Source organism: Lissotriton vulgaris, chromosome 7 (assembly GCF_964263255.1).
Source record: "Lissotriton vulgaris chromosome 7, aLisVul1.2, whole genome shotgun sequence".
Lineage (NCBI taxonomy): Eukaryota > Metazoa > Chordata > Amphibia > Caudata > Salamandridae > Lissotriton > Lissotriton vulgaris.
Window position 1 is genome coordinate 1,066,184,433 of NC_141695.1, and position 72,089 is coordinate 1,066,256,521.

Below are 72,089 nucleotides of genomic sequence, written 5' to 3' on the forward strand. Positions count from 1 at the left end.
TTTATTTAAATTTATTTAATTTGAAATAATTGTTAAATAATTTTTAACTATTAAATAATTAATTATTTTTTAATTACTTAGTATTAATAGGTGATCAATTGAAATATTTATTGGTAATTAGTAATTTTAATATATTAATTATTATATTATATAAAAGTTTATATTATTTTTAATTAATTATTAATAGATATTCATTTAATTTTTTTTAAATAATATATGAAGTATTTATTTTCCTTAATGTTGTATTCTCTGGAGTGGGAATAGTCATTTTAACCCTTACGCTATCCAAAGCTTTCCCTACTGTTGCACTCTTTGGTGTGGGAATAGTAATTTTAACCCTTACGCTATCCAATGCTTTCCCTACTGTTGCACCCACTGGAGTGGGAATAGTCATTTTTACCCCTACGCTATCCAACGCTTTCCCTACTGTTGCACCCACTGGAGTGGGAATAGTAATTTTAACCCCTGCGCTATCCAACGCTTTCCCTACTGTTGCACCCACTGGAGTGGGAATATTAATTTTTACCCCTACGCTATCCAACGCTTTCCCTACTGTTGCACTTTTTGGAGTGGGAATAGTAATTTTTATCCTTACGCTATCCAACGCTTTCCCTACTGTTGCACCCACTGGAGTGGGAATAGTAATTTTTACCCCTACGCTATCCAACGCTTTCCCTACTGTTGCACTTTTTGGAGTGGGAATAGTAATTTTTATCCTTACGCTATCCAACGCTTTCCCTACTGTTGCACCCACTGGAGTGGGAATAGTAATTTTTACCCCTACGCTATCCAACGCTTTCCCTACTGTTGCACTTTTTGGAGTGGGAATAGTAATTTTTATCCTTACGCTATCCAACGCTTTCCCTACTGTTGCAGCCACTGGAGTGGGAATAGTAATTTTTACCCCTACGCTATCCAACGCTTTCCCTACTGTTGCACCCACTGGAGTGGGAATAGTAAATTTTACCTCTACGCTATCCAACGTTTATCCTACTGTTGCACCCACTGGAGTGGGAATAGTAATTTTAACGCATACGCTGTCCAACGCTTTCCCTACTGTTGCACTCACTGGAGTGGGAATAGTAATTTTAACCCCTACTCTATCCAACGCTTTCCCTACTGTTGCACCCACTGGAGAGGGAATAGTAAATTTAACATCTACGCTATCCAACGTTTTCCCTATTGTTGCACCCACTGGAGTGGGAATAGTAATTTAAACCCCTATGCTATCCAACCCTTTCCCTACTGTTGCACTCACTGGAGTGGGAATAGTAATTTTAACCCCTGCGCTATCCAACGCTTTTCCTAGTGTTGCACTCTTTGGAGTGGGAATAGTAATTTTTACCGTTACGCTATCCAACGCTTTACCTACTGTTGCACTCTTTGGAGTAGGAATAGTAATTTTTACCCTTACGCTATCCAACGCTTTCTCCTACTGTTGCACCCACTGGAGTGGGAATATTAATTTTTACCCCTACCCTATCCAACGCTTTCCCTACTGCTGCACCCACTGGAGTGGGAATAGTAATTTTAACCCCTACGCTATCCAACGCTTTCCATACGCTTGCACTCTTTGGAGTGGGAATAGTATTTTTAACACTTCTGCTATCGTACAGTAATAATATTGGATATTATTTCATTATATTATGTTACTATATATATATGTTTTAACAAATATGATCTTAATTTTTTTTTATCAATCTCATTATTTAATTAATATAAGTTAATTAAAGTATTTTTAAGTATATTTTAGTAATTAAATTTGAATATTAATTTAATTTAACACTGTTTTTAATAAAGTCGATATTTTTATAAACTATATTTTTGTACACGATATTTTGTACTCAATATTTTTGTACTTACCTGTTTGTAGATACAAACTCGATATTCTGTCTGTCGATATTTTTTCAACGATATTTTTGCAAGTCGATATTCTGTCCCTCGATATTATTTCAGTGATCCAAAAGTTTCTAGTGTACCATATATAGTAAGGAATGTTGGTTGTTGCCTTGGAGTGATACATTATTAGTCAAATGATTACTGCAGGTGGGTCTCGGCCTTGCATGGTCAGTGGTGAATGTGTCCAGATGCCTGGCATGAGGAACGTGTGATCACTCCGTGCGTTAGGTCCTGTTGGCTGTACCTATGTCATGTAGCATCTGACTGTATGGTTTTTTCAGAAGCACACGTACCCCCCCTGGCCCAAGTGTGCTTCATTGGGGGCAATCTACCCTGACGATTGTAATGTCACTGCATCTGTTTGTGGGATTGAACAAGAGCTTCCATTTTGGATGTTTCCCTGCATGGTATGCACCCTCCTACCTGTGACCCATCAAACAGTAATCTTGGGCCTAGGTCAGAAGACCTGCCTCACTACATAATTGTGTGTCAAGGTAGATATGGAGTTCAGGACTGGTGATTCTATTAGCAATCCATATTAACAGTGCAAATTCTTTGTGGACCATTCCCTACCACACACCATCAAAAATAATGTTAATGAATTTGCCCTATTTTTAGTGCACTATGAAATGTTTCAGTAAGGTATTCCCTGAAGGAATATAATACCTATTGTACAGAAAATAACTTGTGACCAAAAATGCCCCCCCCCAATAATATTCATGTTGTTTAAAAAAAATACCAAATCACAACAGCACAGTTAGCTTGATTATGTAAATGGACGGGGAAGTGTTTCAGTCTGGAATCTGTAAGTCTGGGAGTTATAGGACATTTTCGGCTTGATTCAAAGTTTGATGTAAATAACCTGTTTCTCAATTCCGTCATTGAGACAAAAATAGTTGTGAATAGACAGAAAGGAGAAAAACACTCTATATGATGCAGGGAGCTCTACATACTATCCTGTACATCAGAAAGAGCAATTGGAGAGTTTTAATGCATTTATTCATATATTTTTTCTAGAGCTCATACCTGGTTCCTAAAGGCATTTGAAAGCTGTACACGCTGTAGTATGGGGACACCTCAAATGATTTTCTGACTGATATGCGCACTCATAAATGTGAAAAAACTATTGAGAGTTCAAAGTTTTGATCAAGAAGATGCAAATGTGATATATTAGTGAATTTCTAGGATTAATATACATGTATACATGGATTAAGACTGATGAGTTGGCCCTAAATATGAAGAAAAGCTTCCAGGTTGTAGTTGTATGTTTTAAAGCATTTGCTACCACATCTTTTAAAGCTCACTGGAATGTAAATTACAGGTGTGATATCGAGATAAGATAAGGATGATCCTTGGTGTCACGCTAATATTTTTAAACCAAAAGCAGGGTCACTGTTCCATCGATGTGAGTGTTTGCTCCTCGTCAGGCCGGCGCTGCAATGCCCTACGGGTCCCCCGAAGGGTCACTTTAGCAGAGATCTTTTTAAGAGAACAGAGGTATAGATGAATGTGGGTGTTTGGAGTGGGTCCTATGTGCACAGTTAAGGTGTATGTGAACAATAAAAATGGCTAAGGCATACCAAAGGGAAGAAATATTTTATTGTGTTGGTCCCATTGTGCATTGACCCTATGGGCGATAATGTGCCCCTGGTAACTAAAATGGTGAGGTTGACATGTATAATGCCTAGACGGTCATAACGATCCTTGGCACTTCCTCAGGACTAGAATTATATAGTGTAATGTGCAAGTGTTTGGGGGGAGCGGGCTGGTGCTGTGATTAACTGCAGCTTTTCTACAACTAGTCAATTGATCTGCTCCTCGATGTGACCAGGGAAAAGAGGAGAAATAAAAAAGGCGACAGGCATAGTATTTTGCCTCTCAGCATCTACCGACCTGTCGCCAGCCCTTTTTTTGGTGGGGCTGGTGAGGCCCCGGCCTTAATATACTGCTCAGTGCAGCGGTGCGGGCGGTTCCCCTTTCCGAGTGCTTCATCATGTTTCTTCGCATTGCGCATGTGTGGGAGTAAAGCGTACGTGTCTGCTCATGCGTTAAATGCTGGACATGTTCCTCTGAGTTCCACTTATTGCGCATGCGTACTACGCGCGCTAATGCAAGTATAGCGTGCTGTATATTTGGGACTTGTTAATGTTGTTAAATGCTTTAAACACTAAAGCGGGGGAACCAGCACACTCACCATCATAGAAGGGTAAGAAAGTGTATCAGCGTGGTTGGCCGGGAATAAATGTACCTCGTTAAGATGTTCTAAAGGCTTGTGTTTATTTTGATTAATTGTGTATTTAATCGACTCCCTATAGCCCCAGGGGTAAGATCAGAGCAATCTAGTGGAGTGTGTTTCGGCAGTACATCAAGCATATACGCTGAAAAAGGGGGGGACAGTGTCTCACAAATTCTGATATGTAGTGATGCATTTCCCAGTTCTATGTTACTCTTACTGTGTTCATGGATACCACTGATGTTAGAGCGCCTCAATGGTTAGATGGTAATCTCATGTTTCAGTAGATTTTGGGTTTGGATTCAATGTCAAAGTTCTACCCACAGTATGTCATTGTTGAGACCTCGTATGTGGGTGCGTAGCAGATGTACCCAACGTTCCTCACGTCTCAGGAGGTATTGCTCCATGTCTGGTTCGCTTGCAGGATGGTCCACTCCATTTCATTGCATGAATGTCCTTTTTCAATTAAATGGTTCGTCATCTTAGTTGCTGTGCGGACCCAGCGGATAGTGCTCCTGTGTTCACTGATCCTGATCTTAATTGCTCTCGTGGTCATGCCAATGTATCTCAGTTGGCAGGGGCATGTGATTATGTACACACAATTCATGGTGTTACAGTTTGTGTGTGTACGTTGTTCCCGTGAAAAATACGCAATCACTAGGGTTTTAGTATGTTTAGTCATTGGGCAAGCACTGCATGAACAACATGGGTAGTGTCCAGACACAGGGTGTAGATTCCATAGTGTATTATTCTGCAGTTTCTTCCTGGGCTGGAGCAGAGTATGGACCAGTTGGTCAAGTAAGTTGGCTGTCCGCTTGAATGTGAATCATCGTTGCTCGTTGTTCAGTGAGTCAGAGTTGAGAATCTTCCAGTTCTGTTTGATAATTTGCTTGATCTTTTTTAAATAGTGGCATGAAGGTAGTTAGACAGGTTATGGCATCACTCCTAGGGTGTTGCCTTGTTTCCAGGAGGCCCTGGAGGTTGTTATTTCAGGCACGTTTTCTTGCCTTCCGGACGACCTCTGCTGGGTAGTCCCTTTCTACCATGTTCTGGTTTCAGGCTAATATCACGCATTAAGGTTTGGAAACCTGGTCCTTAAAACACGGCATGGTCCAGGATGTGGGGGCGGTCCTGAGTACCAGGAACACCCCTGAGTCTGCCTACACTTGGGTGTAACTGGAGGTGAGAACAGTGTGCACGCTCAGACTGCCCCCACTCTTCGGGACCCACCCCAGTTTCAGTCTCATGTCCGCTTCGCATAACATGCATGTGAAGCTCTATCTGCAGGCACATGTCACACCCTATGAACATATTTGGTGTGTGTCTTGCTTTTTTGTCGCCTTTTCATTTTCACCTCTTTTCCTAGGTCACATCGAGGAGCAGATCAACGGACTAGTTGTAGCTAAGCTGTAGTTAATCACAGCACAAGCCCACTCTTCTCACACTGGGGACTAGTATCCCTCCAAACACTTGCACATTACACTACACTAGTTATTACTGGTCCTGAGAAAGAGCCAAGGATTGTTATGACCGTCTAGGTGCGAAACATGTCGACCTGACCGTTTTAGTTACCAGTGGCACATTATCGCCCATAGGCGTAGCACACAACCTTTTGTTTTTCAGCATGTCAAGGGGACCAACACAATAAAATATTTCTTCCCTTTGGTATCCCTTAGCCTTTTTTATTGTTCACACATACCATCACTGTGCACATAGGACAGACGCCTGCCTTCCTCTATATGGCTGTACTCTTAAAAATATCTCCGCTAAAGTGACCCTTCGGGGAAGCCCTGGGGCATTGCAGCGCCGGCCCAATGAGGAGCAAATGCCCAATTATGAAGTATGACATCCTTTGGGGTGTGTGAGGGCAACAAGAGACAACACTTGTTTTTACTCTTGCAAAGTGGGACCTAGAGCTATGTCAATCCTTTCCCTCTTGTTCATTCTCCTCTCTACCTCACATATCGATGGGGTCTTTTTAGCACGCACATCGATGGAACAGTGACCCTCCTTTTGGTTCAACGATTTGATACTGGAGCACAGGCACTAGGCCTAAATCTGCTCCTGGTCCCCATTCTTCTTTTTTTGATATAGCCACACTAATATTTGCAAATCCCGAAACTCTGCTATCTTCATCCAGCGGGGTCTTTGTTTCAATCCAAGGCTGAAATCACAAGTTTGTTAACATTAAGTTAACGCTGAAGCAAGTTTGCCTCACAGTAATGAAAGAGAAGAATACATAAAAATCATTAAGGTTTATTAACACATTAATACGGTTACAATCTCCACATTAAATCAATCAGTTAAAGTCGGTAATCACCTGAATAGAACATACAAGAATATAGTCCAAGCAGTTCAATTAGTAAGGCAAACAGTTCGTCATTAAAGCCAACAATTGCAAAGTGAAGCAAAAACTAATTTCCATAAAGGACATTTCCTAATTCTATGATAAGGCGTGGATCAGGTGGGGGAAATTAAAAAGTAGCTTCAGTAAAGTGAAATAGAAATGAAAGAGGAACCAGACAAAAGTGCATATCAGATTAAGGAAGACAATACTTGGTCCCGAGAGTGCCTCAGCAAACAGAAAAATAAGGAGCATTGGTCTCGGGAGATGAGAAAAGACATCCTCCTGCAAGGGCAGACAGGGGCAAGTGATTAACTAACTAACAAGCTTCATACATTTAAGCAATAACAATCCATCTGAAAAAATACTCCTTAGGTTTCTCACCATGCAATGATCAATCAAAGCCCAAAGTTTTCTCTGTTCCTGTTGTCAGCCTCCTGCTAATGAAATAATACTTTAGTTCCTTCTACCATTGGCCTATACAATATCTTGTAAAAAGGAGTGTTCACCTCAGTTTACTCATACACTGCAGGTCTTGGAGTTTCGGTGCAACTCTGCTTATCACTGCACTATGGTCTTCTAAATGTAAGCTAGAAAAGACTAATATTTACATGAGCCTACGGTGACTCTATTAACTGAAACAGAATAAGTGTTATGCAGTGTAAGGAGAAATACAACAATTGTTTCAAAATGGAGTGGAGTCTCTAGGGCCACTAACGCTAACTTTAAATGCTCATGAACTAAATGCTAATCAAAATGTGTGATTTGTTCTACAAAATCTAAAGATGAGCAGTGTGAATTTTAATAAATGAATGTTATGAACTTAATAAGTGACAAAACAGAAGTACATCTTGAATAAATTATCTGTCTCCCAAGCACCTGCTGCTAACCATTTCCCTTAAATCCTTTGACATCTATATGTGATTCCTCAAATACTTGATAATATCCTGACTCTTATCCGGGACATAAGTGCAGCATTTTTGAACACACAGCATCTGGCAGATACCTCCATTTATTGCAAAGGAGATGTTTAACACAAGCTTGTTCTGAAGAACCATTGCCCTAATAGCAACTAGTTGGGTAATATTGGCCCCCAAAGTACTGGTTGCAAGTTTATCCACTATGGTAAACAGCATTCTAATCTTCACATCATTCAAAGCTCTGCCTTCAGAGGTAAATAGCCCCCAGTATTTGTGAAGCACTGTGCTTGATTCTCCAAGGAAATGTAAGTCCTTGGTTTCCAATTTTCTCTACATGATACACCTTAGCAAACACTAACCCTAAATTGCAGCTTCCCCAAAAGTTATAGGAAGCTTGAAGTAAGTATATTTTCCACAGATGTAATAAACACCAGGAATGACAGGGTCATCTCCAGCAAAATTGTATTCAGAGAAATCTAAAAATATAATTCTATAAGGCCATCCACTCTATCCCATCATCACATGCCTGGATATCATCTTTTTCTGCCCTGTAAGACATAACATTCCATGTTTCTCCCAAAAACAACTTGCTTTGTTACCCTTTTATGCTATAACACTCTTCCTCCACATTTGCTGTGGTTCTTCTCCTTACTTTATCCTTTTACTTTACTTTGTTCCCTTCTATCTTCCAAAACATCTATGCAACAATTTTTAGCCTCACTGAACTTACAAGTGAGATTTTGTTATGAACTTGGGATGTGTCAATTTAGATACGTTCTTGAAAAAAATGCCATATAGTGTCAATAGACTGAGCCTTAGTATGTGGATTTAAATGTTTGAGCAACAGTACTTCTGAGAAAACCGCAACATAATCTGAGAAATATCATGCAAATTGACCTTGATGATATAATAAACTCATAATTAAACTGCAGGTAATGCCATGTTTCTGGAATCTGATGATAAGTCATGCCTTCCACCACAGATGCAGGCAGGTGGGTGCATACATAACAGTTCTTGGAATGCATTGCACAAGTATACTCACATAACATACATTAGTAGTGAAAATTCTCTCAGAATTATCCATTTGTAAGAATTTCTTATTTACATTAGGTTGCTCAACTGCTGGGACAAAGATAGGTTTATCTGTAGGACAAACTTGCTCTGGTCCAGAGTTGAAACATATGAGTAAGCCTATTATCAAGGTAATAGAAATTATGGATATAGCAGGGGCGTAACAAACGCCCCCGCAGACCCCGCACTGCGGGGGGGCCTCACTCTCTATAGTTAATGAAGGGGCCCCCAGGGGTCCTCGGCCCCCTCAGCTCTTCTGAGACTTGTGAGAGAGGTCTGCGCTGAAGCAAGCCTCTCTCCCTCTGCATCTGAAGCAGGTGCAGCCTGCTCGGAGCCCTTCACCCCCTCCCTCTGACTGAAGAGAAACAAAGTATCAATATACATTGTTTCACTTCAGTCAGAGCCAGAGGCAGTCCCGGAAAGAGGATGGGAGCCCCAGAGACAGCAGTCCACTGCTCCTCTGAGGCAGCACAGAGCCCGGCCCCCACTCTCTCCATAAACATAGCCCACCCCACAAGAAAAGAGAAGAGACAGGGACAAGGATGGGGTGGGGGGCCCACCCCACAGGAGAAGAGAAGAGACAGGGACAAGGGGGCCCCACCCCACAAGAGACAGGGACAAGGAAGGGGTTGGGGGGCCCACCCCACAAGAGTAGAGAAGAGACAGGGACAGGCCCCCATCCGAGAAGAGACAGGGACAAGGATGGGGTGGGGGGCCCACCCCACAAGAGAAGAGAAGAGAAGAGACAGGGACAGGCCCCCATGCGAGAAGAGACAGACAAGGATGGGGTGGGGGGCCCACCCCACAAGAGAAGAGAAGAGACAGGGACAAGGATGGGGTGGGGGCCCCACCCCACAAGAGAAGAGAAGAGACAGGGACAGGCCCCCATCCGAGAAGAGACAGGGACAAGGATGGGGTGGGGGGCCCACCCCACAATAGAAGAGAAGAGAGGGTGGGGGGCCCACCCCACAATAGAAGAGAAGAGAGGGTGGGGGGCCCACACCACAAGAGAAGAGAAGAGACGGGGACAAGGATGGGGTGGGGACCTCAGAGAGCAAAAGCAAGAGACAGCACAGAGCAGTGCTCGGGACCCTGACAAGGGTGGGAGTGGGGGCCCCCAGACAGAGTATTCTCCAGGGCAAAGCTCACATGAGAAGGGACGAGGCTTGTTAGAACACACCATGGGGGGCCGAGAAGGGTGCAAGGCAGAGGGGGAGAAGGGTGCAAGGCAGAGGGGGAGAAGGATGCATGGTAGAGAAGGGTGCAAGGCAGAGGGGAGAAGGGTGCAAGGCAGAGGGGAGAAGGGTGCAAGGCAGAGGGGAGAAGGGTGCAAGGCAAAGAGGAGAAGGATGCAAGGCAGAGAAGGGTGCAAGGCAAAGAGGAGAAGGGTGCAAGGCAAAGAGGAGAAGGGTGCAAGGCAGAGAAGAGAAGGGTGCAAGGCAAAGAGGAGAAGGGTGCAAGGCAAAGAGGAGAAGGGTGCAAGGAAGAGAGTAGAAGGGTGCAAGGTAGAGAAGGGTGCAAGGCGGAGGGGGAGAAGGGTGCAAGGTAGAGAGGAGAAGGGTGCAAGGCGGAGGGGAGAAGGGTGCAAGGCAGATAGGAGAAGGGTGCAAGGCGGAGGGGAGAAGGGTGCAAGGCGGAGGGGAGAAGGGTGCAAGGTGAAGGGGAGAAGGGTGCAAGGTGAAGGGGAGAAGGGTGCAAGGCAGAGGGGAGAAGGGTGCAAGGGAGAGAGGAGAAGGGTGCAAGGGAGAGAGGAGAAGGGTGCAAGGTAGAGAAGGGTGCAAGGCAGAGGGGGAAAAGGGTGCATGGCAGATGGGATAAGGGTGAAAGGCAGAGGGGAGAAGGGTGAAAGGCAGAGGGGAGAAGGGTGCAAGGCAGAGGGGAGAAGTGTGCAAGGCAGAGAAGAGAAGGGTGCAAGGCAAAGAGGAGAAGGGTGCAAGGAAGAGAGGAGAAGGGTGGAAGGTAGAGAAGGGTGCAAGGCGGAGGGGGAGAAGGGTGCAAGGTAGAGGGGAGAAGGGTGCAAGGCAGAGTGGAGAAGGGAGCAAGGCGGAGGGGAGAAGGGTGCAAGGCAGAGGGGAGAAGGGTGCAAGGCAGAGGGGAGAAGGGTGCAAGGGAGAGGGGGAGAAGGGTGCAAGGCAGAGGGGGAGAAGGATGCATGGTAGAGAAGGGTGCAAGGCAGAGGGGAGAAGGGTGCAAGGCAGAGGGGAGAAGGGTGCAAGGCAGAGAGGAGAAGGGTGCCAGGCAGAGAGGAGAAGGGTGCAAGGCAGAGGGGAGAAGGGTGCAAGGCAGAGGGGAGAAGGGTGCAAGGCAGAGAGGAGAAGGGTGCAAGGCAGAGAGGAGAAGGGTGCAAGGCAAAGAGGAGAAGGGTGCAAGGCAGAGAAGAGAAGGGTGCAAGGCAAAGAGGAGAAGGGTGCAAGGCAAAGAAGAGAAGGGTGCAAGGAAGAGAGGAGAAGGGTGCAAGGTAGAGAAGGGTGCAAGGCGGAGGGGGAGAAGGGTGCTAGGTAGAGAGGAGAAGGGTGCAAGGCGGAGGGGAGAAGGGTGCAAGGCGGAGGGGAGAAGGGTGCAAGGCAGATAGGAGAAGGGTGCAAGGCGGAGGGGAGAAGGGTGCAAGGCGGAGGGGAGAAGGGTGCAAGGTGAAGGGGAGAAGGGTGCAAGGCAGAGGGGAGAAGGGTGCAAGGCAGAGGGGAGAAGGGTGCAAGGCAGAGGGGAGAAGGGTGCAAGGCAGAGGGGAGAAGGGTGCAAGGGAGAGAAGGGTGCAAGGCAGAGGGGGAAAAGGGTGCATGGCAGATGGGATAAGGGTGAAAGGCAGAGGGGAGAAGGGTGAAAGGCAGAGGGGAGAAGGGTGCAAGGCAGAGGGGAGAAGTGTGCAAGGCAGAGAAGAGAAGGGTGCAAGGCAAAGAGGAGAAGGGTGCAAGGCAAAGAGGAGAAGGGTGCAAGGAAGAGAGGAGAAGGGTGGAAGGTAGAGAAGGGTGCAAGGCGGAGGGGGAGAAGGGTGCAAGGTAGAGGGGAGAAGGGTGCAAGGCAGAGTGGAGAAGGGTGCAAGGCGGAGGGGAGAAGGGTGCAAGGCAGAGGGGAGAAGGGTGCAAGGCAGAGGGGAGAAGGGTGCAAGGCAGAGGGGAGAAGGGTGCAAGGGAGAGAGGAGAAGGGTGCAAGGTAGAGAAGGGTGCAAGGCAGAGGGAAGAAGGGTGCAAGGCAGAGGGGAGAAGGGTGCAAGGCAGAGGGGAGAAGGGTGCAAGGCAGAGAGGAGCAGGGTGCAAGGTAGAGAAGGGTGCAAGGTGGAGGGGGAGAAGGGTGCATGGTAGATGGGAGAAGGGTGCAAGGCAGAGTGGAGAAGGGTGCAAGGCGGAGGGGAGAAGGGTGCAAGGCAGAGGGGAGAAGGGTGCAAGGCAGAGGGGAGAAGGGTGCAAGGCAGAGGGGAGAAGGGTGCAAGGCAGAGGGGAGAAAGGTGCAAGGGAGAGAGGAGAAGGGTGCAAGGTAGAGAAGGGTGCAAGGCAGAGGGAAGAAGGGTGCAAGGCAGAGGGGGGAAGGGTGCAAGGCAGAGGGGAGAAGGGTGCAAGGCAGAGAGGAGCAGGGTGCAAGGTAGAGAAGGGTGCAAGGTGGAGGGGGAGAAGGGTGCATGGTAGATGGGAGAAGGGTGAAAGGCAGAGGGGAGAAGGGTGCAAGGAAGAGAGGAGAAGGGTGCAAAGTAGAGAAGGGTGCAAGGCGGAGGGGGAGAAGGGTGCAAGGCAGAGGTGAGATGGGTGCAAGGCAGAGGTGAGAAGGGTGCAAGGCAGAGGTGAGAAGGGTGCAAGGCAGAGAGGAGAAGGGTGCAAGGCAAAGGGGAGAAGGGTAAAAGGCAAAGGGGAGATGGGTGCAAGGCAGAGGGGAAAAGGGTGCAAGGCAGAGGGGAGAAGGATGCAGGGTAGAGAAGGGTGCAAGGCGGCGGGGGAGAAGGGTGCAAGGTGGAGGGGGAGAAGGGTGCAAGGCAGAGAGGAGAAGGATGCAAGGTAAGTGTTACTTATAACGGCTGTATTGGTGACAGTGGCATAACAATCGCCCCGCATCCCCTGCAGTATGGCCGGTCGCTGGCCTGAGAGCTCTAGACTGGCACGGAGAATGGGAGGGGGGCCCCCTCCATGTAGTTTGCAGGGGGGCCCCCTCATGTTTTGTTACGCCACTGGGATATAGTAATCACTGTTGCTATGGGCTTAGTAGGTGAAAAGGTTACCATGATTTCTCATGAATCAGAAATAATAATATGTATCAAACAGTACAAACAATCAATTGTTGATAACTTCTTTTATGCAAATTCGGCAAAATTGACGACTTCTTCACAATGGATTCCGGTTCAATTGTTTCAAAGTCAGATCCTAACCCTACGTCAATCTTGATCTAAAATTCTATCCCTACTCTTCTATTGGAGCCTCTGCCATGAGGGTGTGTCACTTATGGCCTAATTTAGATCTTGGCGATAATGGTCCCGCTGTCACTTTATCGATAGATTCACCTTCAGCCTATTTGGTGGTCTGCCCACTCAATTTAGATGTTGGTGTGTAAAAGGACGAAAGACCGTCAGAGTCCGCCGGCGCTGCCAGGAATTCCCACCCATGTCAACAGCAGCATAGGCAGAAGTGGCAGTCTGCAGGAGTTCCAAGCTCATCATGATTTGGCTACCCCCTTCTTTGAGTTGGCAGAATTGAAGGAAATGAGGTAAGAACTTACCCTTTTTACTGTTTTCCACTTCTGTTTCCGTCTTTAACCCCATTATCCAGGTCACGATTTGCTGCTCCGACTCCACCACAACGCCAAATGACTCCGTTATCACCTGGATCTAAGGTAAGCAACTTCTACAGTTATCTCACTATGAATCATGTGTTGAGAATTGCTGTAGTCTTGTGTATTTTAGCATTGCTATTGCATTAAAAAAAGTATGTGTAATGCAGTAGCAATCACTTTACAACGTATCAAGTTAAAATGAGCACACCTATATTGACACTTAAAAATGATTATAGTTGTGGTGCTTGGGGTTTTGTGCTTGTGGTGCCTGTGGGTGTGCATTCAATAGTTTGTGTATGTTGTTTGCGTGGCATGCAGTATGTAACAAAAATGGGTGTTAGAAATGGGGGTATCTAGATGGCAATAGTGTGCACCTTTGTCCAAATACGGACCCTTGCTTCTAGTCATGGAAAGGGGGATACACTCCTAAAATAACCCCTGCTCACCCCCTTGGTAGCTTGGCACAAGCAGACAGGCTTATCTCAGAGGCAGTGTGTAAAGCATTTGTGAACAAATACAGTAATGCAGTGAAAACACTACAAATGGACACCACACCCCTTTAGAAAAAGCAGTAATCTTTACTAAGCTTAACACAAGACCAAACGACAAAAATCCAAAATACACTATCAAGAATATGACTTTACATTTTAAAATGGTAGAAATAGCTTAGTTCAATATGGATGGTAAATGCAACACTTTACTCTCAAAGTACCTTAGATGCATCATGCAAAACAAATAAAAGGGTCACAGGGAATGTGATGCGCCATTCCTTACACTCAGGGTAGTCGATGCATCGGTTCCTTACTGCTGCGCAATGGAGTTGACGCGCCGCGTCCTTACTGCGTGGGGAGTTGATGCTCAGTTTCTTACTGCGTACCAGTGCGATGCGACAAGATGGCGCCTCGATGCGATGCAGCGATCTGGTGCGATACACAAAATGATGTCTTTGATGCAATGCGACAACTTGGTTGCGATGCGTGCACACCCAACGGCCGTGCAGCGAACTCTTGAGCTGCAACAGGCCCTCCGACACGCTTCTCCAGTAATGTGACAGCAACCTCTGCAGCGGCGACACGCTTCACCGGCGATGCAAAGTGCTTCTTCGCCGATGCGCCGGCAACCAGCTGCGGCGGTGACACACTTCTTCCTCATTACATTGTGCTTCCAGCTCCCAGTGACACGCAGTCTCTGAGGTCCCAAAAACAGAAGCAGGCACCTCTCTGCAGGTAGAATTTACAGCAAATTTCCTACTTGGCTTATACTGTAAAGCAATTTCCTGCATCAAGAAACACTTCGGGAAGTAAGTGTAAAAGTGTTATATTACAGGCGGGCCTGAACACTTGACTTTGTCACAGTCCAGCATGAACATTTTTATCCCTTTGAGCGCTATTGCTTCTGAGGGCTAGTTTTAATTTAAATCTTTATAAATTCATATCTCTGGCTCCCTGCATTGAATGTTTGTCATTTCTGTGTAATTTTAAACATAATAATATTGTCTATTTTTATAAATTGATGTTGGATTTATTTTGTGTGCTGTGTCTTACTTATTTATTGTATTGTTGTTTTTAAATGCTGTACACACCTGTCTTTTAAGTTAAGGTAGACTGCTTGTGAGCTAAACTACCAAGTGTGGAGTAAAGATTAATTTATTGAGACTTGACTGGACCTTTTTTTGTGATTGTAGTATTATTACTAGCTGTATGTCCCTACTTCACCTACTAATAAACCACCTTCGAACATTAAATAAACAGGGAAAAAAACACAATTCCCAATTCAGGCTTCCCCTCTAAATAAATGAGTGCTTTCCTAATAGAAGACAAAGGACCAATACTTTCTAGTGGTTCCTCCCTTCATGAGGAATCAATTGCTTTCTTTACATAATGACTTTTATGACTTCCTCCTCGCTCCAATCTTACCCTTGAGCGCCTTCTCCGTTTCTGTATATGGGCACTGACCTGGTTGATTCATGCTCCCTGGTGAGCCCTCCAGTCCCTTCAACCCTTGGGAGGCCCTGTGGCTGGATAGTAAGCCTCCTGTAGTCCTCCTTTGGTGCACTGTTGTCCTCTGGCTCCTTGAGGTTCTCACAGAAAGGTTGCCAGCCGCCCCATGCCCATCTTGTGGGATTCCGTATCTTCTTGAGCTCTCCATTTCTTCCCACAGCTGGTTTTCAGCTTTTCCTCGTTCTCCTCATCCTGTGGCATTGTGTCTCTTCTTCGGTTTCTCCGCTATGCCTCCTCTCATTCCTGTCTTACTTCTACCCGTTCTATCTCCCCCCAGCTGCCGGACTTCCGCTCTTTCTCTTCGAGTAGGAATAATGTGAGTCATTTTTCTAACCTTTTTCTAACCCCCCTGATCAAAGTTTGCCACATTTGATTTAGACTGGTTCCTGATTTTTTATTATACTGAAGTCAAGTGACAATTTTTTAAATACTAAACTTTGAATCGAACTCTGGGCCTGATTTAGATATTAGCGGTACGCCGGCCATTTCTCCATGGCAGCTTTTTCAAGTACTCCATTGAGTTGATGAAGTCCTGCCTGCCGTATTAGAAGTGTGTTGATTCCGCCACCGTCAGGCCAACAGTATTGTGCAGGCCTATTTAGTTGACCCCATTGTGCTGGTGTAGTCCTAGTGGTGGTTTGCTGAAGGAGTAAGTCTCTGTTGGAGTGGATACTAGTAAGTACAACTCCTTTTTGAGTCAATACACATATATGTTGTGAGTGCCTCCAAAACATATGTAGGTAATGTGTTATGCCCATTGTTATACCTGGCACCATTGGTGTGGGTCTCCCTTCCATTCTTTGCTGTTGCCTCCTGTGTTTTTGCTATGTGTGTGCTGGTCTAGATGCTTTGGGCACTTTGCCACTGCTGTTCAGTGCCAAAGTGCAAGTGCTCCCTGTTGTAAATTGTCGTATGGAATAGTGATTCCATGATTGGATTATTTGATTTACTTGTCAGACCCTAGTACAGTGCACCATGTGTGCCCCAGGCCTGTAAATCAAAGGCTACTGGTGGGCTTACAGCCCTGATTGTGCCTCCCACAGAAGCATCTTGTAAAATATGGCTCAGGCCTGCCATTGCAGAGCCTGTGTGTAGTCTGGGACTGCCATGTCGACTTGGCAAGTGCACCCAGTTCCCATTCCCTAAACCTTCCCTTTTCTACATGTTAGTCACCCCTATGGGCAGGGTGCATTGTATGCAAAAGGTAGGACATGCCCTGGTGTGTGGCATGTCCTGATAGTGAATTACAGCAAATTTTGTTTTTTCACAATTGCATGGCTATCTGTTTCCATAGGCCAGAATGGGAAGTTTGATTATAACATTTTATAATCCTAACTGACCCAGGGTACAAGGTAGAAAAACGAGTTTAGAATGCCTGAACCCAGAATGTTAAAATACATCTTTTAGTGTGGGTAATTTTTACATTCTGTGTTTGAAAATACCACTTTTAAAAAGTAGGTATTTTCTTGTCTAACAATCCAGTCTGCCTCTGCTAGGTTTGTGTATTCTATGTCTGGTTTGTGAGTGACAGGGGGCTGGAGAGGGCTTTGGCTCCAGCAGTCTCATGAGTCAGGGCTGGGCTGAATAGGAACTGGGTTGATTACAGAGTAGGGGGACGAGATTTCCTTTCACGTCCCTGAGCCTAAATAGAATAGAGAGTAGGGGGAGGAGATTTCTTTTCAACTACCTGGGCCAGGTCTGCTTCCAACAATGCTGCCTCCACCTCCTGCCAGGAAGCTGCACCAAGGAGGACAGAACTGGCAGGGATCTGAATGCTGGGCGGTTCTCCCATTATTCCAGTTTCTGTGCTGGAAAAAGCGGGGGCTCCCTTTACCAACGGGTTGCAGGGTGTCATCCTCTGTGATGACAACTTCTTAGAAGTGTGGCATATTTGTGTCCCAGAAAGTACTTCTCAACAAAAATCAAAATGGACAAAATTTCTCCTGGAAGTTCAGGTCTTCCTAACCCAACCCACATGTGTCGCAAATATTTCCCTACATTCCCCTTCCAGCCTCTCTCCTAATTTATTTACAGGTGCTCCCGTCTAGATGGGGGTGCAGAAAGTGGGGATAGGCCTGGTTCCTGTCCTTACAGTCTTAGTCCCTTTGAAGACCAGTTTGGCTACCCAGTCCCCTTCTTGTCCTGGCATCCGCAGCAGCAGATCTCCTCTCAGCAGATGTCTCCTTTGTCTAAGCCCAGGCCACTTCACACCTAATGAAGGAAGCTGGCCAATCAGAAGTGACTGCTACAGGGCTGAATTTGGTAACTTTAGGAAAGTAGTTCTGTAACTTCTTTCCTATTATAGTTATTTTAAATCTAACCTTTTTAAGTTGCTGGATTCATTGCAGCTATTATTTTCATACTTTGAATTATATTTCTAGCTCACTCCTGTCAATAGATATGCTTTATTAAGGATTAATAATGTTATCCCATGTTAGCCTATGGAGCTAGCAACCTACAATGGGAAACAACAAAATTGGCAGTTTTCCCCTCATCGGGGCTTATAAAACACCATTCATAATGTTTCTGCTTGTTTTACCAATGCACCTTACCTTGGGGGCAGCTAGGGCAGACCTTAGGAGTGGCTTTTATGTAATAATAAGATAGGTTAAGAATTTGGAAGTGAATTTGGACATAGTTTTATTTTAAAGGCAGCCTGCAATGCAGGGCTGGTTTTAAAATAGTACAAAAGGGGGTGGTGATGGACGGAGCATCTGAATCAATCAAACACTCACACCCAGTCAAAAGATCTGGGTTTAACCCATCACCGTTCTTTTGCCCACTCTGCCACCCCAGTTCAGACATGGCTATATGCAAATTAGTCTGACCCTGTGCCTCATGGGAACAGTCCAGCCCGAACTGCCCAGCCATGTCTTCCCTGGACCGGAAACAAGCTTCCGAGAACCGGCTTCTGGCATTCCAGCCGTCTTCAGCCCGGCCTGCTTGAATCCAGTGGCAAAGTGAGCAAGGGACTCACGTCTGAGCATACCCTGCCACACTTATGGCGGCCAAAAGCAGTACAAAAGGGGGTGGTGATGGACGGAGCATCTGAATCAATCAAACACTCACACCCAGTCAAAAGATCTGGGTTTAATCCATCACCGTTCTTTAGCCCACTCTGCCACCCCACTTCAGACATGGCTATATGCAAATCAGTCTGACCCTGTGCCTCATAGGAACAGTCCAACCCGAACTGCCAAGCCATGTCTTCCCTGGAGCGGAAATAAGCTGCCGAGGACCGGCTTCTGGCATTCCAGCCGTCTTCAGCCCGGCCTGCTTGAATCCAGTGGCAAAGTGAGCAAGGGACTCACGTCTGAGCATACCCTGCCACACTTATGGCGGCCAAAAGCAGTACAAAAGGGGGTGGTGATGGACGGAGCATCTGAATCAATCAAACACTCACACCCAGTCAAAAGATCTGGGTCTAATCCATCACCGTTCTTTAGCCCACTCTGCCACCCCAGTTCAGACATGGCTATATGCAAATCAGTCTGACCCTGTGCCTCATGGGAACAGTCCAGCCCGAACTGCCAAGCCATGTCTTCCCTGGACCGGAACAAGCTTCCGAGGACCGGCTTCTGGCATTCCAGCCGTTTCCAGCCCGGCCTGCTTGAATCCAGTGGCAAAGTGAGCAAGGGACTCACGTCTGAGCATACCCTGCCACACTTATGGCGGCCAAAAGCAGTACAAAAGGGGGTGGTGATGGACGGAGCATCTGAATCAATCAAACACTCACACCCAGTCAAAAGATCTGGGTTTAATCACCCCAGTTCAGACATGGCTATATGCAAATCAGTCTGACCCTGTGCCTCATGGGAACAGTCCAGCCCGAACTGCCAAGCCATGTCTTCCCTGGACCAGAAACAAGCTTCCGAGGACCGGCTTCTGGCATTCCAGCCGTCTTCAGCCCGGCCTGCTTGAATCCAGTGGCAAAGTGAGCAAGGGACTCACGTCTGAGCATACCCTGCCACACTTATGGCAGCCAAAAGCAGTACAAAAGGGGGTGGTGATGGACGGAGCATCTGATTCAATCAAACACTCACACCCAGTCAAAAGATCTGGGTTTAATCCATCACCGTTCTTTAGCCCACTCTGCCACCCCAGTTCAGACATGGCTATATGCAAATCAGTCTGACCCTGTGCCTCATGGGAACAGTCCAGCCCGAACTGCCAAGCCATGTCTTCCCTGGACTGGAAACAAGCTTCCGAGGACCGGCTTCTGGCATTTAGCCGTCTTCAGCCCGGCCTGCTTGAATCCAGTGGCAAAGTCAGCAAGCGACTCACGTCTGAGCATACCCTGCCACACTTATGGTGGTCAAAAGCAGTACAAAAGGTGGGGTGGTGATGGACGGAGCATCTGAATCAATCAAACACTCACACCCAGTCAAAAGATCTGGGTTTAATCACCCCAGTTCAGACATGGCTATATGCAAATCAGTCTGACCCTGTGCCTCATGGGAACAGTCCAGCCCGAACTGCCAAGCCATGTCTTCCCTGGACCGGAAACAAGCTTCCGAGGACCGGCTTCTGGCATTCCAGCCGTCTTCAGCCCGGCCTGCTTGAATCCAGTGGCAAAGTGAGCAAGGGACTTATGTCTGAGCATACCCTGCCACACTTATGGCGGCCAAGAGCAGTACAAAAGGGGGTGGTGATGGACGGAGCATCTGAATCAATCAAACACTCACACCCAGTCAAAAGATCTGGGTTTAATCCATCACCGTTCTTTAGCCCACTCTGCCACCCCAGTTCAGACATGGCTATATGCAAATCAGTCTGATCCTGTACCTCATGGGAACAGTCCAGCCCGAACTGCCAAGCCATGTCTTCCCTGGACCGGAAACAAGCTTCCAAGGACCGGCTTCTCGCATTCAAGCCGTCTTTAGCCCGGCCTGCTTGAATCCAGTGGCAAAGTGAGCAAGGGACTCACGTCTGAGCATACCCTGCCACACTTATGGCAGCCAAAAGCAGTACAAAATGGGGGGGTGATGGACGGAGCATCTGAATCAATCAAACACTCACACCCAGTAAAAAAATCTGGGTTTAATCCATCACCGTTCTTTAGCCCACTCTATCACCCCAGTTCAAACATGGCTATATGCAAATCAGTCTGCCCCTGTGCCTCATGGGAACAGTCCAGCCCGAACTGCCAAGCCATGTCTTCCCTGGACCGGAAACAAGCTTCCGAGGACCGGCTAACTTTACCACTGGATTCAAGCAAGCCGGGCTGAAGACGGCTGGAATGCCAGAAACCGGTCCTCGGAAGCTTGTTTCCGGTCCAGGGAAGTCATGGCTTGGCAGTTCGGGCTGGACTGTTCCCATGAGGCACAGGGTCAGACTGATTTGCATATAGCCATGTCTGAACTGGGGTGGCAGAGTGGGCTAAAGAACGGTGATGGATTAAACCCAGATCTTTTGACTGGGTGTGAGTGTTTGATTGATTCAGATGCTCTGTCCATCACCACCCCCTTTTGTACCGCTGGTTTTAAAATGGCAGCATGTGCCTCAGCAGTGTACATTTAAGTATGTTAAGTCCACAGGGATGCTAACCCTACATGCCCTACCATATACTAGGGACTTACAGGTAGGTTGTCAGTACCCATTGTAATTACACCCAAATACCATGTAACTTTTAAACAGAGCACTGTCCCTGGGCCTGGTTAGCAGAGTCCAAGGTGCAGTCAGAGTCAGAAAACCAGCATCTAGTAGTCTAAATGGAGGAACAAAGTGGAGAACCATCTACCAAAAGCCATGTTTTCTCACATTTACTTTATATGGGTCAAGAAAAGAGGTGTGCCCAGGATCACTGGAATATAGGCAGAGCAATGGGGTAACCCAGTATCCCTCAGAACCTGGGTCTATGCAACTTAAACAACAATTGGTTCTGTCGGGCTAAGCAATTTCTTTGTGGTGGTATTAAAAATGTGAGTACACATAACAATTGAAAAAACACAGAAGAACAAACAATGTATGTTATTCACAAAGAAGATAATATTTTACTTTATAATTTCAAATTGCTCAGACAAGGTCAATAATTACCACGACAAACAAGGGAAGGCTGTCCGATAATTCAATCGATAAGGCAGCGCATGTGAATGTGATTAAAGTGACATAGTGAGTGTGGTGACAAAGGGATGAGATTTTTGTATTAAACACAAAGGTGGCATAATACTGTACATATATTTACAATAAAAGACTTTTGAAAACAAGCTCCAATTTCAAATTTAAAAAAACAATGGTGCTATCTTGATAATTGAGATATATGGATTTATGCGCGAGCGGGCGTGTTAGAGCATGGATGGACGAAAAACTGTCGACATTTCGACCCTGACAAACAGCATGAGTTAAGAATGTCAAAGACCGGTCTTCTTCATGACAGGGTGATGTGTTGGGCAGCCTGCAGAAAACATTCTGAGTGAGTATGTGTTCATATAGTGAGAGGGAACATGCCATTGTATGGACAATGTACAATCCGCTCACCGGGTCTTCGAAGATTGAAGGAAACAAAAGGGGCAAACGCATTGGGCCTTGAGGTGAAAAACACCAGAGGTGTAATCCAACTGTACATCAATAGTGGACTGTATCAGGTATCTAAAGTAATGACGGGGAAATGGTGTTAATGATGGGAAAGATGTCAAATCCTGCCTCAATTCAATTAGACAGAGATGTGTTGGCGGGTCAAACATACCTGAACAGGAGATTGATCCAAACATTCACAGAGTTTGTAGTTGAATGGCAGTCAGGAAAGTTGTGGAGCATCGAACTGTAAAGGACAGTTGTGGAGTATCTAGCTGTGAAAATATGAAATAAATTCCAATTATGTGGTTGATAGTGGAGATCAATGTTTGAGAACCCAAACGGAACTAGAGACAATGTGTACCTGGATATCCATTTGTAGTTGGAAGAATCACGTTAGAGCATTGTAAGAGGGCGGGTCTGATAAACAGGCGTGGAGGCGGTAGTGGTGGTTTAAGGGAAACAGGTTTATTGAATACAACAGATGAGGTGACGGGTGGAGGTAGGGAATCTTCGAACTTGTCGTCTTCTTCTTCCTCTGAGGTCCCCGGGGAGGTCTCCGGCGATGAAAGGGCTCGGGCGGTTTTCGTCAGGTCTTCAGGACGTGGCGGTTTGCCCCGGTGGCTCATAAGAGAAGGGAGATAAAGGAGGGTATCGTGAGAACTCTAAAGTACGTTTATGATACAGTAGTAATACCGTCACCACACCTTTCGTGACTAGGGACAAAAAGAAACCGGATAAGGTAACGTGTGGGGAAAGGGAAAGTGGGAACAAATAGTGATAAGGGAAGTTCAGGATATTGGCGGAAGCTATACTGTGCCTAGGCAGGTACTGAGTGCTCATAAATACGATTAGTTGCAGAGCTTATGGCAAAGTTCGAACAAACGTGTACCGTGTCAAAAAGAAGTGGAGCTGTCAGGATGTACCGTATTATCAAGAACTTTAATCTACTCCATAAGGATACTCGTGATTCGTCTTTACCCAATTGAACAGTGCCCTTAACTAGCAACGGTCATAAACACTCAATTTCCCTCCCCGTGTCTTCTTCCAACCCGCTTCCCAATGCAATTTCCCTTGAGTCGGTATCACTCACCAACCCTGCCGTAACTCTTCCTAGAGTCACGGCCGCTCTCCAGCATCCACCGGACACCACCAGTCCTCGCACCAGCTGTCGTCTTCGACGTCCTGTTCGGGGCTGAATTGGGTCTCCTCGGGTCCCGCGTCTTCGGTCTCCTCCTCGGTACTCCTTTCTCCGTCTTCTACGTGGACGCTGATTGTTTCCACCCGGGTCTTTTTATGGCGTTCTGTGATTCGTTCTGCCGTATCACCTCTGGGTTGATGCTCCTCCCCTTCCGGGTTACGGTACTCGGCGTTCTCGCTTTCCTGAGAAGAAACAGTAAAGGATCGTGGGTGTTGCAGTCCATTGTTAGTCCACGGTAAGGTACGATTGTCGTCCAAACCGGCTACTTCCTCACAGGCATAGTAAGTAATGCCATGCGTGGCGTGTCTTGGAGATTTCAAGGCATCATTTTAGCTCTGCTTGGAGAGAAAACGATACCCCAATCCAGAGAAAAGGAGACCCCAATCTAAGTCAAGGAGTACGAGAACAATTGAAATGCAGCTGAGTTGGGCAAATGTGCTCGCGTACACATACCTGGTGACATCTGGTCGGTGGCAGGATTCGATAATCTATGCAGACAAAGGTGGAGACGCTTGCGATGAAATAGAGCTTTGTGCTATCAAAAGGACATGCACGCTAGCGTGCAGCAGCTCAAACCAGCAGGGGAACAGGAGTAAAATAGAAAAAAAGACTTATCGGTTATGGGGTGGAGGTACCATCGAGATATAAGGTGCAATGGTATGGTTTTGGTGTTATTGAATGATGCAGATTCACGTGTTGGACAAAACTTTAATTATTACATTGCATGCAAATACCTGTATCCGAAATGTTTAGTAGCCCTTAATGGTTGCATCTGCGCATTGCTTTGAAAGACAACCACATGTTGAAACAATTTTGAGTGGACAATATCAAAGGTATTGCAAGTGTGCACAGTTTTATAGACAAATTAATAAAATAAATTATACTAACAGTGTCAAATGGTGGTTGATGTTTGAGATCAATAAAACAACTTTATGGTGTGTAACACCAAACTCTGGAACACTGGATCACTGGAAGTTTCGAGAAAGCATATTAAAAAATAAAAGGAAAATATAGCAGAGAAAATACCAGATACAGATAAAGTAAAAGGAAGAAGGAAGAAGAGATAGAAGCGTCAGGGCAACACATGAACAGGGAAAAGAACCAACACTTACCTGTCACTTCTCTTTCTTCTGTCTCAGCTACTAAGTCCTCCAGACTGAAACCACTGAAAGAAGAAGCAAATCTGTCACAAGAGGTCTACCGTGGAGGAAGACTAAAAAAAGGCAAGAGAAAGAACTTTGAATTCAAGAAGCTGAAAGCTTAGGTAAAGAGTTTTGTTCTCCTTTAATCCAAGTTGTCTAGACTGTAGTCTTTTGTCAGACCCTACCTGTAACACTCACTGATCTCAGTCTCCCATTAATGAAATTTGGGATGCGTTCTCAGGACAAAGACATTCTTTGTCTTCCACCTCTCTTTGGCCACCCCTCATTTGTTGCCCCCTCTGGCCAGACCGCTTGTGCCTTTTTCATGCTCAGGGTCCACGCGTACAGTTCCTCCGGGTTGGGTCACTATGGCTACCCTTGGTTTGTTTTCCTTCGGCCCAGCGCTTGTCTCTGACTGGCTTTGAGACACATGAGCACACTCCTTGTATGCTTCCAGGCTGACTTGAATTCAGCCTCTGTGCATCAATAGTGGCAGTCACAACTTCTATACCAGCTCGGCTCACTCTCCGAGTGTGCAAAACATGAATCCAGTTCAGTATGCCTACAGGAGTCACCAGTACAACCACATGAGAGACCGAATGTACCACATCTGCCAGTCCTTTGCAATAGTCAAGAATCATATCATCTTTAATATTTACAAGTGCAGTCACAGGTACTGCAGGGAGTCTTGCAGCTCTGCCCATGATGATTTCATGGGGGGACATTCCTGTGCTCCAATCTGGAATACTGCTCAAACTCATCAACACCAATGGAAGAGCGTTAGGCCATATCAGAGATGTAAATGCACACATTAGCAAGATGGGACATTAGCCTGTTCCTTAATGCCTGAAACCTCAGGTCAGTAACTACAGAGGTATCACTGATTCACCTGCAAGGCTGCACACAATCTTTTCATCACCTTTTTGTTGAAGTGGCTGCCACAGACTGATTAAAGAGAAACTAGGGTACCAAAACGAGTGATCAACTCCCTCAACATAAATTTCTTGTGATTAAAGGGACCACCTGGCTTTCCTATTTGACTAGGAAGGACGGGTTTCTTCTGTCTGCATTCGAAGGTTGGCACATAACACACATAACACACAGATGACGCAACTCAGCTGCAAGTACACAGAACCTACAATTGAACCAAGAGGTACAAAAGAGACGTGTAGTCCCTATGAACCTATATAGGATCTGTGTGTTTAGACAACATACACTGCAGGATTGATGTCCAGACTAATTCCTGACACCCCTACCGAGTATGTTCGCCTGTATACCAGCTGCTCACAGTGCCACTATAAACCCCTCTTACTCTGCTCCGTCAGGGATCATGGAAACAGTACAGTACTTTTTTCTCAGTCACTCATGCTCACTTCATCTCAGAGAAAGACACTGAATAAACGGCGGGGACATTTTTCAATAAGCATTTATTGGACCAGCGTCATTCTAATGTAAAATAGGTGTGCTGAAACAACCATAAGACAGAAACAGATATAAAAAATGGTAAGCACCAATAGAGTTAAAGGAAGGTAGATTCTTACCATAGTCTTAAACAATGAATACAGGCAAGTATAAAAATATATGACAGTAATAATACATACTCCTACTTTGCGACACTAACTAGATGTACCGAAGTGTACCTAGCATGTATGGTGGTGTATAGCCACGGATCCCTCTAGGATAAAGTCAACTCCATTACCTGAATTGAGGGACTGTGGGACCCCGTCTTGGTCACAAGATGGACACCCCATGAGGGATGTCAGACCACTGCGTGCTGGAGTGTCTGCGTGCAGGAACCTCATCGTCTTGCGTCAGTGTATCAGCATGGGAGTCCTTTTGTCGTCCTCCTGTCTCAGAAAAGATATGGTGTTTATATACCCAAAGAGTTACCCTCAGGTGATATACCTTGCTGTGTCATGTCGAACTAGGATGATAGAAGGAATGACCCTTATACTTTCAGAGAAAATCCCATGTCATTTTGGCATTACCGTAACTAGATAAAAGGTCAGTATTAAGAACCATTATGCAGTGTAATGTCAAGGGAAATGTAGGTGAAAGGTCTGGTTACTACCTGAGCCTATATCGGGGACCTGTATGGAACATAACAATAGAATTCCGAACTATGTGTGTAACATCAAGAAAATGGCATACCAGGGGAGGTAACATCAAATTCGGAAGGGGCAGTATAACCATTAGCAGAAACCCAGATTTTATCCTCATTCTTAGTAAACCAGCCTCTGACCCACGTCTCCTGTTTACACAAGGTGCTTGTTGCTGCAACCTCTTCACCTCTTCCCACATATCAGCAACAAGCAACCAGTTAAAGGAACTGTCCTGTTCTGAAAAAAGGTGCAAGACCCAAGAGCACAACATCTGACTATTTAGGCTATTTCATCGACATTTCCTGCGAAGAATAAATCGTTTTCAAACTAATGTGCTGCACAGTTCGCAACAGTGTCTTCGACCAGCTTCTATAATGCATTGAGGAGCTCCATAGCACAATGTCTATTATGGGTACAGGAGCCAGACAAGGTCATGAAACCCTGCATGGACCACAACTTTCCGACATTGTGAACCACACCATGCCCAAACAAACTCTCTGTATAGCCGGGGACTCTAACCTTATCAGAGACACAACAAGCTCTTGTAAAAGAAATCAGTTTGGCCACCTGTTCAGAAGTTACATTGTGCAAACAGAAGGCTTCCACTATATCTCTAAGGTGCAGACGGCATCGGCCACTTTCAAAATCCCTCTGTAATCTCCCAAGCAAGAGCGGTCGACATACGGCATACAGTCGGGCTCTTCCAGGTGGGCATCTCAAATACTGGGCCAAAATGAGTTTCTCATTAATTCTCTTCTGTCTACCTTCCAAATCATCACTAAATACTTTGCATGCCTCAGAATCTTTACTTTGCATCTTGCCTAGGGGTTTGGACTGCCAGCAAATGACTTTCTGCTCAATATGTGAACAAATCTCTGAGCTCAAACTAAAGACAAAATGAGAACAACATTTCCAAGATCCTCCTATTCAGGATTTAAAAAACCACAATGCACCGGTATCAGCCTTTCATAGTAAGCATGCACTGACTCTTTAGACTCATGTGTAGTCCTTGAGATTTCCAACCATCAATATATTTCTGGGAAATCCTTAGGCCCTTATTTAACAAGATTTTGCACAGCCCTTGCACCTCGTAAGGGGGCACAAGTGCACCACAAAACCTAAGTGAGATTTATTAACCCACACAAGGTCACCTTGCCTAGCCGTGCATGGCTTGGCAAATCTAGAGTAACAAAAGGCAGCGCAATTCACTGCCTTGCATTACTCTGTCGCAGGGAGGCATTCCATGAGTGGAGCCAGGGCGTTCCACGCATCCACCCATGGTTTTAGATCCATTCCCAGATTTATCATTAGTGGTGAACCTGGGAATTTGACAAGATGCAATGCTCTGCACATAGAAAGTGGAAAATACCTCTTAGATTGTTTTTGTGCAGGAAGGTTTTACTTCTTGCACAAAAGCAAACCTGCTGCAACGCAAGGACCCTTGCAAAGTGAGGCAAGAGTGTCTGCATTGGTGCTAGGCAGCCAAAAGTGCATCAGTGCCAGAGAAGGACAGAAATGCATCTCATAAAGGTAAGTACAGTGCATTCCTGCCCTTTCACACAGCACAGTGCAGTATGGTGACTTGCTGCATTGCACAGTGTGAAAGAAAGATAAATTTGCCCTTTAGTTAAAAGTTAATATCTTGGAGGTGCTTTTCCATTTTCATAAGAGATGGTGCATTCATTACAACACCCCTAAGCGGCTCCGCAGTAGACAGTTATACATTCACCTTACACTCAGCCCAAAATCACTGTTAACGACAACGGCAACGTCAAAGAAAGAATTCAGATCCTTTAAACGAGCCTTTGAAATGTTCACAGATCTAGCAACTTTGGTGCACTCCAGATCAGGACTCTCTCAAAACCTTGGAATTTGATTTGTAAATGTAAAACGATGACCACTACTCTAGGGTACATGCTCAAAAGCTCTTACAAGCACCGCCCTTAAAGGGTAAAGTGTTGACAGAATTACTCTAACTCCCACATCCCCTCTGATTCCTCTTCATCATCTTTCTTCTTCTTCCTTTTACTTTTTGAGCCAATCTATCTCTGAACTTCTGTGTGTTGCTGCATAGTTGGATGCTACCAATTTTAACCTAGAGGTTTTATGTTTTTAAGAGTGTCTCCTGTCATAAACATCCAAAAACAAGTTTTAGGGTCATACACTTAGAAATGTCAGCCCCAAGTTCAGTAGCTATACCTTCAAGAGCCTCATGTGTCACACAAACATGTCTAGCTGCTGTCTTGGGCAGATACAAACGGTCTGCTTTATTGTACCTACCAATGAAATCCCAAGTCAAAGGATAACCCTAATGATTTCTTCAAACTCTACCTTGACCCTTATGAAATCTCTGTCTCTCTGTAGGACGTAAGTCTCTGAGGACCTGGACTTGGGGCCATCTCTCTCTATAGTCTCTAAGCTCACAATACAGCCTACTCCAGTTCAGGATTTCTTGGCCAAATCTGAAGGGACCTCTGGACCTTGAACAATACCAGAGTTCTCACTGGGCTCACTCTGTGGAGGTGGGAGTGGAATCTGTTGCTTTATCTGTTGTGGTTGAAGGGGAATCGTGGCATTTCCTGAGAAGCTGGAAGTGAAATTGGGGTTAACTGTGAACCTGGACATACAATAGGATATTCTGCTAAACAGGAGCAATGGCAGGGGATGGTAGCCCCGCCATGGACTGATCTTCTCAAGTTGGTGAAACTACATTATATGGGGGGAGGGGTTCAGTCTCAATCCCCCTCTCGTGCTCTCTTTCTCTTTGATTAGGTATTAGTCAAAGCAAGATATATCCTAGCTGCCTTGATCATAGCTCTCCTTCATATTTGATGTTTGACATCCCATTTAACATCCACCCTCAAATGAACTGTCATTTTAACTTCAGTCTGACATTTCTTTTTATCCTTCAAATGCGCAGCATGCTCCCATCCATTTAAAGCCTTGAACTGTGCAGGTCTATGTGGGAGCTTCATTTCATCAAATGCTCTCCTCTAGTTATTGATTATATTCAAATTAATGGTACCATATTGAGAGAATTGCAAGGAATCTCCCTTCTAGGTGATCTTATTTCATTGTTTTAGCCAAATACAAGTAAAGACTGACATTAGTGGCCATATAGTGACCAGGTGTGCCCTCTGGAAGGTCATCCTCGCTCTCGGGAACAGGTATTCTCATATCCTCTCTAGAACAAGGACCTTAATTTCATTAAAAAATATATTTTTAGGCAATTGTTTAACAGAAAATGTTCAGAGTAAACAAAAATGTGATTATCTAGCATTTCCCAACAAATCACAGGGCAGTATACAACATCAACCACCAATCTCAGTGCAGCGCTCCAAGGCTATCCACTCTCTGACATAATAACCAGTACCAGCAAGTGACACACACTGAATGACCAATTCCAATGCGGCTCCTTGTGAATCAACTTGCAGCACCTCACAGCAGCTCTCACTCAGCAGCGTTTCAGCTTAGAAATAGGAATTATTGAAAAACAAAAATGAAACAACTCTTCTCTGTTCCACTAGGGAAAAGTTAAACTATACAATTATTCTTGAGGAATCGGGGAGTAACATTAAGAAAAGTTATCACACTTCAGGAACTGAAATCTCAGTAAGAAGCAAACGTATTTTAAGAAGTGGAACAATTGGCAAACCCTATTCCTAATTCAGCAGAGAGCACTACATATGTCTCGATACTAGGTGAAGATGGACTGGATGAGAACCAAGATTCCAAGCAGAATCCTATATGAAATAAGGAGAGATTTGTTTTATGGGAAACAAAAAAGACACAAAATCTAAAAGTGACTCAGTGAAAGAAAAAAGTGAGCAAAACCTTTGATCAAAAAACGTTGGCAAATAGTTTTTCAAGATTTAATTCTGCATTCTGTGATGCAGCAACCTAAATTCAGTTATAATGCACATTTAATATAAATGTAATACATTCATGGAGAAAGCTAATAGTTTTAGGTTCTGAATAGTGCCCGAAGACAGAGGCATACAAACTCGCTGACACACCTACAAGCAACCAGACACACCACTAGACATTCAGTCAGATATAGACAGAAGCAAACAGACATTAAGAGGGACACGAACAGGAATCTAATAGTATTTATGCACACAGACCATCACACATACATGCGCCAATGTCACACGAATATTGCTCTACATACTCCGAACATTTTGTAGCCGATCCAAGTGTCATCAAGTGTTCTTGCTCAGTTGGGTCAAATAAAGAAAAATACAACTCCCAGAACTCGCTCATTTGTTAGATGACTACATGGGCGTCCGCAGGGGCGGGGGGCACGGAGGGGTGCTTGCCCCCCCTGCATTGCTGGTCCATCCAGTGCTGGCCCAATGACAATGTGGTAAATAGCAGGCTCTGTTGTTCCCTTGAGAGAAGCCCCAGGAGGAGTTTAAACGTTCTCTCACTTGGGGCCTCTCACACTTTTCTTTGAACTCTAGAGGCTGCAGCCGCCCCTCCCCGACCTTGAGGACTCGTGGACAGGCCCATTGTCATTCTGTCTGCTGCTGATCATCACATAAAGATTGACAATGGGCCGTCTGCCTTTAGCATGCCTTGTTGACATCCTACCTGTGTTTAAAAAAAATAAAATTAAAGAGTGGCAGCAGCGCGGGCAGACACTCTGCTCTATGGGGGCCGGGTGATTCACAACAAAGCCTCTTTAATAAGTAAGTGGTCTTTTAAAGACCTGTGAAGTACTCGGGTGTGGCTGAGTGTGTGCCTGGCTCGCTGGGGTGAGGTGACAGAGGGTGACAGACAGAGGGTGAAACATGGGAGGTAGACAGAGGGAGGGGGCCAGAGGGAGGGGAGGGGGACAGATGGAGGGAGACAGATGGAGTGAGACAGGGAGGGAGACAGAGGGAGGGAGACCGAGGGAGGGAGATAGAGACAGACAGAGGGAGACAGAGAGAGAGGGAGACAGGGCGGGAGACAGAGGGAGACTGAGAGAGAAGGAGACAGATAGGGCGAGAGACTGAGAGAGAGAGAGGGAGAGAGACAGAGGGAGGGAGACAGAGGGAGGGAGACAGAGGATGATGGAGCAAGGTTTCGCACATAAAGCGCCTTGCTTGGACTCAGCCCTCTCGAAATAAACTGTAATCATGTTTTGTCTTATTAACAATGCAAAACACTACATTTCTAGTAAGTTGGGGAAGCTTGTCTATGTGCTTTTACTAACAGTAACTCGAGTGATCTAATATGGCCGCCGCAATGCGGGAACTTTTCTGCGCATGCGTCTGTCACACTCACGTGACATGACGTACTTACTGCTTGGAGGGAAATTCTTGCTTCTGCGCACTAGAATTAAGATGGCTACTCTGTGTTTTCACATGCTAACGCTTGCCTATTTGTTTTTACTAAGTTGTTTGTTCTGATTAATTCCTAACGCTGTAGTTAAAATAAAGTAATGGGAATAGAGTAGAGATAAGTAGTATACAGTGCATTCATTTATTTCTTGTTCTAAAACTGTTTCCTTTCTACTTTTGTATGTATCGTATTTTGGGCCTGACATGTACTTCTGAACTCCATCTTTGGAGGAACTGCGCCTGTGCAGAGATGCTCAAATTCCGAAGCACTGGCATTGAAATTCTGCCAAGTCTTTGTCTTGCTAGAAGATGTTCCTGGGAACTCGACCTCCTGAACCTCCAAGAGGATGTCAAATTATACATTGTATTTGTTATTGAAACATTCATTGCTGAGTGGAATAAAAGTGCATGGGAAAATAAAATATTGGGCGGGAACATTAATATGAATATTGAAGAGCATGATCTCATAACTGGTAAGGTGTGATGACCTCTCCTCGTCTTTTGACCAATAAAATTGAGAGAATTCACATATTTGCAACATTGGGGGTGGTACACTGCCCTGAAAAATTGTATAACTAATGTAGGCTTAGCTAGTTAGATTGTCCGACTTGTCTGAATAGCAGACCTGTCACTAACCCAACGCACTCAATAGTGGATCGAGAACAGAGGTGCTGGCGGAGCACTCTGTCAGAAGATTCGGGAGCAGAGGTGCTGGCGGAGCACTCTGTCAGAAGATTCGATAACCCAATCTGGGTACTGGGAAGGAGTTCGATAACCCAATCGGTGTTCTTGGGGAGAAGATTCATTAACCCAATCAGGGTCCGATTGTTAGCTGCAGTGAGGGGTGTGACGCAGGCGTTGCACTTTAGCTGGGGGTGTCGGTCCTGACCTGTGGTGGTCCTGCCCTGATCCAATTTGGTCCGTACTTATTCTCATTCAGGTCTGCACCTGTTCTATCCTGCTGGCACCTGCATTACCGGGGGTCCTATCCTTTATCCCAGTCCGTGGTCAGGGTTGCTCTTCACACTATTCTAAGGTAAATATAAAAGTCGTAAGGGTATGTCATTGTGCTGTTTCCCTTTTCTACCCTCCCTATATTTCAATTCTTAAAGAACGTTTCATGATAATCTCACATCATCTTGCTTTAATAATATTTTTGATTGATCAAGCCTTGACAAATTTAGTATGAACATTGACATTTAAAACATTATTTAGATAAAGCGTTTAAATCGTTCCTGAGTCTGTGGTTATTTTATAAGTGCAAATGTTTAATGCTAACTATTTTCTTGCTAACTCCCCAAGAATTTTAGGTACCGATGACTAGGATTGATAAGTCAAGGCATAGGTTCTAAAAAGGTTACATTATACACTGGTTAAGCGTAGGTTTACCTGTTCAAAGTGTGAATGTTTATTGTCCCAGGTGAGTATCGTACAATTCTGGGCAGGTGAACCCTCGCTCTATCAAGGGTGACAGACAGAGGGAGACAGACAGAGGGAAGGGGGCGACAGAGGGAGGGAGACAGACAGACAGGGAGACAGATAGAGGGAGATAGAGGTAGGGAGACAGGCAGAGCCAGACAGAGGGAGGGAAACGTAGAGAGAGGGAAAGAGAGGGAGACAGAGAGTGAGGGGGACAGAGAGAGAGGTAGACAGAGAGGAAGACAGAGAGAGGGAGACAGAAGGAGGGAGACAGAGGGAGGCAGAGGGAGACAGAGAGAGAGGAAGACATAGGGAGGGAGACAAATGGAGGGAAAACGAGGGAGGGAGACAGAGGATGACAGAGGGAGGGAGACACAGAGAGGGAGACAGAGCAAGACAGACAGGGGGAGGAGGACGACAGAGGGAGGTAGACAGAGGGAGGGAGACAGGGAGGGAGACAGAGGGAGAGAGAGGGAGGGAAACAGAGGGAGACAGGGAGAGAGAGGGAGGGAGACAGGGTGAGCGAGATGGAGAGAGAGAGAGACAGACAGGGGGAGACAGAGAGAGAGAGAGAGAGAGGGAGGGAGAGAGAGAGAGATACAGAGAGGGAGGGAGACATTGATAGAGAGAGGGAGGGAGACAGAGAGAGAGAGAGGGAGACAGAGAGACAAAGCGAGAGAGAGACAGTGAGAGAGAGAGAGAGAGAGAGAGAGAGAGAGAGAGAGAGAGAGAGAGAAAGATGTGTGTATGCCGGACTGGTGGCTCAGTGAGCGAAGGTGTCCACTGCAGGGGCATGAGTTCAACCTCATGGTCATAGTTTTTTTTGTTGCTCTAGCGCCACCTCCCTCCCCACTGACCCCGCCCCCATCGATGCAGCCCTTGGCCACAAACCACACTGTAAATGTGGCCCCCGAGAGAAAGTTTGTGAGTACCCGTGCTCTAGAACCACATCAACCTGATTTAGATTTTTTTTGGGCCATTTTTTGGTTTTTTATGTTTTCTGTTTTATTGTTGTTGCCAGGTCGTCTACTGTGGCGCCTCACAAGATTTTTCTCTTCCCCCTATGGGTTTCTTTGTTTATTTAAGCTCTATGTCTTATTAGATTTTCTTTAATGTATTTAATACTTGTACTCAATCATGTCGGAGGACTGCCCCATTTGAGTGGATGAAGATCAACCATCTCAAATGCAATTCGGGGAAAACTGAAATATTGCCGTTCGGTCCCCAGAATTTGTTTTCCCCCAAAGAGTGGTGGCCTGAAGATGCTGAAGCCCCTCCCAATGCCATCTCCTCTGCCCGTAATTTGGGCGTTCAGTTTGATGACTTATTGTCATTCAAGCAACAAGCAATTGGCGTGGCTGGCACTTGTTTCCATATCATCAGAATGCTTAGGAAATATTTTGACCTTCTCCCGTTGTCAACAAGGAAAACGGTAGCGGTGGCGCTCATAACATCAAGACTGGACTACTGCAATAGCCTGTATGTGGGAGAGAATAAATCTGTGCCCCGCAGGCTGCAGATGGTCCAGCATGCCACCGCTCGCCTGGTCCTTGGCTGGCCTAGAAAGTCATCTGCCTCGGCTGCACTTAATGCCCTTCATTGGCTCCCAATACATAAGCGTATTCTATTTAAAATTCTAGTCATCACTTTTAGAGCTTTTCATTCACAAGGGCCTAGGTATCTGTCAAAAGGCTTTAAACGCTATTCACCCGTTCGGAGTTTGAGAATTTATTAGTAACCCCAAAATTCAGGCTTGCTACCAAAGGTGGGAAATCTCTTGCTGCCTTGGGTTCCAGAGCATGGAACAAATTGCCACCTCAGCTTCGGCAAATCCCAACAGAATCCCACTTTAGGAAAACCCTGAAGACCTGGGTTTTCTCTCTTACTGATGCTACTTGTAAAGCTCTAGTGTAAAGGGTGTAGTGTCCTTCGAACTGCTTCAGCTAAGCGACCTGTTCCATCTGGGCTGGTATTAAGCGCCAAGATGCTCCTTGGAGTGGTAGTAGCGCTATAGAAATGTATTTTACATTACCAGGCCCGGACTGGCCGTTGAGGGCACCGGGCAATCCCCCGGTGGGCCGCATGGTTGGGGGCCGATTTTGGGCCCCTGGGAGCCGTTTTTGTTACAGGGCCGTTATGCTGCAAAAACGGCCCTGTAACAAAAACGGACGAAAACCGGCCCTGTCACTGAGCACGGTCGCACCTCTTCCCCCACCCCTCTCCTCCCGGAGGGGGAAGGGGGGCCGGCCGAGCACTTTGCCAGGGCCGTTTCTGGTTCCCAGTCCGGCCCTGTACATTACATTACAAGTTAAAATGTTGCCGCCCCGGAAACATTTCCGCGGACGCCAATGGATGACTAGAAGCCTGGTGGAAACGTTACCGGTAAAGAAGAATTATAGGCCTCGTCGAGGCTGAGGCAAGCATGTAGAGGCAGTGGACAGTGAGAGATGAGAAAATTGTCCCTATTTTGTGCAGATTTGTACAACCTTCAACATCTCCTTTTTCAAAATATCTGATGGTACAAAATGTTTAACTGTGCAGCTATGTTATACTAATTTTGAAAACAAACACAATTTGTATTTTAAAAAAAAGTTGCTGTATTTGAGTACTTCTGAAAACGAGGGGTCTCGAGTGTCACAACCCCCACACCACATTATGATATTCGTTTCACAGACAGCGCGTCAGAAATAATGTATTTGCACTAGTGAAACAGTTATTGAGTTTCCGCACCGACATGGGCAAACATAATGTGACCATGAGACTGAAGAAAAATTAGGCAAAGTGAGGACATTCTTCAATCATTTTTACATAAGAAGCACTTCTGCATAATGTGTTTTTGTAACTTAATTCATTCACGCTACTTTTTATAATTTCATTGCACCACTCTTTTTTTTATCTATGGACATCAAACCAAAAAAATCAAACATTAAAAATTGCATTGGGGAAAGTATCAGCCCCGCTACGGTGCCGCGTGCTGCAGCTTAATCTATTTGATAAATTCCTGTCGTGTATCTCTCCCCCATGCCGCAGTAATGTTATCACAAATATCCATTTGGTAACACGTACAGTTCTCGTGCTATCACACGCCTGGTGCGGCAGGGGCGCTCTGACCTTCCTTGACAATGATCCATGTTCGTCGTGTTTTCCAGAGATGACACGGGATGCTGCTGAGCGATGCAATCACGCGAGGGATGGACCGGAATTCCGATGCATCCATTGAACCTTTCCCAAGCTTCAGGAGCTTACAAGGCTTTTCGGTTTTGCATCTGAAACCCGTTTATCAAAGTTATTAAAAGAGAAAGGCATCATCACTGAAACAAAGCTATGAACTGAATGTTTTTAGCAGATCTGTCATCTGAATTATTTACCAGTGTAGCTTGCGTTTTCATTAGCATGTGGTTAAGCTATATTAAATAATTCTCGTTTAAAACTCGTTTCCCAGAGGCACATGTAGTGAGCAAAATGCATCCTGGGTCACAATGTACATATGCAACGGAATTTTTATAGTGCAATCCGATAAATACGTGTAGCACATCTCCAAAATGACAGGTTTAAAACTCTGCACACTGCTCTCATCGTTGTAATATTCTGAGTAGTGACTGCTGTAGCGCGTTTGTAGACCCCGTTTACAAGCGATAACAGCACCAACCTACCCCAAGTAAGCATCCAACCACTGGGGATCTGGAAGCAGGTTCCCGCCTTGTGAGAGAGAAGTGTCAACATGTCGTTAATACGAAAGGCCATTTTGTATTAAAAGACAAGACAGGATGTGGGATGTTTTCTAACAAGAAGTTTACATTGACGAAATAAAAACAACAATTTGCAAACCTGAGACTTAAGTTTTGGAATTTCTATCAGCACAGTTCACTTTGGACCATGGGGATTTTCAAGACAGTTCCATGCAGAGAAGGAGGACGTCTTGCAGAGGACTTGCATTCAGGATCCTTTCCTCCTGACCTACAGCGTTATCTGCAGGGGGCTAGTTCTGTCTTTTAATCTTATGAAGGACCCCCTACCTGTGCTCTACCCTGTCACGTGCCCATTCGTTCCTTTTTGAGTCTAACATGTTCCAGGAAGTCATTTTCACAGCAGTTGAAGTGACTGAATGTTTGTTAGGAGAAAGTAGGTTCTTTGATTTTTTAAAGTACATAGTAGAAACCACTTTTCAAACGAGCTTTGTTCGATCGAGGGACTCTTCATGAGCCCTCGTTGCAAGTAGATCCGGGCGAAAACTAACTTACGCCGGCGTACTATGCGTAATTTTGGATATTTTGTGTTACATTTGTACGTCATTACACCACATTGCATAATTATATGTCGCCTGCATTAAAATGTTCCTGTGAATGCCCAGGAATAATGTGAACAACCAAATACAAGTAATGTTGCTCTTGACAGGTGTTTTTTGCACTATTTTTTCAAGCAAAATATGTCCTTGTATCAAAATTTACTCAAGGATGAATTTCACACTATAATATAGTGCAAAATGATGGATTTCAATTTTTCATGTTATGGGGTCGATTTCGATTCGGGAAAAAAAACGTCCGTACGATTTGTATCCGGAGCCCTCTCCGTACGAATCGTACCCGTCCGTCCGAGTCACGTAGTACGATCCGTATTCCGTGAATCCGTCCGAATCGTCCCGATCCATACGTATTACAAGGCTGGAACCGTGAACCGTATGACTCGTACATATGCCATACGTTTCATACACATGCCGTACGACCCGATGAGTACGATCCGGACCGGGGTATGAGGACGCGATTTGTACGGTCCACGTCAGGTAAGGGCGAGTCGTACGGAAAAGCACACAAACACATACACACTGTACGGTCCGTACACCCAATGATCTCAGGGGTATGCACCGTACCCCTGTGATCATGGGGTCTATGAGCCATACCCCATATACGATGGGTGTACGAGCTGTACCCCATGTACGATGGATGTACAAGTCGTACCCCATGTACGATGGGTGTACGAGCCGTACCCCATGTACGATGGGTGTACGAGCCGTACCCCATGTACGATGGGTGTACGAGCCCTACCCAATGTACGATGGGGTGTACCCATCGTACATGGGGTACGGCTCGTACACCCATCGTACATGGGGTACGCCTCGTACACCCATCGTACATGGGGTGTGGCTCGTACACCCCATGATCGCAGGGGTACGGTGCATACCCCTGTGATCATTGGGGATACGCACCATAACCGTGGGGGCCGTTCCATACCTGTTTCGGCGCAAACTCTGCTTTTACGGCTGTTTTCAGCTCCCCTAGAAAAAGGGTTGTACGGTGCGTACCCGACACGTATCGTACTTGCTGGGTTGTAAAAACAAGCTGCGAACCGTACAGATGTCGTGTACAGTGGGTTCCGAGGGAAAATCGTACAGAGATTAGAGTCGTACGGTCTCTGTACGACTCGTACGGAGTATGTCTCCTTGTACGAATCGTACTTCGTCGTACGTACAGGGGAGGTTGCAGGGTACGATTCGTACGGGAAAAACACTCCGAACGGCTATTCGGAGCGGTTTTTCCTGAATTGGAATCGGCGCCTATGTGTAATTTTTTTAACACTTTTTCAAAACTTTTCATAATAACACAAAAGTAAACTATCTAACACTATCTGCACACCCCTATTTGCAAGCATACCAGTTGTTGGTGTGGGAATAGCAGAGGGGTATATTCTCTAGTTCTGCATAGTATCCTGCAGTAAAAACTAGCAGTTATTACTTCTTATGACTTCTCTTCCCATAATTGAGGATGTGAAGTAATTCACAAAGTTTCACTCTCCGGAATTCTGCGGAGTTACATAAAAACTCTGAGATTCTGCATACCGCCAATGGGCAGAAATATAAAATTTATTGACAGTCGAGTGAAAAATCTGCACGACTAGCACTATGCAGTATGCAAGAGAATGAGGCCTTTCTAGTTGATTTTGCTCCCGCTTGAGTGGAAAATCAACTTGAGTGGCAACAAATCTACTTGAGATGCAGTTCTGTGAATGCGACCACCTTGTATTTTTGGAGTCTCAAAGGAAAATATTCTGTCACAAGGTGATTCCGCCCACCCCTCCCCATAATGGGAATAACCTAATTGACCCAGAGACACCAGCTTAAAAATAGATTTCTTTGTGGGTTTTTTCTGATGTTTAAGACAGCTTTTATGTTGTCGATTCTAGCTGACTAAGGAAGCCTGAGAAGTTTATTTTGTTTGGCCATGGTATAAACTTCAGGTTTTGTTGCTGGGTTTTGTGCCTCTTCGAGTCAGTCCTTGAATTACTTATAGGCCCCAATTACATAGTTAAAGGCCATACCTACTTGTAGGACACCCCCGCGCCGCACGGCCACCAGCTGCTGCGTGTGCCCCCGCCTGCCGATTCAGCCTGCCTCACAGAGCCTTCCCGCCCTCGGACCCGCCCTCAGGCCACGCCCCCCGCCTGCTGCTCTCTCCGCGTTGTGCTCCTCTGCCTGCCTGTTCCTGCTGTAGTGTTTGTTTTTCTGTGCCCTGATACTTTTTTCCCCATGCTGCCCCTAGTTACCCCCCCCATTGTGCAGCCTACCCCTGCACCCGAACCGCGCTCCCCGCTGCCGATTCCTGCAGCCGGGGAGTGTAGCCACGCCCCCTTTCTCCCCGCTCCCGCCTCCCAGCTGCCCCTCCCTCCCTGCACTTGGCCATAAATGGCGACCGTGCGGCACAGGTGAGTGTGACCTACTTGTAGGACACCCCCGCGCCGCACGGCCACCAGCTGCTGCGTGTGCCCCCGCCTGCCGATTCAGCCTGCCTCACAGAGCCTTCCCGCCCTCAGGCCACGCCCCCGCTTGCTGCTCTCTCCACGTTGTGCTCCTCTGCCTGCCTGTTCCTGCTGTAGTGTTTGTTTTTCTGTGCCCTGATACTTTTTTCCCCGTGCTGCCCCTAGTTACCCCCCCATTGTGCAGCATACCACTGCACCCGCACCCCGCTCCCCGCTGCCGATTACCGCCGCCGGGGAGTGTAGCCACGCCCCCTTCCTCCCCGTCCCACCTCCCAGCTGCCCCTCCCTTCCTGCACTTCGCCATAAATGGCGACTGTGCGCACGCGCAGCGGTAACGCGCAGCGGTAACGCGCAGCGGGCGTGCCGATTGTGCGCCGAAGGCGCGCCAAAGGTAAGCCCGTCTGCGCCCGTCCGTGCCTGGTCCGCGCCCGGTGCCAGAACCCCTGGCCCCCGAAGATGCCAGCCCACTCGCCGGACGTACGAAGCCGCCACCCTCAACGCACTCAACACCGGCCGAATCCCGGGTTGCCACCAAGCCACCCCGAGACGAACCCACCGACCCTTCAGCTGTCACGCCTGCGAGTTCTCCTGCAACCGAACCTGCCCCGCACCAGCACCCGCCAAGCTGAACACCAGCAGCAACCACCTCAAGTGCATCCTACTCAACACCCGCTCCGTCCACAGACACACCATCGAACTCTGGAACCTCCTCGATACCACGGCTCCTGACGTCGCCTTCCTCACGGAAACCTGGATGAACGACTCCTCAGCGCCCGACATCGCCATCGCCATCCCAGAGGGCTACAAGATCACCCGAAGAGACCGCGGCAACCAGGCTGGAGGAGGCATCGCCATCATCTACAGGGACACCATCCGCATCACGACCAACACCGACGACACCCTGAAAACCGCCGAACACCTGCATTTCCAGATCCACACGGACCCCAAAACCACCCTCAGAGGCACCCTCATCTACCGACCCCCGGGACCACGCACACAATTCAGCGAAGACATCGCCGACTTCATCTGCCCGCACGCCCTCCCCTCCGCTGACTACATCCTCCTGGGGGACATCAACTTCGACCTGGAGAAAAACAACGACCGCAACACCACCACCCTGCTTGACAACCTCGCCAACCTCGGTCTCAAGCAGCTGGTGACCACCCCCACCCACCTCGCCGGACACACACTCGACGCCGTCTTCTCATCCAGCAAGGACATCATCTTCAGCCACGCCACCGGACTCCACTGGACGGACCACAGCTGCGTCCACTTCACCTTCAGAAGATCCACGATCCACCACCACCAGCAACAGGTCGCTTGAAGAAACTGGAACAAGATCACAGCTGACCAGCTCGCCGCTTCCCTGAGCCAGCACCCTCCCGCCAGCTCAGCGAACCCCAGCCAAGCCGCCGACAACCTCACGAAGTGGATCAGCAACTGCGCAGACGACCTCGCCCCACTGAGGACCCCGCCTAGCAGACCCGGCAGCAAGAAGGCCCCATGGTTCACCGACGAACTCAAGAGCTCCAAGAAGAACTGCCGAGCCCTCGAGAAAGCCTGGAGAAGGGAGCCTACACCGGACAACATGACCACCCTCAAGCTCGCCACCCGGAAGCACCATCAACTGATCCGCGCCACCAAGAAAACAGCATTCAAGGACCGACTGGACAACAACTCACACAACTGCAAGGAACTCTTCAACATCGTGAAAGAGCTCTCCAACCCCAATGCCGGAAACAACGACATCACCCCGTTGCAAGACCTCTGCAACTCCCTCGCCTCCTTCTTCCATAACAAGATCGCTGACATACACAACAGCTTCAGCCCACAAACAACGCTCCCCACGACCACTCCAACTCAAGAATTACCGCCCCATCTCGCTCCTCCCGTTCCCAGCCAAAGTCATCGAGAAGACCGTCAACAAGCAGCTGGCCGCTTTCCTCGAGACAAATGGATCCTCGACCCCTCACAGTCTGGCTTCCGAGCCAACCACAGCACCGAGACCGCCCTCATCGCTGCCACCAATGACATCCGAGCCCTGCTTGACAACGGTGAAACAGCGGCCCTCATCCTCCTTGACCTCTCCGTGGCGTTCGACACTGTTTGCCACCGCACCCTACTGCAGCGCCTCAGCAACATCGGAATCCAGGAGAAGGCACTGGAGTGGATCATCTCCTTCCTCGCTGGAAGGACACAGAGAGTCCGCCTACCACCGTTCAGATCAGCAGCCACGGAAGTCATCTGCGGCGTTCCTCAGGGCTCCTCACTCAGCCCCACCCTCTTCAACGTCTACATGAGCCCCCTTGCGGCCATCGCACGCCAGCACAACCTCAACATCATCTCCTACGCCGACGACACCCAGCTGATCCTCTCCCTGACCAACGACCCCGCCGCCGCCAGAACCAACCTCCACGAAGGGATGAAAGACGTAGCCGAGTGGATGACGACCAGCCGCCTGAAACTGAACTCAGACAAGACGGAAGTCCTCATCCTGGGCTCCTCGCCCTCCGCCTGGGACAACTCCTGGTGGCCCCCCGCCCTGGGCACCGCACCCAAACCGACAGACCACGCACGCAACCTGGGCTTCATCCTGGACTCCTTCCTCTCCATGACCAGACAAGTCAACGCCGTCTCCGCATCCTGCTTCAACATCCTGCGCATGCTACGGAAGATCTTCCGGTGGATCCCCACCGAGACCAGGAAGACGGTCCCCCAGGCCCTTGTCACCAGCCGACTAGACTACGGCAACGCCCTCTACGCCGGAACCACCGCCAAGCTCCAGAAGAGACTCCAACGGATCCAGAACGCCTCAGCCAGACTCATCCTCGACATCCCCCGACGCAGCCACATCTCCGGACATCTGAGAGACCTGCACTGGCTCCCCGTCAACAAAAGAATCACCTTCCGTCTCCTCACCCACGCACACAAAGCCCTACACGACCAAGGCCCGAGCTACCTCAACAACCGCCTCAACTTCTACGCTCCCAAACGTCACCTCCGATCGACCAACCACGCTCTCGCCGCCGTCCCCCGCATCCGAAGAGCAACAACAGGAGGAAGGTCCTTCTCCTACCTGGCCGCCAAGACCTGGAACACCCTCCCTAACGACCTCCGCCTGACCTAAGACCACCTCTCCTTCAGGAAGAAGCTCAAGACCTGGCTGTTCGAGCAGTAGCGGCACCCCCCCCCCCTAGCGCCTTGAGACCCTCTGGGTAAGTAGTGCGCTCTATAAATGCCTTGATTGATAGTGAAACCATGCTCTGCTACACCAGTAGTTCAAAGAGTAAGGCTAGCCTCTTCACATTTTCAACCTATTTGAATTGACCAGCCGCAATTCTCAGGCTTTCCAGGAAACCCTGGTGGGCTAGGGTTTAAAACGGTGAGGATTCTTATATTTGTATCAATTGTGGTTGACAGCATATTTGGTCTTCACAATTACTCAGTGACACTGCTGATGCACAACAGTTTTTTTTATAACTTTGCACCTCAGTTGGTACAGTGGACCAGTAGACTTTGATCCACTGGCTCATACCAGTGAGTAACCTTGTCATGTTTCTCTTCCTTCCTCAAAGGATGGAGCTAGACTTTAGCAAGGCATCCTTTTTGGTCTTATCCATCACTGGTCCCAACTGGAGTCAATTGGGACTTGTTACTGTCACATGATTCTATTTAAATATTAAATGAAGTCACTGGGATAATCTTAAGCACCTTTGGAGTAGAATAATTTTGTTATAGGATCGATACCGAATTTGTATTGTGTTTTTCTCCAAACGGGTGTGGAGAAGCTCCAAAAACGAAAGTCCAACACAAGTCAATCTCAGGTTGTGGTGGACAACTAGGATAGCTTGAGGAAAGACACCCTTTGACCTGTTTCTATGGGCTCCCGACCCAACCCGGTGTCCAAGGTTAAGAGCTTTGTGTTATACCGTCTTTAAGGACCAAACTGAAAGATGAAGTCATTGCTGTTATAGCCACCTATATCTATCAGATGTATCTCCTGAAATACTTCTATCCATTCACTCACTCACTTTTGTGTGCCCCTTTGGTGGAAGGTGTAATATCTTCTTTTTTAGAAAAGGGAATGCATGCTATTTGGGTCTACAATCTAATACATTGTACAAATCCATCTATATGATCATTAGACTTTATCTTCACAGTTCAGAAAGTTGCCCATACATCCAGTTGTATGTCATGGGTGCAAACCGGTGGGGACATTTCTTATCCACATGGCATCTTCAGGAATCATTGGGAGTGCTTTTGAGAATTGAAATTACACCTTTTATCTCTTAGAGTCGGAATAATATCTTCAGAGTCGTGGAATCAATAGATAACTATTTCACTTAGTCAATCGTGCATGCTTTGTTTCTACAGAGTTGTACAGAAATAGAGAGACGGGTGTTTCAATAAAAAGGGTTTATTGAACAGTCTTCTTTCTCATGCAAGAGATATGAACTGCTACAATTGTTAGACAGAATGTGAAGTATAATGCATACAGCGCAACCAGTAATATAAAATAATACTGTAATAGCATTGTCTGTTGCTATGACATATATAAAAATACATACCTAAATAACACAGGCTAAAATACTCAACTGGTGCTTCTAAAATACGTCTACCCCAGTGTACCTAACCTAGGTCTAGTACGAGGGAAGAAGTAGGTGCTGGTTTAGCATAGGTTTAGTCTTGACAGAATTGCCAAAGGTTTCTCTAGGTTCTAATCTGCTCCATATCTTAGAATGAGAGAAGACTCAATTTCCCAACACCCCGCAAGGGGAGTCAGAAACACTGGAGCTGGATTATCGGCAGGAGGATGACAGCTTATAGTCAGTGCGTCAGCTGGGGAGTTGTCTTCCTTCGGCACTTGCTGTAACGAGCTGCGTCGTGCAAGTAGGTAGTCGAACTGCAACGAACGGCACTGTGCTTTGCCATAGCAAGTGAAGGTATATTTATACCTTGAAGGTGTTTAGGAATGCCAGTATTGACCTAAAAGTCGGGCATATGAACGTCATGAATGAACCCCTAAGGAATAGATGTTCATGCATAATAAATGAATTCTTGGAGAAATCAATATCCAAGCAAGGGGAAGTCCCTATGGCTTAAGAGTCTAGTTTTCCAAGAAGTCGTTGTGACGTAGATGAATGGATGTAAGTAGCCATGCCTGTATTAAGGTAGCATGGGATATGCCTAAATAAGGACTGGATTTCTATGCCTATAAAAGGGCAATGTGAATTGTACCAATATAAGGGCATGAATCGGGAAATTCATACAGAATCTAAATCGATACACAACAATGCATTTTCTGGATGCCCATTATTGTATTTATGTGTTTTAAATTTGAATGCTGATAAGGTGTAGAGGTTTAGAAGGTGCTTATAGTGATATTTAGGAAATCAGTTTCAAAGGTGTCGGTGTGTGGTTTGGTGTCTGTGTGCATAAGAAGTTAAGTGTGATATTAGATTTACCACTTTATTATTTTTTACACACCATTTTGTTTTATATGATGTCTTACTCTCTATACTGCAAACTAGATGTACTGTTCAATAAAACAGAAAATACATCTTTATGCTTTGAGCATATCCAATCACAGTAGCAGTTAAGCGCCCTGACCACAAACACTCACAGACTAAAAACTTCACCATGGGATTGCCAGATGCACAACTTCCATAGAATGGACTAGGCCTTACTTCTGAGAATTTTGAAGCATGTCAACTGCAGTCTGTCCTTCAGATATCAGATGAAAGAAGTTAGCAACATTTCCAGCCATGCATGTGCATGGAGCTTGAAACATGCATTCACATGACAGAAGCAAAAGGCATTTGCAAAGCCAATTGATCTGCCTTTTAAAGGTAAGACCTATAACCTTTGCAAATGTATGTTTCTTGAAGTCAGGGCTTCCAGTACGAAGTTGGTATATGAAAGAAGTGGATACACACGAGGTGGTGAGTTTGTGAACTAGGTTTTTGCCGGGTGATCCTAATGAAGACCATTCAGCACTATGCAGGGTATATTACCGGAAACAGACTTTACACAGTGGCTCAAACCATGCTGTGCCTTAACAGCGCAGTCCAAGCCACGGATGCCTCTATACATCGCATTTTTTACCATGCAAGTTTTTACAACAAATTGCCTTAAGGAAAGTGTTGTTGGATTGATGTTAGACTTTAAGTCCAACACTCTACCTACTGTTGCACAGACTAGAGTTGGATTAGTAAATTATACTATTGCATCTCCAGCACTTTCCCTAATGCAAGTCTCTATAACGACTTGTGTGGTAACGGAATGCATTGTAAAGAAGCATTCATTGATTGGACTGCGTTATTAAGGCAGGCATGATTAATGGCTGCATAGTTCCGACATAGAACTGTATATCACATATGCTCCTGTCTTTAATGGGTAGCTATTTGAGGACCATCAGCAATGATGTGATGTGGTCAGACCTTCTTATGGTCTGGCTTGACAGCGCAGCTGATGATAATTTTGTTTATTTATCCAGCTGCCTAACTTTGAACTTTCAGGGGCACGCACATGACATTGGAATGCTATTAAAGTGTGTTAGATTAACCAGGTAATTTATGTTCATGATTTTCTCTGAAAGCAGCACAGGTGGAAGGAGGGCAGTAATTAACCTCCATGGTTTTTTAGGTGTGGCCTGACACTTGGTACCTGTCACCTGACCTCTTAACCTCCACTAATATCATTCTAGAGTTCTTTGGTTCCATACAAATACATATGTAATTCTATGCTATTTACTTGTAATGCTTCACATTACCATTGCACATTACTTTAAATTCAGGCATATTTGCATCGCCAAAGCTTGTTTACCAAGATTTGAGAACTGATAAGTATTAGGTAAATGGGCCTTTACAAGGATGTAGAAGACTCAAGTAAGGTGTGCACAAATAATTTGATAATGCAAGTGAAACATTTCTGCCTCAGTCCAGTTAATGAGCAGACATTCCAGGGAAGGAAAGGAAGCGGGAGTAAGGGAAGTAGGAGGGGAGTATCAAAAAGAAACTGCCTTTTATGGACTGCTCATAGTTTCCAACAGCTTTATTTCCTTTTTGTTGAATGTTAAAAGAAAATATATCTTTTTGCAGAAATGCATTTTCCTGCCGTTGCTTACTTTGAAGCGGTTTATGTTCTGCCTTTTCCTCAAACCACCAGTTGATTGCGTATTGTTCTATGCTTCCTTTGATAGCTCAGTGTGTGTGTGCAAATTCCACTGGTATTGACAGTGAGAAGAACAAAAACTGATTAACAGTTGTACTGCTTTGCTATGTTTCTCTCATCCCTACAGTAGCTGTCACCGACTATGTCCCAACATTGTGATGAAAAGGGGGTCCCGTTGCAATCAGAATACCCCTAGCTAACTAAGCCAGGCATGAATCAGCCTTAACTCTTGTTACCTCCTTCCTACTTTCAAAATTACTCCAATTGACTTAAACCAAGACTGCAATTGGTGCTACATGTTAAGCTTTTTGGAATGCCGCTTGCCAACCCATCTGGAAGCTTATTCTCTTCTGCCTGCTGGATCCCATCATTATTCCTTTTGTGAGCTCCAAAGACCTGTGATTTATAGGGTGGCCAACTTTTCATTCTCACTTTGCGGAACACTGTGCACACCCACAGCAAAATACTTTTTGGTGGAGAGTAGAAGGCTATTAGTCACACAGCACATTTTTGGGGTTTTATCTACCCCCCTCCTCTAAATCAGGCCATCTTAAAAGATAAAATGCAGACGGCGATCGAGTTTACAAGTGTGATTACTTATACTGTATTTGAATTCAAATCTATTAACCACTTCTTGCAGTTAGTATAAGCTCACTTTTACAACTTTTAGGAGACCAGTTTAGAAAATGATCAACTTTGGTATCTAAATGAAAATTACATAGTCTTAAGCTCTGAGACAGCATTGGTAAATATCAGTATCTACCACACATAATGCCCATTAACCACCTTCTGCCACATGACCTGGCCTAACTATAGATCTTGGATATTTGACATTGAATCTAAGCTTTGCCACTTCACCAAAATATGTTGGATTCAAGCACTGTATTCTAAAGCTGACCAGGCTCACAACACAAAGGGATTTCCCTGGGAAGGACAGATCCTTGGCCTTGCCAACTATGTTGTGGTTTATTGGATTAGTTGGAGACATAGATACAGGAGAAACAGTTTTAATATTGACCTCCCATTTGATCAAAGAGTATGCTCTTGGGCAATTACTTTTTGAACTAATTCCTTTGCTCTCTTTTTGGCAAGATTGGGAGTATTTAGTATCACTATGAAAGCTGCTAATATGCATGTAGTTTAAAAATGTACTGGATATTACCTGGGGGAGGAGGGAAGTACACAGTCTCATGGTATTACCACCAAAATGTAATATGGTGGTAAATGTTTACACTTTACTGCAAGTAGCAGTGTGCTTCATTCTCATTTCTACTACTTAACTAACTGTTTGATCCTGGACAAATCATACTCCCCATGTACCTTTGTCCACAGAGCTGTTATGTCAGCACTTTGAGACAGGCTTACCATAAGAAATAAAAATCAATGGCATACCGCACGGATAGGTGGTCCTAACCATGGTATTAACATATTCATGGCTGTTTCTCTGCGGGTGGTTGTATTTTCATCTTAACAGCTCATCATTCACCTGAAGCTGTTTTGTGCCATATCCTTCCTGTTGCAGCTCATCCATCCTAGCCACCAATAGGTATTTCTTTCACAGCTCATAAAGGGCCGGAGGAGCGAGAGTTGCGTGTCCCTCGAGATGGTCAAATGTGAGGGGGAAACCGAAATGCATGATAGTGAGTGTCTCACAGTGCCTTTGTGTTGGCTGCAGAACAGGAACCCTGATTCCAACCCAATATGCTGACCTATGCATACAAAGCTATGCATAATCAAGGACCAGCATAAATCAACCACCGCCTGAGCTTCCACCAACCCTACAAGACACTTGCACTCTGCCTCCCTCATTCACACCCCCCTCATCCACGGAAGCAACAGTGGAGGATGCTCCTTCTCCTCCCTCACCGCAAAGTCCTGGAATAGCCTCCCCACCACCACCAGACCTGTTGTAGTAAGAGTATCTTTGTGCATCCCTTTGGCAATAGGATACTATTGTTGTTGTTCAAGGGTCATTCCACATTCAGGAGTGGAACAATGCCTTAGTGACTAATCGCAAGGAATGCCAGTTGCTGGATGGCCTCACACACTCTGGGCGCTCCTCGTTGTGGGTGTATTCATTTTGAGTTTATAAACCTTGAAACCTGAATCTTCGCCTTCATGAGGTTCATGTTACAGCTTGGTGACTAGCTGAATGAACCTGCAGTGGCAAGATGACCAACACTACAATGTTTGCTGTGCACACCCACCGACCTTAAAAAAACCTGCAATGCATCACTGACTCTTTGGAACTTGCGTGGAGCTGTCAAATGACTCACCTTGATTGCAGGTCATTGGTTTGCGTTGGACCTGTACCGTGAGTAACTTGTGTGGTTGCATGACGGAGGGCCTGTATTTAGGCACACGGCCACAGTGGTGCGCGTGTGGACTGGTCCATGCGGATAGAGTGCCAACATTAGCACGCTGTCGGCCATCTTTGTTTGGGCAGTTTAAGGCTCAAATCAACATGGGAGGAAAAAACTTCAGGGCATATTGCCTGTCGCGCATATCTTTGTGTGAGGAGGATGCTCTGGAAGATTTGGAAGATATTGAATGTATGGTGGTTACATTAGATGATGTGGAGTGATGTGTTCAAGTCAATCAATCAGTCATGGGTTTTGTAAGCGCAGTTTCTCACCCGAGTGGGTCTCAAGGTGCAGGGGGTGGGGGGGAGCTCAGGTCCAGGATGTTCAAGAAGATCCATCAAAGAGACAGGTCTTGAGCTCATTCGAGAACTGGAAGAGTGTTGGTGTTTGTCTGAGGTGGAGCAGGAGGGTGTTTCATGCCTTGGCTGTGAGGAGGGAGTAGGAGCGATCTTTCGGGTGCGTGGAATGTGAGGCAGTGGTTCAAGTATGCAGGTCTGGTGTTGTGGAGGGCTTTGTTGGCATGGGTTAGAAACTTGAAGGGGATTCTCTTCTCGATGGGGAGCCAATGTAATGTATGCAGATGATGTGGCAGTAACTTGGTAGGTTGAGGACTAATATGTCTGAGGCGTTCTGGATGTTCTTTTGTCTGTGTGTGAGGTTATTGCTGATCCCGGCATAGAGAGTATAGCCGTAGTTGAGTCTGCTGCTGATGAGGGCATGGGTGACGGTCTTTCTATGTTTGAGGGGGATCCATTTGAATGTCTTTCGTACGAGTCAAAGGATGTGGAAACAGGAGGATGAGACAGCGTTGATTTGGCGGTCCATTTCGAGTTCGGAGTCCAGGATTATTCCTACATTGCGTGCGTGGTCCAGAGGGGATGGGCGGGCTCCCGAGGGCAGGGGACCAACAGGTGTCATGCCAGGCATCGGGGTGTGGGCCCATTATGAGTACTTTGGTTTTCTCTGTGTTGAGTTGGAGTCAGTTGCTCTTCATTTACTTAGCGACTGCTTCCATTCTTTCTTAAAAGTTATGTTCGGATAAGTTGGGGTCATTGGATAGGGAGAGGATGAGTTGGGTGTTGTCTGCGTAGGATACAATGTTGAGTCTGTGGGATCTGACGATGGAGGCAAACAGGGCCATGTAGATGTTAAACAGGGTGGGCCGATGGAGGATCCTTGGGAAACTCTGCAAGTGATTGGTATGGGATCCGAGAGGAAGGATTGAAGTCTGATCCGCTGCATACTGCCGGAGATGAATGAATGGATTGATTCAGGCGCCTTGTCCTGGATCCCTCCGTGGTAGAGTCTGCACACTGGGGAGTGGTGAAAGTCTCTGTTTAAGACTGCAGAGAAGTCCATGAGGATGAGGGCCACAGTTTCTCCTCTTTCGAGGAGGGAGTGGATGTCATCTGTTGTGGCTGGGAGGGCGGTTTTGGTGCTGTGGTTTTTTCTGAAGCCGGTTTGGGAGGCATCGAGCATGTTGTTTTCTTCATTGAAGGAGGCGAGCTGACTGTTGATGGCTTTTTCAATGACTTTCACCGGACACTGGAGTAAAGAGATGGGTCTCAAGTTTTTCAGGTCGGTGGGATCCGCTGAGGGTTCCTTCAGGAGAGGGTTGATCTCGGCCTGTTTCCAGTCGTTGGGGAAGGACGCTGTCTCAATGGAGTGGTTGATGGTTCAGCGAAGTTCAGGGGCGATGGTGTCGGTGGCTCTGTGGTAGATGGGATGGAGTAGGGGTCCATGGGGGCCCCGGAGTGGATTGACTTCTTTGTCTTTGGGGTGCCTTTGGTGGTGAGAGCAATCCAGCTATCAAGTGTTGGCTGTGTGGTGTTGGGAATGGGAGGTGTAGGTTATGTGTGTTGGTTTTCGTCAATGAAGTTGTCGTAGATGGTCTTGATTTTGTGGCGAAAAAGGGACCTGAGTTTGTTGCAGAGGTCCTGGGGCGGGGGGATGTCTGTAGTCTCACTGTTGGGTTGGGCGAACTCTTTGATGATGCTGAGAAGTTCCTTGCTGTTGTGTGCATGGGTGGAGATTCTGTTCTGGAGTGCTGGGTCACAGAACAAGCCTGGCTGGAGGCTTATACAAAGGATTCTAAACTTAGTCAGGTTAAGACGTTTATCTCAGGTGGTTGGGCTGAGGTCAGAAAGTTGTCTGGGAATTGAAAATGTTTTTCAAGTAGCCACTGCATTGTCTGTGGTTAATGACATGATTATGTACCATGATTTGTTAATTCTGCCGGAAGATGTAAGAAAGGACATAATTATGGCTGTGCTTCGTGAACACTTAAGAGTCACCAAAACATACAACATCTTAAAGTCTATTATTGGTGACCTTCCTTAGAATCGCAAGTCAAATCCTTGATTGAAACATGTGTGAAGTGTCTGGTACCCGATAAGAAGTGGAAAATGATGGATATTCCCCTCTATCCTGTTCCGTTCCCAGAAAGATTGTGGGATAAAGTTGGGATAGACTTCTCTGGGCCTTATGAGGTTCTACCGAGCAATGTGAGGTATTTCATTTTACTTATAGATTATCACTCCAAGTCAGTGTATCATATGTTCTGTGATGCCCCTAAAAATAGGAATGCCATAAAATGTTTAGAACATGTATTTGCAGTTGATAGTTCATCTTGTACAATTGTTACAGACAATGGTACACACTACTTGTCACATAAAATGTGCATGTTTCTTGGCATAAATGATGTAAAGCATGTCAAGGTTGATTTATATTCTTCGCCCTCGAACAGACTAGTTGAGAGGGTGAACAGAATAGAAAAAGAAGGTATTCAAGCTGCAATTTGCTCAGGGCAGGGTGTGCCGGAGTCTTTGATACAAACATCTGGTATTATGACATTGCACCACACTGCACCGCTGGCCTTCCTCCTTTTACATTGGTAAGGGGGAGAAAAGTGAACATGAGATTATTTCCTGAGTGGTTGAAATGCAAGAACATGTGGAAGGATGCTGAATGGAAGAATAATTTGGTGGCTTCCCAGGTGTTGCAGAAGCAGAATACCAGGAAAGAAAGATTTGATTCTGGTAAGAGTTTCAAAAATATGGACCTTCAAGTAGGTGACTGGGTGTTAATAAGAAACCACAGGAGAGTGCTGAAGGGTCTGTCTAAATTTTCCTCTCCTGTGCAGGTCACAAGGATGAGCAAAGGGTCAGCTCTTCTTGGTGATATGGGATGGTGGAACAAGAGAAGTTGTGTGCGTCTGTCCGATGAGCAGACAGCCTCCTTGAGTAACTTTATTAGGGAAATGTGGATCAATGTGATTGGTCTAACTGGTTACAGGACTCACAAGAGAGGTCTTTTTCCTCTCAAGGTGAGTTTTCTCAGAGTTTGACAAGCAGGAGGTCATTGGCACCACAGTTACAAGGGAGGTGGGTTCTTGCAAAAGACAAATACCTTGCAGATTAAATGACTATGTTATTTTAAGGATTTTTTGACAGGTTACCACAGTAACAGGGAAAAAACAAATTTCAGAATCTATGCTTAGGTACTGCTCCATATTTCACTGTGGTTTCACATTGCAAATTTAATGCTTATATATTGCTCCTAGTGCAATATGAAATGTCCACTTTAATACTAACTAAAGTTGCAGCAACATGAAGAACATTAGAAGACCTCATTTCAAATGAGGACTATATATATATATATATATATATATATATATATATATATATATATATATATATATATATATATGTTTCAGGGGTGTTATAGTTAGCTGGACATTTCACTCATACAAAACCTTCCGTTATAGTTAGTTGTGCTAACTGTAACTCGCGCGCCCGCAATCCACTGCTGATGATGTCACATATTACATCATTCATGACATGGTCAGTGACATCACTGATGACATTACTGATGACATCTCAAATGACATCACTGATGATGTCTCCAGATTTTGTTAAAATAAGTGACAAAAGGCATTCCTCGATGTCTGTGTCGACTACTGCCTTCGATCTACACTGCGGACAGCAGGGTTCACAACTTAAATTCAACTTTGCATCTACACTACGGGCAGTAGGGAATTCAAGCTTTCTTTATTTAATGCAGAGACAATTGTACTATATGTCTTCAGATTTTGTTAAAGGATGTGACAAAAAGCATTCCCCAATGTCTGTGCTGACTACTGCCTTCGATCTACACTGTAGACAGCAGGGTTCACAACTTAAATTCAACTTTGCATCTACACTACGGACAGCATGAAATTCAGCCTTGCTTTCTTTAAGGCAGAGACAATTGTACTCTATGTCCTCAGATTTTGTTAAAGAAGTGACAAAAAAATTCTTCAATGTCTGTACTGACTACTGCCTTCAATCTACAGTGTAAGGGCTCACGATTCAGGTAGAATGGCGATTCCACATGATGCATTCAAGTAAGCAAGAGACATTGTACCCGTGCGACCCGCCTGAAACATGACTCATTGCAGGGTACTCACATGCTGAGTTCTTCAGGTACCACTAACTCACTGCACCACAAGTCATCTTCAAGGTAGAACTCACAAAGCAAAAACATTGCTACTAGTGCGCCCCCCCGGAGCACGCATCATTGCAGGTTATGTACACGCTCAGTGCCAAAGGTACTACTAACTCATTGCACCATAAGTCATCGCCACTTGCCCGTATTAAGGCAGAATTCAACAGACAAAAGACATTGGTCCGAATGCGGCCCCCCTGGACCACGCATTATCGCAGGGCATGTACAAGCTCAGCGCCAAAGACACTACTAACTCAGTGTACCATAAATCATCGCAAAGAAGAGTGAACAGTTTTATGTCAGCAATGAGGCATACTATCACTTTTAAATTGAATTGATGCAGAATTCAATAGACAAAAGACATTAGTCCAATTACTGTACCCCCCGACCACGCATCATCGCAGTGTACGTACACGCTAAGCGTCAAATGAACTACTAACTCAGTGCACCATAAATCATTGCCACGCAGCCTTATTAAGGCAGAATTCAGTAGGCAAAAGACATTGCTACCAGTGCGGCTTAGCGGAGCACGCATCCTCGCCGGCTCCACACAAACGGCCCCTACGTCAGAGCACCACAACTCATGAACCCTTTATGATTTGCAGTTGATAGTTCATCTTGGAGTCATTGTTCACAGCCTTGCGCAGCACTGGCATACATAAGGCCAGCCCACTCCGCTTACGCTTCCAGGAAAACAACCCTACATGGCCCAGATTTACATAGTAGTGATTTCTTAGTTCCAGGTCTAGTTGTCAGAACGGCAAACACACTCTCCCTCAGGGCTGGTATACACCCACACCACACCCTTCCAGCACAGGAATCACAACACACGTGACCCTACCAATAAAATAGACCGGGCGCATGTGCTCTACGCCATTTTAGAGTGTCTCCCATCGCAAGCTCTGTGATGGCCTGATCTGGTGGTTCGGACGCCTCATGTAGGTCCGAACTACTAAACAGGGGGGCCCACTACCAAGTGCATGGCCTCTTTGGTCACTGAGTTAGTGGTACCGCAAGGACTGAGCGGGTGAGGAACCTGGGATGATGATGGATGCACGAGTATGTCCTTTGCCATAGCGATAGCAAGACTCAGCAACAAATGTGAGACTTCTTGGATGCATGATGTAGAAGGTGCTCTGTCTTCAAAAAGGTGAGCAGTGAGGCCTGGGTGCACACCGGAGAGAATAGATGTGATACTGCAGACTGGATACAAAAAAGCGACGCAGCGATTTAGGCATATGCAGTCCTACATACCCTATCTTATTGCATTTTCTCCCACATGCGTAGCGAAGTAGATGAGTATTTATTTTTTATACTATGTGCACTAAATATATCATCTTATTTTGACCTTTCCTTTCTCAATTCATTTAGCACCTGTGCCTCCGTTGCTGTGTGCAGTACAGCTCGTGCCTTCGTTGGAGTCCACAGCACTGCTCACGCAGCGCAAGACATTTTCTATATGAAAAAGTGGGGATATGAACCTAACCTACGAATCGTACATGCTCGTGCAATTCTGTTTCCTTCTGTCCTAAACCAATGGCCTTTGCGTGCGACTTATTCTAAAAGACCGCACGTAATTGACTAGAGATAGGCGCACTGCTCCGTCCATGGCCTATTGGTATATATTACACGCTTTCTGCGCGTAATAGACTCCAATAGCACATGAGGTTTCAATTATCGTGCCCAGACACGGGTGTGATGATTGACTGAGCACCACTTGTTTTCTATAACCGAATGGAAAACATTACAACTCTAATTGTTCATAAATCGAAACCCATTAAACAAGTTAGAACCGTACAAATGGTTGTATTTTTAATGGGAGAGAAGGTGTGTGAAAGGGCGATGTTATTCTACTCCACATTAAGATAGTGGCAATTACCAATCATAACATATTTCTTTTACTATCTTTTAGATGTGGAGCTTCAGGGTGCACTGTGTCCCGGCACGTGGTGGAAGACACATCGATGACAGAAAGGTGAGCTGCAAATATTCTTTTCAGTCACTCTCTCACTTCCTCTCTCCTTTGCTGAACAAATGACGCACAATCTTATCTTCCTTTTTATCAAACAGGTTGTGTTTCACAAATTGGCGTCCCCGCCCCCAACACCTCCAAAGATCAACGTTTGAGGTTTCTGCGATGATGCGTGGCCATCGTAACAACGTGTAGGAAGGTTGCTTCAACACGTGGTGGACCCTCATTGAAACCCATCAATGGCACAAGGTGAGCAGAGAAGCTTGTTTTCGAAGCAACGAGAAGTCACCTGTGAGCGGAGAGAGTGGATTGTGTGCAGCACCTTGAGTGTGTAGGAATTAACAATCACCTCCGGGCAGTGGGAGTGGATAGGTTGCAACAGTCTGGTCGACAGGAAAGGGCACTCACCTCCAGATACTGGGAGTCAATGAGGTGCAGCAGACTAGGTACGCAGTAATGAGAACTCACCGCTATGCAGTGGGAGTGCATGGGGTATAGCACCCTGGGAGGAACAGAGCACACAGACACCTCGTTACAGTGGGAGTTGATGTAATACAGTACCCTGGATGTGCAAAGGTGTATTATTTCACATGTAGTGCTCCTACCTTTGTATAGCAGAAGTCATAAACCGTTTATGATGGAATATCTGTGTATGATATGATGATTACTATTGTACTTGTTACCAACAGCAAAGTAATAAAATGGAGTCGAGCGCATGTGCCCGTACCCACTTCATCTATCTATCTGTGTCTGTGTATTCATTATGTTTGTAAAATGCTGCTCCTGGGCCCTACCACATTATATTGTGCTGTAAACAGCCTATGTAGCCATTTTACCTCTGGCAGTAACTAAAACTTTGGTTATATAACTTTCTCTCGCTCATTCTACAAATACGAATGAAGAAACTGGATCATTACAATACTGCAGGCAAAGTGTATAGTATATTTATAAGTGTGTGCTATTACTCGAGTTAAAAAAAAATCATATTTATATAGCGCAAAGTCGACCCAATACTATGTCAGCAATTTACATGAACAATGTATTCACAGTACATTTTCAGGCACGCGTAGATTACGTCATTTGTCTACAATAACAGGATGTGGACGCGACTCCGAAGCTCGAACAGTGATTTCCACCACCAAGTTCGACAGTATACCCGAATGACCACATACGTATATATATTAGCTGCCCTTCATGTGCCAAAAACTGCAACCTAAAGCTTCCATAGCCCTGTATTACTTCAGCTACAACACTCCACTGAATATACAACAAACATTCATATTCGCAGAAATGCGTCATGTCCACCAATTTTTATGTGTAGAACTATGGATGAATGTAGGATCAGTGATTCACCGTACCTTCCATGTTGGCCATATTGTGAGACTTCAAAGACATAATGACACATTTGCGTTTAAGAACCGGGTGACGGCAGCACTACAACACAGAAACCCGAATCAGTTGATTTCTCATATAGCTCACGCTGGAACCACGCCCATAGCTCCGGAGTCATTGTTCACAGCCTTGTGCAGCACTGGCATACATCAGGCCAGCCCACTCTGCTTACGCTTCCAGGAAAACAACGCTACATGGCCCAGGTTTACATAGTAGTGATTTCTTAGTTCCAGGTCTAATTGTCAGAACGGCACACACACTCTCCCTCAGGGCTGTTATACACCCACACCACACCCTTCCAGCACAGGCATCACAACACACGTGACCCTACCAATAAAATAGACCGGGCGCATGTGCTCTACGCCATTTTAGAGTTGCTTCCATCGCAAGCTCTGTGATGGCCTGATCTGGTTGTTCGGACGCCTCATGTAGGTCCGAACTACTAAACAGGGGGGCCCACTACCACGTGCGTGGCCTCTTTGGTCACTGAGTTAGTGGTACCGCAAGGACTGAGCGGGTGAGGAACCTGGGATGATGATGGGTGCACGAGTATGTCCTTTGCCATAGCGATAGCAAGACTCAGCAACAAATGTGAAACTTCTTGGATGCATGATTTAGAAGGTGCTCTGTCTTCAAAAAGGTGAGCAGTGAGGCCTGGGTGCACACCGGAGAGAGTAGATGTGATACTGCAGACTGGATACAAAAAAGCGACGCAGCGATTTAGGAATATGCAGTCCTACATACCCTATCTTATTGCATGTGCTCCCACATGCGTAGCGAAGTAGATGAGTATTTATTTTTTATACTATGTGCACTAAATGTATCATCTTATTTTGACAACCTTTCCTTTCTCAATTCATTTAGCACCTGCGCCTCCGTTGCTGTATGCAGTACATCTTGTGCCTTCGTTGGAGTCCACAGCACTGCTCACGCAGCGCAAGACATTTTCTATATGAAAAAGTGGGGATAAGAACCTAACCTACGAATCGTACATGCTCGTGCAATTCTGTTTCCTTCTGTCCTAAACCATTGCACTTTGCGTGCGACTTATTCTAAAAGACTGCATGCAATTGACTAGAGATAGGCGCACTGCTCCGTCCATGGCCTATTGGTATCTATTACGTGCTTGCTGCACGTAGTAGACTTCAATGGCACATGAGGTTTCAATAATCATGCCCAGACACGGACGTGATGATTGACTGAGTACCACTTGTTTTCTATAACCGAATGGAAAACATTACAACTCTACTAATTATTCATAAATCGAAGCCCATTAAACAAGTTGGACCGTACAAATGGTTGTATTTTTAATGGGAGAGAAGGTGTGTGAAAGGGCGATTTATTCTACTCCACATTAAGATAGTGGCAATTACCAATCATAACATATTTCTTTTACTATCTTTTAGATGTGGAGCTTCAGGGTGCACTATGTCCCGGCACGTGGTTGAAGACACATCGATGACAGAAAGGTGAGCTGCAAATATTCTTTTCAGTCACTCTCTCACTTCCTCTCTCCTTTGCTGAACAAATGACGCACAATCTTATCTTCCTTTTTATCAAACAGGTTGTGTTTCACAAATTGGCGTCCCCGCCCCCCAACACCTCCAAAGCTCAACGTTTGAGGATTCTGCGATGATGCATGGCCATTGTAACAACCTGTAGGAAGGTTGCTTCAACACGGGGTGGACCCTCATTGAAACCCATCAATGGCACAAGGTGAGCAGAGAAGCTTGTTTTCGAAGCAACGAGAAGTCACCTATGAGCGGAGAGAGTGGATTGTGTGCAGCACCTTGAGTGTGTAGGATTTAACAATCACCTCCGGGCAGTGGGAGTGGATAGGTTGCAACAGTCTGGGTCCCCAGGAAAGGGCACTCACCTCCAGACACTGGGAGTCAATGAGGTGCAGCAGACCAGGTACGCAGTAATGAGAACTCAGCGCTATGCAGTGGGAGTGCATGGGGTATGGCACCCTGGGAGGAACAGAGCGCACAGACACCTCGTTGCAGTGGGAGTTGATGTAATACAGTACCCTGGAGGGGCAAAGACGTAACGCAGAAATATACGTGTGCAGTTGAATGTACTCTGGAATTACTATACTATCTTTCAGATCACTAAACTTGAGGGTGCACTATGAACCGGAACTTGGTTGGACACCATCGGAGGCAAAAAGATGAGCTGCGAAGATTTTCTCCAGTATCAAAACTACCTCTCCTGCTCCATCTATTACTTTCTCTCTCTCATACTTTTAATGTCTTTCTTTCTCTCTTTCTCTCTCTACCTCTCTCTCACACTATTTCTCTTTCTCTATTCAAGTTATGAACGCTGCTGTCCACACTGCAGATAAATAAATCAAGGCTGAATTCAACATTGTCTGCAGTATAGATCCAAAGCAGAATTCAAGTTGTGAGCTCTGCTAAAAGCGGTGTTTGCAATAGGTAAGCAGAGCGGCCTAGATACACAATGCCTCCAATTAAATATGCTGCGAACAAACAATATTGTCCTGCACAATGGCGTGATCTCTCACCTCATTCTGTCTCATCTCTGAATCATTTGAAAGACCTGCTGAACCATGCTGTAGATCTGAGCCAGCAGGCACTTCCCTACGAACACCTCTTCAGTGCGGGCCTACGAGAGGGGTGGGATGTATCAGGCACACTGCACACGTGCAAATAAGCAATATTGCCTAATGTTATGTTAATCTGCGATCTTTGACCTCATTCAGTCATATCTGTCTCATTTTAAATACCATCTATACCATAAGATAGGCCTAAGCCTACAAGCGGTTCAAAAGGGGGTGGTGATGGACGGAGCATCTGAACCAATCAAACACTCACACCCAGTCAACAGATCTGGGTTTAATCCATCACCATTCTTTAGCCCACTCTGCCACCCCAGTTCAGACATGGCCATATGCAAATCAGTCTGACCCTGTGCCTCATGGGAACAGTCCAGCCCGAACTGCCAAGCCATGCTTTCCCTGGACCAGACTCAAGCTTCCTAGGACTGGTTTCTGGCATTACAGCCGTCTTCAGCCAGTTTTGCTTGAATCTAGTGGCAAAGTGAGCAAGGGACTCACGTCTGAGCATACCCTGCCAACTTATGGCGAACAAAGCAGTACAAAAGGGGTGGTGATGGACGGAGCATCTGAACCAATCAAACACTCACACCCAGTCAACAGATCTGGGTTTATTCCATCTCCGTTCTTTAGCCACTCTGCGAACCCAGTTCAGACATGGCCATATGCAAATCAGTCTGACCCTGTGCCTCATGGGAACAGTCCAGCCCGAACTGCCAAGCCATGCCTTCCCTGGACCGGACTCAAGCTTCCTAGGACCGGTTTCTGGCATTACAGCTGTCTTCAGCCAGGCTTGCTTGAATCCAGTGGCAAAGTGAACAAGGGACTCACGTCTGAGCATACCCTGCCAACGTATGGCGAACAAAGAGGTACAAAAAGGGGTGGTAATGGACTCAAGCAAACCAGGCTGAAGATGTCTGGAATGCCAGAAACCGGTCCTGGACGCTTGCTTCCGGTGCGATTAGGGTGTGCTCAGGATGCGCGGATCCACCGCGGCCATAGATATATATGTACTTTTAATTGGGATTGTCTTGAGAACTACTGAACGGATTTACACCACTTAAGCAAAAGGCACAAGTCTGAACCAAGGACTACTTCTTTGCCAAATTTGGTGTAATTCCGTTCAGCAGTTCGGGCCGTAGTCGCGATGAACGGTTCCTATGGAAAATTGCATGGGGAAAACACGTTTTGGGACCCCCTTTTTTCTTGACCACCGCTTCACGAATCACCCCAAGACTTTTAGGATAGGAGCGGACTGGAGTGCCCCACTAGTTTTGAAAATTCCGCGAAGATCTGTCAACCGACGCCAAAGTTATTCCAAATGAAATGTTGCGGATTTCCTATGAAAAATAGGTCCTAACTATAACTACCATACTGGCGACTATATATATATATATGCACTAAAAAAACCATAGGTTTCAGGGCTGTTATAGTTAGCTGGACATTTCACTCATACAAAACCATTGAAATTCCTCTGTTATAGTTAGTTCTGGGAAAAAAATGTTTATTAAAATATTGAAATTGAAATATTGTTTTTTTTTCTTTTATATTTTTCTTTTAATATATTTATATTATTATCTTTCTGATTTTTTATTTTTTTTGGAGTCGCACACCCAAAGTGGACCTTTCTCGATCGCTGCGCAGAGCCTAGTTGCCATTTTTGGAATGTTGAGAAGGATCCATGTAGGGTTTACGACGGGTGTGTATTTTCTGAGATGTGTGTGATCGCTATGCGACTGGTATGTGACTCCAGCTCCCGTGCCTTCGCGACGCATGCGCATTACATTATGCCATGCTTGCGCCCTTCTGCACGACGTCACATATGTCTTGGACACACGGTGGGTGTGCGACTCCCGCTAATATTTTTTATTTCTAAAATATATATATGTCATGTCTTTAATATACATAAAATAATACATTTTTACTTCTAATAAACTTATGTGACTTTTAAAAGCAATTTTGCAAAGTCGCGTTGGGTGCGTGCTGCCTGTGTGCATGGTGCGCGGACCCCATGTGACCTGAGAAAAAAAGATTTGATTGGTTTATAACATTTTCCATTGTAACTGTTGGAGGACCCCACCCATTGCAACCATTCTTCTTTGAGGTTCTTTAGCGAGACATCTATGTGCTTAAAAGAACTTTATTTCCATCATTTGTTTTTGAAAACCCGGACAACATGGCTTCAGGACAGCAGCCACAGGAGGACTCAGAAAATTTTTCGGAGGAAGAATTTGTTGCAGAACCTCCACGTCCTCAAATACCTGTGTCGGTGGTGTGCAAGTTTTTTACTTTTCCGGAGGGGCAGAAAAAGGTGAATGTCACAAAATCACCTGCTGGATCTGTGAAAGAGTGTTATCAAGAGGTAGTGCTAAAAAAAAAATTTTGTGAGGTACTGCCTCAATGCACAAGCACATTAAGACTCTCCATTCAGTTAATTTGGCGTGGGAGTCGTGCAGGAGAGCCAAACAAAACCCTCTACCTGCAGTTCCTGGAACATCTGGAGCTTCTCCAAGCACATCACCACTGGACATATGTCCTGAATTCACATTTTTGAAGCAGCACTGCGTGAAGTGCAACAAACTGATTTCTTATGGCGAGCAGTCTGTTGAAGCAGTGTGTGCTGTGCAACGTAATCATCGTTGCTAGACTTTTGTTTGCTCTTTTTTCAGGAATGCCAGTTAATTCCTGAAGTTTCCTGTTTTTGTCATTTTTTTTTCATTTTTTTTTAAAAAACACCAAAAAAATAACAAATCGTTCAGAAAAAACCAAAACAAACATAAAAGAAAAAAGAAGACAAAAAAGTTCTTCTCCGAACTAACTTCTCTGGTTAAAGAAAGAACTATAATTGTATGTTAATGTGTGAAAGTTTTGGGTGAATGTATGTGTATAGCTTAATTGACTAAAAGAATGCATTAGTAGTGTATGGTGAATGTATAAGTGCAGAACTATAAGGAAGTGCTGCAGCGTGACAATGTAAGCTCTTTAGCTGCACTGTGCTGTGGCACTTCCGAAGCACAGGGATGCAGCATATGTACATAAATATGTTGCAACTCTATGCTTCCCTCCACACTGCTGCACAAACTGCAGACATACAGTGACACAGGCATTCTTGCTCCATGGTGCAAGCATGTCTGTGTTGTGAAGAGATTGTTTTTGTGCAGTAAGGGACACCTTCCTGCACAAAAACCATCAGTAAAGGCATTTTCCTTTTTCAATGTATGATGTGCAATGCTGCATACATTGAAAGAGAAAAAATGGGGAGAAATGAAAAAATTATTCTTGTTGTGCCTTGCTACACCTACTCGAGGATGATTTCTGATAAATCTGGAGATGTGTATTGTTCTATGATTGTTGTGTGCAAACACCTACAGCAACAACTGTGGCATGCCCCTTCAACGCAAAGTGGTGTGTATGATGAAGTCGTATTTACATGGAGAAAAAAAACTACACAGGGTGCCTATTACTCTCCTTGTGGATATGAAGGAGTGTCTGGTGCCATCACTATGTTACAAAAAGTGACATATTGTTGGTACAGGATGCTTCTGAATCTGCCCCATAAATGCCTAGGTATTGGTAAAATTATACAATAAGAACATATTGCTGGTTAGTTGTTTGAAGAATTGCATGTAGGTGACAGGAGGTAAGCACTGAGATATCTCTCCAAAGATGCTCCAACAATAATGATTGAAATGGTTGCAGTCCTTCAATAGTTATAGTTACAATGGCAAAGGTTATGAACCAATCAAATCTTTTTTTTCAGGTCACATGGGATCCTATTACAGAGAGATTCCAAAACTACATAGATATAAACTGGGTATTTTGAAGAGTGTATTAATACTTTGTAGCTTCTTGCAGGTCTGCATACTTAGTATATAAAGAAATTGATTTGTACTAGGGTTAGTGACTAGGCCAGTCCTTAAGTATATGACTAATAACTAGAGTAATTTCAGTACTGCAAAGAGAGTGCAAGATACATTTATAAGTACTTAGGTTTTAGCAAAGTGATAGGATAGATACATAATGCTGGATGGATGAATAAACAAGTGGTTGGGACAGACCTAGAATTCTTAAGTGACTTAATCTCCCAACATAAAAAGGTTATAGGGCATGTTTACACAGTGGTGAAGTGAGGGGATGGGGCCTGATGTGACATGTGCAAACACACCCTGTGGCATGTTTTAAGTTGAGGAATTAAGACTCTTTTAATCCTGAAAGTCCCTGGCTCCTACTAACCCACCACGTCCCTCTATTAAACATCATATGGCTACGCTGCAGCAAGGTGGTCCGAGGCCATGCCCCATTTTACACCTCTCTGCAATGCAACTCTCTGGCACATATCTGGTGGGTTAGTTGCCCGCCAGGTACCTTCAGGATGCAAGGGGACTTTATCCCGTAACTTAAAACGCCCACAGAGCATGTTTGCATACATATCAACTCTGTTCTTCCCCCCTTTCAGTTGTTTTTTATAATCTAAATTTCTGAAAATGTCATATTTTAGAATTAGGATCTGTGAAAGAGAAGAAAAAAGACAGTTATAATATATTATATTTTTTACAACACAGCATAATTTTAACATTCTATAAATTATGTTGTATTCCTTTTTTGCTGTTCTCAGAATATATTGAATTTCACTAGGAACAGTGATTTCAATGTTACTCATTACATAACAGCGGGCAAAAAAAAACCAATCAATAAGATTGTTTAAAAAAAAAACAAAAGTGTGTCAAATTTCCATAAAATATATATATAAAATGCTTCCTTCTAAGAGAATGTTCTTACTTGAATATAAAAGAACTCAAAAAATAATTCAATGAACAATTATTTTTAATTTTCATACACTGTAAATAATGTTCTTTAAAAATATATGCTGAGGGGGGCGTGGCAAAGATGGCGGCGGAGTAGGAGGTGCTTTTTAGTCCCTCCGGCACCGCTTTTTTTATAGCTTTGTGTATCGCCCTGAAAGGCGCCCATCCTCGCCAGAAACAAAGGTGTCCTGTGCCCTGGAGCTGTCTGGCAGTGATTAGCGACTCTATTTTTCAAATCGGAGCTGGGAAACGGAGGTGCGGCATGGTGCGGCCCAGGCGAACAGCGCGCCATGAGGGCCTCAAGGTCAGCGGAGTACGGCGGCCTGTAAGCCCCGGAGCGAACTGCCCTGCGGAGGCGGTGTGGCCGGAGAGGACATTGCTGGGACGCCGGGTGCAGCATTTGGGTGTCCCTAGCCCGGAGCGGAGGGGGCAACGGTTGCGAGCAGAGTGGCAGAGGAGCCCCGCTGGGTCCCCGCGGTAGAGGTGACAGCCGTGACCAGGACTGCTGAGAAGCGAGCGTGGGCTCTGGAGCTGCCTGGCACCCGCCGGAGGCGCTGATTTCCTCTTCTTTGCCCCGGTACGGCCTTCAAAGTTGAGGAGTGGGAGAGGGACTCCTCGGGCCTGCCTGAGATCCGGTCCGCCTACCGGTGGATGGCACCATAGGTCGGCGCCCAGCCAGCACGGAAAGGAGGAGCAGTGTCCCTGGCCTGGAGGGTGGCTGTGCAGCCTGGACTGTCGTGTGATCCCTCGTGTGCAGCCCGGGGATCTCAGTGGGCCAGCGGCCCGGGGAGCATGGCGGAAGCCTAGAGTTGGTGGCAGGGCCCTTTCCCCACCCCTAGCACTGATCACAGCGGTGCACGGCACCCGGAGGAGAGGCGGTGGGCCCTCAGCAACATTATCACTTCCCGCCTAGAATCCAGACTTTTCCTGCTTGGGTTGCAGAGGCGATTGTGCTGGACTTTTCTCACTGGGGGGCACGTGACTCGGCTATGGAGAGAGCTTTCGGATGACCCTCGCTGGCTTGGGTGACTATCTGAAAGGCAGTGGGGCTGTGGCCGGAGTGTGCCTCTTTGCCCTGTCTGGACTTTAGAAGGTTGGGGCTACAGATGTTCAGGGGTCCCTGGCTGGCTCCTTGAGGTGCGAGGAAGTTTTTGGGTTGCTGGCTGAGGCCAACCACCTGTGCACCAGGGATGAGACAACCTAGCCCTATCTGGCTCCTGCGTGAGTGGATCTTCAGTGGCGGTCTAAGCAGGGGGACTGGACTTTGCCTGGCGCTCCCTCCATAGCTTGGGCACCTTACTTGTGGGCCCCTTCAGAAGATGTAATGGCGGCGGCCAGGCTCATGAAGGACAAACCCTCGAAAGACGGAACACAGAAAATGGCTCTACAGACTGCCTCGCCGACTGCTGACAAGTCCCCGCAGCAGGATGACAACGATACGCCAGCAACTAAGGCCTTCATGCTAGAATTGTTTTCTGCTATTAAGGAGGAAATTACGGAGTTGCGTTCCCAGCTAGCGTCTGATTTGAGAGAGATGCGGCAGGATGTGGATGGTGTGGGAGAGCGAGTTGCGACGCTGGAGGAGCATGATTTGGGGACGGCGGAGGACATACATCGGCTTCAGCAAGACGTGATACGCCTAACGGAGCAGAACTTAGACCTACAGGCCCATACCGAGGACTTGGAGAACAGGTCCCGGAGAAATAACATTCGGATTCAGGTGGTTCCGTGGAAAGGCGAGGGATCGGACTTGAGAGAGTATGTGGAAGCTCTTTTTCGGCATATCTTACACGAGGAGAACCTGCCAGAGATTCAGTTGAATCGAGTGCATTGTGTAGGTCTGCTGTGGGGGCCCAAGGGCCACCTCCTGACATATTAGTACGTGTGCATGATTTTCAGCTGAAAGAAAGGATCTTGAGGAAAGCACGCGACCTCACTCCCCTTCAATTTCGCGACCACCACCCTATGCTGTTTCAGGACCTTGCGGCCTCCACTCTGGCCAAACGGAGGGAATTTAAGCCTGTTACTACCTACCTGAGGGAGCAGGGTGTTCCATATTCCTGGGGACACCCATTTAGGCTTATTTTCAAATGGAAGACCAAGCTGATCCAGGTCCGGTCGCTGGACGCGGCCCATGACATTTTAGGATTGGAGCGACCCACTACCCCGTCTGAAACCGGTGGCTCTCCCAACAGACGACGGCGGCGCTCCGCGGAATGGCAGAGGGTCGGCAAGCCGGCTCCCGCGGCGAAACCGGACTTATCAGTAAGCTTGCTGAAAGGGGAGCTGCAGTTGCATCTGTGGTTCTGGTGACTGACGCTTTAACGGGCACATGAGGCACGGATCTTTGGTTAGGCCCTACCAGGCTCTGTAGCTGGCGTCGGAGGAGACTGTTCACAGGAAGTGGATGAGTAGCATTTTTGTGTCCTTGTCTGGGGTGGAGTCCTGTATCAGCAAATGGGTAAATGGTTGGTTGGCGCCATGTTCCCCTGCTCTTGGGGCTTGTTTAACGGACTATCGTTTACTTCTTTTTCCTGTATTGTTGGGTCCTGTGTTTTTGGGGGTTTTCCTTGTCTGGGGGAGGAGGGGAGTGAGGGTGGGGGAGTTGCAGGTAGTTTTGGGGGCTCCGCATCAGCTAGGGGGGTCATGGTAGGGGTCTTGAGGGTTCCGCATCGAATCCCAGTGATACTGGGGGAGATTTACAAAAGCTTGTCTCGATCCTGTTGTGCTTTGTTGGCCTAGACGCAGTAATGGGTGTTAGCTCTGTTCTTTTTCCTAGTGTAGGATGGCCAGAGATCTGAAAGTGGTGAGCCTTAATGTTTAAGGGCTAAATAGCCCGGTGAAACATGCTGCAATCCTGTCCCTCTTGGAGAATGTAGATGGTGTTGTGTGCCTTTTAGAAGAAACACATCTCCTTTCTAAAGATGGCAGGCGCATGACGGACAAGCGCTTTCCACTGCAGCTTTGGTCCTTGGGCCCGAATAAGAGGCTTGGGGTTGTGCTGCTGTTTAGTGCCCGTATGCATTGTAAAGTGCTCTCCCAAGTAGTGGACATCAGAGGGAGGCTCCTGGCAGTGTGGGTTCAATGGGGCGAGTCGCTATTCACGATAGGGTCTATTTATGCTCCCAATGTCCAGCAGGAATCCTTTCTGCGTGCAGCCCTTGCACAGGTACTGGCATCTCCAGATGTATTGATTCTGGTGGGGGGGATTTCAATCTTGTGATGTAGTGGGGATAGATAGATCGGAGCAGCGGTCAAACCAAACTGGTGCTTGGTCGCCAGGAGGAAAACAGTGGCTTTCAGAGGGTGGGTTGCATGTTGTATGATGCGGCCAGCACCCCCAAGAGCGCGATAACACCTACTATTCAGCTGCTCACAAGACGTACGCGCACCTCGATCACTTCCTGGCCACATCTTCTTTTCTGCGTCACTTATCAGCTGCGGACATCACGCTGCGCTCCCTTTCCGATCATGCGCTCATATCTGTAGTGGTTTTATTCAGTGGTGCCCGGCCGCCTTCGGCCGGTTGGCGCCTTCTAGACTCCATGTTGCACTCCAACTCTGTGGTGGTGTAGATTCGGGACACTATCACTCATTACCGAGCAGACAATGTGGTGGAGGACACTCCGCTGACCTTGAACCGAGAAGCTCTGAAGTTAGTTGTAAGGGGAGATTTTATAGCGCTTGCTGCAACGTATTCAAGGCTGCGCAAAGAGAAACGTGCGGAGTTAGAGGGGATGTGCGTGGCTTGGAGGCGATCCATAAGAGAACGGAAGCCGAAAGAGTGTGGAGACAACTGGGAGGAAAAGACGTATGCTCAAGCACTTTGTCCTCGATAGAGCAGCACATGCCTTACTGCGCTTGCAACACAAATTCTACCTATGCGGGGATATAGGGGGTAGGATGCTGGCACACAGGCTGCGCGCGCGTACACAGTTACACACTATTCAAGCAATCAAGGATCCGCGGGTGAGGGCCCACACCACTGATGCGGCCATGATATAGCGCGCAGGTCACCCGGGTCACTTAGTTTACCAAATTTCCACGCACTGGGCCCTGGCGTGCATATGATGAAAATGTTTTTGCATGAACCGGGTGACAAACCTTCCCACGCTACTATGAGTAATTCGGGGGGTGACTCTTACACCACTTACTATTCATGTACCTGACTTACCACAGGCACATTACTCCTGATGGATTCAGGAGCTAGCAGTGGACAGGCAACAAGATTCCTACAAGGAGTAGAACTCTTATACACTTAGTACATTTATCTACACTTTATACTGTATAATGACCACAGACACCTGATGGGTTTTTAAAGTTTATATAAGAAATTTCAGAATGAATATGCCAAGATAATGAGGCAAATACAAATCAGCACATCAATTATTAGGATTAATGCCACAATGTAACTATGGATTAGGGCAAGTACCATTAGAGTAATTGGGAACACTACGGGGTATGAGTATCTGAGGAACAAGCTATTCAAACAAGTTTAAACTAGAAGCAAGGGACGTGGAAAGGACCTAACATGTGCACTTAAACTAGGCTTCTTATGCTATTCTTACTAAGTTCACTGCAACCATGCTAAAGGGAAGGGAAAAATGGAACACACTAATATAATATGACAGTTTAATAATATCCTACAGGTAGGGAGAGAAGTGGAACATCACTAATAAACAATTGCATATAAATCGTTTTAAGGTGATAGGACAATATCATAGGCAAGAGTGCTTTATTAAGAAAGGAAAGGTAAGAGTATAGTCAGACGGACACCCAGAGAAGATATTTACCTAGAATGAGAATGGAGACCAACCCTGGCCACGGGTCAGTTGGGACAAGATCAGGGACAAGACCCTCAAAGATTCAGGAATACCAGAAGGCGAGCAGGTACAGCTCACGGACAGTCAGGACAGGATACCCCTCAGGATTTTGGGTCAGGACTGGGCTCACCAAAGGGCACGACCAACCCCTGCAGCTTCGGATGCAACACCTGCGTTACCCCCTCTCTGCAAAGAATCCGCCAGTAACCCCGATTGGGTTTTTGAATTTCCCAGGAAAGTGCTCCGCCAGCACTTAGGACTATTTCCACCCCTTGGAGTTTGTGGAAAGTATGGACAGAGTGCTCCGCAGCGCTCTGTTTCAATCACCTATAGAGTTCGTAGGGTCAGTGACAGGTCTGCTACTCTGACAAGTCGGACAATTTCTCTAAGCTACACTAAGCTAGTTATACTGTTTTGGGACCCCTAGACCACCCACAAATGTTGCAAGTGACAAATTCCCACATTATGATTGGTCAGGAGAGGTGACTTTGTCATTGTCACCACCTATAATTCAGTGTTCCCATCATGAATATGTAATTTTTCATACCCGCCCCTTGGGTGTACGTTCCCAGGCATAGGAATATGGAAAACAATGAGAGTGTACAGTATATAGAAACATTGTTGCACAGTCAAGGTGGACTGCAGCATCTTCTAGGTGGGTTCCCAGGCGCATCGTGCTTCGGGAGCCAGCTGGCTTGTTTCAGCTTCTGCGCAGTGGGGTTTCTCCCATGTCACGTGACAGGGTTTAGAAGAGCTTCAATATGGAGCGGCTCCCCGTCCCCAGGCCCATAGATACGCGGTACATGAAAAATAAGCATGGGCGAATTTTGCGAATCTCGCGTTCGCAAATTTTGCGGATTTGCGAACTCGCAATTTGCAAAATTCGCGAATTCTCGCGAATTTTTTTTTTGTGTGTTCGCGCGGGTTTCTGCCAGTTCGTGAGGGTTTTGTACAATTTCGCAAACGCGAACTTACCTGTCGGGTCGCAAGTTTCGCGAACTTGTTGTTTCTACGTGTCCAGCCTGTTTGGGACACTCTTCTTCATCACTGCCACTCTCTGTCACCACTGCCACTCTCTGACTACTCATGCCACCCTCTGGCCCACCCATGCCACCCTCTGTTTCATCACAGCACCCTCTGGTTGTCCAGTCAGTGTACATTATTGTGGCAAAGCAAGCACACCTTCCCTGCCTCAAGTGACCTGAATTAATTTGGGGCTGATTAATGTGTCACAGAATATTTTTTTAGCTGGCACCTGCTTCCTTAGTGCTTCCTGATTAGTGATCTTTTGCACTTGCTAAGTGCTTTCATTGTTGCAAAATTAGTTACAACACCTGCCTTGCCCCAACTGACAATAATGAATTAGGGGCTGATTAATGGATTTGAACTTCCAGCCTGGCTCCTGCTTGTCTCCCTTAGCTGTAATTCAGGACCTTTGTGGCATATGTGTAACTATTCTGAGGTTCAGAGCAGGGTCACATAATAGTTGCAACTGGCAACTGAACTCTGGAGGGGCCCCTCAGGAAGCACTACAGGAAATGGCTACTAATGATGAGCCTGAACTTTTTAACCTGGTAAGTAGTTTCAGTTTTGCTAAGATCGTATTTCTGCAATTTTGCGCTTATTCGCGGGGCGCGAAGTTGTACTGGGAAGCCGCGAACTCACGCGAACAGTGCGAGCAAGCCATAAAATCCGCTGCTCGCAGATTTGCGGATTTTGCGGGAGATTCGCGAATCTCGCGGATTGCGAATTTACCGAAAATCCGCAAAATCCGCGAGCGAAACGGATTTTCCGCCCATGCTTAATGAAAAGTAAGCGAGAATAAATTAGAATCACACGTAAAAATTGATTACACTGTACACCGTTAAAAGCTTCACTGCACCCCTTACTTTATAATATCTATAGCATTAAGGATTAGTGCAAAAAGACAGATATGCAGAAGCAGCGGTGGCAAGCAGAGAGCATGGTTAGAGACAAGCGGCCATGTTTGCAACAATGCGCATGTGCAACAATATCCCTCCAAAATGCGAGTGTGTCACATCACATGGGTATGACCGACGCATGCGCAGACTGGATTTCTGCGAAGCAGCCATTTCCGTAGTGCAAGCATTGTTAGGATGAAAAGACACACAGGCAAGCCTCCTGGGGACACCCGCGTGTTGGGGAAAATGCTAAATAAATGACGGACAGGTTGAATTAATATTATTACAAGTTAGGCGAGGTTCTTGAATCAGAGCAAGTCGCTTTACGTGCGAATCCTTGCTCCATCAATCCCCTCTTTGATGATATTTACTATCATCACTATAAAGGAAACAGATGCCAACCTCATCCTTCCATATCATCCATCTCAATTTCAACAGACTTATTGTTGAGTTTTCTTTCGGCTTCTCTATGAGAATGGTGATTCTTAGCTTTCTTATAAATCTGGTTTCTCAATTCTTCTAATTCTAGCTCATCAATATTTCTTTTCACTCCTCTTTTATTCACAGTGTACTTTTTGCATTTTTGACATTTACAGCAGATGAATATGATCAGTACAACCACACCTATTCCAGCTATTGGCATCAGTATTTTCCATAGAAGATTTGTACCTAAGTTAGAAAACCAACTACCTATAGAGGAGAGACCTCCAGTCAGTCTCGTCCAGGCACTGTCAACCTCCAATGGTTTGAGTTCTTTTTCCAAATTAGTTATGTTCCTTACATATTTCTTAAGTTCGATACTTTTGTCAGGTATGTAGGTGCAACAATGTTGCGCCTTCAGCATCCTGCAGACTCCGCCCTCTTTTGCCAATAAGGTGTCAAGAGCAAGGCGATTCTGTAAAACCA